A 72089-nucleotide genomic window follows, 5' to 3' on the forward strand; every position below is an offset into this window, starting at 1 on the left:
TCCTGTTGTATTCTCTGCTTTAACTTCCAGAAACTCAAATCTATTGAGCCATTTACTATGGATTTCTTTTATTTTTTGAATGGAACATTTGGTTTCCTGGATGAAGATCACATCTGGAGCTACTTGTTTCATTCTATTACTCAGTAATCTTTGTTTTCTTTTACTACCTAGACCCTTGATATTCCAAGAAGTGAACTTCATAATTAAAGATTTGTAAAGGAGTAGCTGGTTAGGTCTTTCATCTTACCTGAATCTATCATTAGCTTCCCACATTCCATTAATAGCTCATTCTACCTTTTTCTGCCTCTTTTCTTTCCTAGGTTTCTGGGTGCTAATCATAGTGTGGTTTTCATCATTTTCACACCTTTGCTGCCCTGATTTTCATTGTTTCTTTGCCTCTCCAGCCCTTTGGTCTAGGTTTTCCATATAAACAGCTGCTGAACTCTATTGAACTCCTCTGGAGGTAACGAGTCTATCCCTTCCCTGGTTCCTTGATTCAAGAAACCTTCCAGATCTAGGTTCTCTTTCTCAAGAATCTCCTGTAGTTCATGGTCCTCCATTTCCATCTCACTTTGGGTCATTTCATGGTCCATCTCCAGTTCTACATCACTCATCATAGTTTCTTTTTGTTTATTATTATCTTGTGTTTGTTCACTATCTTCTTCTTTCTCCTCCTCCCCTGGACTTCCTCCCTTTGCCTGATCTGCTTTTATTATACCTTCTTCCTCTTCGAGAACTTGGAACCTATTCTGACTGGCTTGTTGCCCTTCTAATTTTTGTATCTTTGGCCCCCTTTTGCTTCCTTTTCCTTTATGTGCCACTTTTTGAAATCTTTCAGTATCTTTCATTGTGTTAGCTTTACTCTTATTCTCTATTTTACTGAGAGGGTAGTCTCTGAATAGGTGCCCACGCTCATGGCATTTGCGACATCTGAATGGAATATGTTCATAATCTATTGTTTGCACCCATTCTTCATCAAATACTTCCAAGATTACCTCATTCAGTAGAGCTCCAGAGAGATCCATCTCCACACATATTCTAGCAAAGGAAGTATACTTCCCCTTCTAGTGGCCTCAGAAGCTTTGACAAAACATCCTAACTTATTTCTTATGGCAAATAAAGATTATGTTTGCTAGTAATCAAGAGGTAGAGAGTAGAGTCTTACCCAAACTGGGACCGAAGTAAAATTCTCACACTCCGGAACAAAATTCATAATCCATGGTCGCATATAGAGGCTTGCTGCAGCATAAAAGTAGGGCCCTCCTTCAAACACTCTATCCTTATATTCAATATTAGCAAATACCACAGTGAAGAAACCCTTAGACCCAAGATGTAGGTCAATGCTTCCTTTTGATTTCCAGTGGTATTTAATCCACGTTTGTAAAGCTTTTTTAGTGGGCCATAAACCCATGAATTTACAAATGATTGCATATGTCTGCATGTGGTCCCTGTGTGCCTGCAGAGCAGGATCATTTAAAACAACTCTGGGTGTAACCACAGCTTTGGGTTTACATGGTCCCATTTGTGCTTTGTCTTTTGTTCCATGTTCCTTGTCTTCTTCCTCATTTTCCTTAGTGCTATTATTCTCCCTTGATTTAGTACCATATTGTTCCTCTTCACTAATTCTTTTCCTTCCTACTAAAGGGCCTCTATCATTTTCCATTGGTTTTTTACCCCTGCTGACCACAACCTGTTTGTAGGAGGGAGTGGAGCTCCCTCCTTTGCGACCTTCCATGGAGAACAGCCTCTGCAAAAGCCTGTAACCCTGGTTATTCGCCCTGCGCCTTCTTCCTCCCCAGAATCAATATGTTTCTATCATTTTTTACCCATGAGGTATAAACTAATTTGTTTGTGTGGGGTTTAGTCCCCACCAGATCAGTGGTTCAAATGTCATGGGGAGGGGTTGAGGATGGGAGCCACCTTTGGGGGAATTAAACTATACCAAGGGGCATATAAGCTCAACCGAGCTTAGCACATATTGTTCCTCCATCCAACATTAGGGTTGGCCTTGGCCTAGGCTCAACTTAGTTCTAAAAAATTGGTCATAGTCTATTTGTTCTACGTTTTTCAAGTCTAATTTGACAAGGATTTCTTGGAATCATAGGTCTGAGTTGTAGAGTCTCCACAATCCAAGTGCCCCATGAGTTTTTTAGGGTGTTATGCAGTCAAAACTCATTTTAAGCAACAAAAAAGAAGAAAACAATTCCACTGTTTTCCAACCAAAAACTTTAAAACATTTAGACAATGCCAAAAAATATGTTTCTATCATTCTTCTTTTTTCTCTTTCTAATCATAATCTAATTAATACCATATTATAATTTAATTTTTTGTTGTACTAAATTTGACTCATTTTAAGCAACAAAAAAAGAAGATTTTGGCCAAAAAAAGAAAAAAGGAGAAAACAATTTCACCGTATTCCAACCAAAAAGTCCAAAACATTTAGACAACGCCAAAAAATATGTTTCTATCATTCTTCTTTTTCCTCTTTCTAATCATAATACAATCTAATACCATATTATAATTTAATTATTTTTTGTACTAAATTAATTCTATTCTAGCATGGATATTTCCACAGTGGATAAATTGTTGTAGATGAAGACTTCTTGATAACTGTGCGTCGCGATCATATGTTTGCCCAATGTTTTAGGGGAACCCTTGACCCATCTTCAGGGAAAGTCTTCATCAACAATAATTCTATTTAGTCTATTGTTTTTATCACTTTATTCTATATTAATATTATTTAATAACTCAAATCTAATTACTAACTAATATTATTTAATAATTCAAATCTAATTACTAACAAATTATCGAGTCCAATTCTATTCTAATTGGACACAAAAATGGCTATCATGGTTCATATTCTGAATAATCAACATTCTCAAGATAATCTCTATTCTAATTGGACACAAAAATGCCTACCATGGTTCATATTCCGAATACTGAACATTCTCAAGATAATTTTTAATATCAATGTCAATTTGACCAAATCTTAATTTGCCTAATTTAAACTCAACATTGGAATTTAGGCTTTTGTGATCCATATCATGAAAAGTAAGAAAAATTTCGATAAAAATCACATCAGAGTTTTGTTGACAAACCATCTAATGTGGTTCGTCGTTAGAACAAGATGAAGAACTAGATCTTGGCATCAAGTTAAATAGATGAAGAAATTTATTTATTTTTAGCCGTTATAATGGTTAGATTTGACTAAATAAATAATATTTATTAATAAATAATATTTTAGTATAAGGAAATAATTGTTAGAATATAGTTGTTAATATGGAACTAAGGAAAATAATTAACCAAAAGGAAAAATTTAATGAAATGAATATCTAAAAATAAAAATAGTAAATTATATTTAGGTGAAACCTAAATAATCAAAACAATTAATTCTAAAAACTTAAAAATAAATAAAAATAATAAATGGTCAAACTTAAATAAAAATATTTGGTAATTAAAACACTAAACATATTTTTATATTATTCTCCCCATATTTTATTCCAATTCCATAATTTGCTCCAATCTACTTTCATGTTATTATTAATATTAATTATATTATTTAATACTAAATTATAAATCTGTAACGACACCTCCCCTCATATCTACCCACATTCATTGGCTTACCCGGTAAACATGAGATGAGGGGCTACTATGACAAGAATCAACCTCCTAAGTCACCTTAAGGAAGTGGAGTCAACAAAAACCCATAACACAAACCTTCTATACCTACTACAAGACTCCCAGAAGCCTTCCCAGTCATCCCCATGACCAATCCCTGGGTCCCACTGAGTTTTAGACCATTAAACCTTTTGACGCTCCCTTGATATGGAAAAGGGTGTGTCTGGAAGGCTCCAGATGCTCCCTTGATATGGATAAGGGTGTGTCTGGAAGGCTCCAGATGCTCCCTTGATATGGATAAGGGTGTGTCTGGAAGGCTCCAGACGTTCCCACAACAAGGCATGGGTGCGTCTAGGGACTTTTCTCCTCATACATGTGCTTTGCGACTCTAGGATTTGTGCCACTTTTCAAGCCCAAAATCCAAGTCACTGCCCAGAAATCCCTGTAGCTTTCAAAATCCATAATTTGCATGACAATAAGACTTGCAAGCCAAAAATTAGCTCAAGGACTAGACCTCACCATCCCCAACTAGGACTAACATTATGTTAAACACTTGGCATAAATGTAATCTATATGACATGAATACAAGATATAACATAAAATATTGATAACTCATATGAGACTTGACAAGAAGGATCACCACTCTCTTCCCTTAACTGTTTTGACATCAATTAGGTTTTGCATCCATTATCCTTTCAGTTACAAGTAAATACATGAAATAACCATGATTATAACCAGTCATATAACCATGCTTATAATGAGCATTAAACCATGTAAATAAAAATGAGATAGCAACCATTAAGGCCAGATAATAACAAGTACAAAAGCAAGAGAGCTTAATTTTTATTAAACATAAGCAAGAGCCAACAAGGTTCAAAACTTCCACGTACCACCCAACCATAAACATGGTTGAACCAACTCTTTCTTTCAACCAGTCACCCTCGTGCCATATTCCAAGCATGAATGTGGAATCTCATGGATAAACCAATCCAAAAACAACTAATGGAATCCAGAGTTTAAACCATCTCCACCCTCGCCAACTCGTGATCTCACCAAAACCGTCACAAAGATCACAAAACCATACTGATCTTGGAATGCCTCTAGACTCCATCACTATCCTTGAGGAATTTTTCTTCTCCTTGTCTCTCGGGCTTTACCGCAATCCACACTTGGTGACTAGGCCCTAAACTGAGACACCACCCTAAGGATTTATCGTGTATCCCACCAAAACCGGTCAAGGGATTCCTAGGCCTTTAGGAATTTTCCTGAGACCACCTCTACCCCGAATTCTGAAACCATCCAATAATTCCAAAGCTCAAAACCGAAAAACAATCCCATCAGACCATAGCTATCTGGAAAAAGGAAAGGCAAGGCTGAAAAACATTGTCATAACCCAACAAGACTATGCCACGACATCTAGAGAACGAAATACCAACATGCAATGCCATGCATGTCAAAACCAGCTAGGAAATCACACATGTAATATGTTACCTGCAGGTATTCTTGTTAAAGTTGTTTGATCTTGCTCTTCCTTGCTTGCTCCTTTCTTTCCTTTTTTTCCTTATCCTTCCTTTGCTTGTTTTTCCCTTCCTTGCTCCCAAGCTAGAATACTCCAAGAAAACTATAAGTGTCCAAGAGTGAGAGAGACAGAATAATGAGAAAGCTCCACAACTGAACTGACAAAAGGTTACACTGACCAAACCTAAGCAAAAGCTTGCCAACTGATCCTCAAAAGCCTTTTTATCAATGAGGCCCCTATTTTCTTTATTTTCCATTATTTTCCTTCAAGTTTCTCCTCTCATACAACCTGTTACCTTTCACCTTACTTGTCTCCTAATTTCCATTATTTTCGTAAATAAAAGTGCCAAAAATGTCATTTGCCTTTCCAAAGCCTTAGTCATTGCCTTTGCCAATTTCCTTAGCCATAAACACATCCAGTGATGCCCACTAAGATATCCTTTCCCAACATTCAACTTGGAATAAGTGTCCCTTAGCTGTGGTCTTATTTTTCCTTTATTAACTTTTATTACATGAACTTTTAACCAGGGGCCATTATAGACCCCTCCCCTTGGGGAACATTGTCCTCGGTGTTAAACCACACCAAGACCTCAGCAAAACCGTTGAAAGAAAACATACATTGTCCTCGGTGTTAAACCACACCAAGACCTCAGCAAAACCGTTGAAAGAAAACATACTGCCCATGGAGCTTTAAAACTTAGCTCGTTGCAATATTTACAATGACCAATGCTGAAACATGACAAACATACTGTTCACTGGAGCTTTATAACATATCTCATTACAATATTTACAATAACCACATATACACATATGCACATTTGCTAAACCAACAAATAAAAGGATACGATGCTTGCATCCACAACAAGAGAATCCAGAGGCTTATACCTCCACCCTCAAAAGTAGTACTAGGATTCACCTCCTTCCTAGGAAGTCCAGAATCCACTGTTAGAGTCAAAGCTACATCCAATGTACAATGCTAGAATCCTGCGCCACTTGTCCTCTCAGTGAACAATTACCAACTCATTATTCTAGGGTGCACTCCCAATGTGCATCTGATTCCATCTGGAAATTCTAATGACCAAAACAAATGCATCCCCAACCTTCCCTTCTCTTCTACACAGTCCCTCGGGTAATCCGGTCACCCCCTTCTGTGTCGTCGCTCACCTTCCAAGTTTCTCGACATCCCCTATCCTGGGTGATCCATCCCTTGGCAAGGCTTCCTCGCATCAGAAGGTCAAACAATTAAGGCATATACCTTCCTCAAAACCATCATACCAGTCATAGCATGCTCATGGCAATCAATGGAGATTATTGGGTACTAGTGTCCCACAATGGCCCTGCTCCTAAATGCTTTATCAACATACTACTGCATGTTCTAATTTATTTTGTTGTTGTTGCTAATGCTTGGCATTAATTTCGACCACCCAACTGGGCATTTCATGATTTCCTGTACCAAGCACATAATTTCCATTAGATTCAAAATAAATTGAAATAAATTCACATCATACCTCATTGGGAGCTTGTTAATAAGGTACACTTGCAATTCTGTTTGCTTCCTTTCACAACAAGTCAAACTATCATTTTTGGTCAAATCATTATGTATAAACATATCACATCAAGTTAGCTCAAAATCACAACCATCATAAATCAAAATCATGAATTGCATGCAATCATCATAAACCAAAATCATAAATCACATATAACCATCATAAATCAGAATCATAGGTCATATGTATAATAAAACTAAAATAGAATACTGATACTTATCCTTTAATCAATCCTTAGCTTCTACCTTTGTTCTTTCTGTACACACACCGGATTGGTTTCCACACTCGGCAAGCACCTAATGCCTTTACTTCTCTTCAATCACATACACATACACAATGTGCGTCATAACACATATATCCACACACATCGTATGACATCACATAATGCATACACCTACATCTAATATACATCACAACACATACACTTACACCTGGTGTACAACACAACACAATACATACTCCTACATCCTGTGTACAACACAATACACAGAGTACAACACAACGAATACACATGTCACAATACCATGACTACACAATGCACATACATAGTACCACATGCCTGCAACACAACATGTATGTCATGCACACAATACCACATGTACACCAGTACCATATGTACAACATGTACACCGCACCATCTGCGCAATACGTGCACATCATCACATGTACAGGACACCACCTGCACAATGTGTACATAATGCCACATGTACACCACACCACCTGTACAACGTGTACACAATACCACATGTACACAACACCACATGCACGACATGTACACGACACCACATGTACACAACGCCACACACATGACATGTACACAACACCACCTACACACAACACCATATGTACAACATGCACACAACACCATATGCACATAGCACTACATATACAACATGTAAATATCATCATATGTACACAACACTGCATATCCAACATGCACACAACACCGCATATCCAGCATGCGCACAACACCATATGCACACAACACCATAGATCCAACATGCGCACAATATGATATGTACGCAACACCACATATCCAACATGTACATAACACCATCTATAGCCAACACTGCATATGTAATATATACACAACACCATATATACAACATGCATACAACATCATATGTACATAATACTACATATACAACATTACACATTACCATAGGTACGATCACTGAATATACAACATGCACAACATAGACACAACAATAGCACTGCACATCCAAAACCATACTACCTCTACCAAGCAACCTTACTTCCAGTGTCTCTCCGCCATCCATGCTTATCTTAGCATGCCACATATCATACTTCTTTCATTCCGCTAATGTATCCCTCAGTATAGCCTGTCCATAACATAGACATAATATAATCACATAATATCAACTCATAACCACATGATATTGACCTTGTAGATCTTTCAGGGCTACTCTTCCCACTTGACTCCTCATAAACCATGAACCTCTTCATGCCATTCACTTGCATAAACAATCATTCCTCCACAAGAATGATCCCTGGTGACTCTGTGAGACAACAACATACATACATCCATGTATACATATAAACATCAACACAAACAATCATGATCCCTGATGACCATGTGAGATAACATCGTTGATCCAAAATGGATTTTGGATAGAATCCTAAGTCTAAGTGGTCCTCACAGAGGAAAAATGAAAGTCCAAGGAAGTTCCTAGAAATAGCCCCATTGCAGAGATATTTTCCTTCTGAATCTACTGCAACTTGAATGGGCTAAAATGGACTTAGGATGCAGAAGTTATCACATGCAGAAGATGCCCAGTTTCTTTGAAAAAAGAGGCAAAAACCCCTAAAAATGGTAAAAAAACCCTTATAAAGGGAAATCACATAAGAAAAAGGCAAAGGCCGGATTTAATGCGAAGGCAGAGGAAACTCCGATCCGCCGATCCGATCGATCGGATCGGAGGCAGACAGATATGCGATATCGAGACCTGGATCTACCGATCGCCGATCATGCGATCGCTGATTGTTGATGATCGGATCGACGAATCGACATCGGCAATACACAAAACCCCCGGTCGAGCGACGTTGCGATCGCCGATATCGACGAACGACGACCCCCAATGCCGATAAAAGGGCCGAACCCGATAAAATTATAAACGATATTTGATAATATTTCAAGTCCGGAAAAAAGGCTTTTTCAATGTAAATCGCGATTTTCGTTAAATAAACAAAATACAAGGGATAAAGGGTTGATGCGATATTACGGACCTGAAAGGGTTTATTAACACTGTTGAATACTGTTTCAAGTCCAATATGAGCGGGATTTCACGTTTTAATGTATTTTTCAATATAAAAGGGAAATCACAAAACATGTAGGATTTCGGGAGAGCCAAAGGCGGTAAATGGTTTGGGCTGGGCTCCACCCGATCCCATACAATGGCTACCACGTGTCCAGGCTGAGGAGAGAGAAAACCACCCTCATCGGGCGGTTAACCCCCATACGAAAGAGCCGCCCGAAATGAACCACCAGCGTTGGATCCAGATCTCCCAGATTAATGGTGGAGATGCGATAAGCGATTTAAAAGGCGGACTCGATGGAATATAAGGCAGAGTTCATAATTTTTGAAGTCCGATAGACGTGTTTGGGCGGATTTTTACAGGTTTTCTGTGTATTTTCCTGTGTAAGCCGAGAATGACCATTTGTGGGTTTTTGCCTATGAAACGACCTCGATTCCTTCTGTAACGCCCCTAATCATCATTTCAAGCTACAAGTAGCCGTTTTGGCAGACGATGAGGGGTTTGAAAGCCACAGAGCTGCAGGGGAATGATTGAATGCAAGGAAACAGTTGGGGAAGCCGAAAAGCCGGAAAAATGCCTCAAAGGAGCTCAGAGAGCTTAATTGAGGGGGAGGGCAGTTGCAAGCTGAAGGCAGAGAGCAGAGAGAGCCGAAGAGCTACTGTGCAGAGCAGCTGAGGGAGCCTTTGGGGTCGCTTGAAGTTCAAGTGAAAAGCCAGAGAGCTGAAGGTTGCAGAGGGCCAAGAAGCCAGAGCAGAAGAGCCAGAGCCAAAGCCAAGAGCCAGAGCCAAGAGCTAGAGCTAGAGCCGAAGAGCCCGAGCGAGAGCTAAGAGCCAGAAAGCCGAGAGCTTCAAGAGCCAGGGATAAAATGGTGTCTAAACCCATCGTTTCTATGTAAAACAGTGGATTTGAGCCAAGATCTTGTAAAAAAGGACTTTGCCATAATCCCAGAGAGCCTAGTTGAGTTGACTAGATCTCACAGAGACGTAGCCCAAGATTTTTGGATGAACTCCTAATTAAATTGTTGTTCTGTGTGTTTTGTGTTCTTGCTACATTGTTTACTGTTATATATATGTTGTATCAGCATAACAACAAAATATTAAAAGCACATGAACAGTTCTACAATAAATATAAGCATACACCTATAATTTCAAGCATATTATCATTTCCGCATTGGTTAATCAATAAGACTTGGGAATATTTAAAGCTTTGGAAGTGAGAGAGGTTCTTGTAAGTTAGATAAGAAGCCTAAGTGCCCCATTTTCAGATCAATCATACATACATACATATATGCATATAAACATTAGCATAAAGCAATCATGATCACAACATAATTACTAGATATCATAAGGCCAAGGTTAAGAGAACTTCCTTTATTCATGCACAACATGCATAATATTGAGAACAATAGTTCCCAACATAGCCAAGGCATTTGAAACCTCAAATCCATTTACTTTACCCTTTCTGTTACCTTTCTCATGATTGTCCTATCACCATCCATTTACCTCAATGGACCCAACCAATCCAACTAGTTGTCATACGCTTGCCTTCAACTGCCCTTATACATGCACTAAGCTTCATCCAGGCCTTACATCACCTGTTGGGTACCACACAACTCTCCCCGAACTCCATTAAATTTCCTCTTTCCCAAACCAATTCCCAAGACTCAAAACATAAAAGGCAAGACAAGAAACAAACAAGAAGAAAACCATGAAAACCAATACACCACAATCAAAGTGGCAAGGTCTTGCACCAGACGTAAACAAAACTGCAAATCAAGCTCAACAAATCACAAAAGACCAAAAGCACAAGACTAGCAACAAAAACCATGACTCCATTCCCATGGTTCCCAATGCCTCCAAGTGAAAGCTCAACCTGAGCCTTCTTTAAGATTTCATGGCAATCTCTTTTGCCATGCAATCCCCTGCATCATACTGCCATAAACACATAATTGTCAATGCATAAGTAAACATAACAACATATTAGTTACCTTACCTTGTCATACTAATGCCAAGTATGTTACCCTACAACTTCTCACACATGTCAACCACATGTTCCAAATATCAAGATAATCATATCTATCAATTTGAAATCAACCTTTACCAAGACTAACAATCATGTCATAATCCATAGTCAACTCATAATCATTAGACACAATGCTACAACTGCCACCTATTACATGTAAGTATATAGCAGTCATCTCAACAAATATGTGTTAGTACAACCATCTTAAAGCAAGATCATTCCTTCATGCAATCCTATAGACTCATACTCATATAATGCAATAAATCAAACATTCAACAAACTATAAAAGTACCATGTTAAATAAATCAACTAGATGACATAACATACACTAAACACTCAAACATCATATAGACAACATAATAGACACTAAACACTCAAACACAAAATAGACGACATAAGCCAACTCATATCTTAATGTATCTCAGGGGAAGCTATCTTGTCAGCACAATCAATCTAGATTAGCATGATATAACTTCATGACATATCAACTCCAACATAAATAAGGTCATGATATTCATAATAGTCACTAGATAACATGTTCACATCATAAACTCATAAACAATTATCATTCATACATAATAATCACATATGCACGATCAATATAGATTAATATGACATAATATCACAACATATTAACTCATACCTGAATGTCATAACCCTAACCATTTGCATAGACTAATCTAAATTAGTATGATACATATAACATCAAGATCTTAATGTAATAACCGTAATCATCAAGTGACTAACACATAACAACAACAAGTTAACCTATAACATACTCATCAACAACATATAACCTAATCATCAAGTTATCTAACATAAAACAACAATAACAATGCATACAAACACAGGTTACTATCATTCATGACTATCCGACACATGTGCATATGACTACACTAATCAACTAGCATCTATCATGTATGTAACCATAACATCAATATAATGAAAGACATACACATAACCATAATGCATATAACAATCCTTAACCTACATACCTGCATGCCAAACATACAATACATGTTTGATGATCTTCTCTTACCCCAAAGTCTAGTGCTGCGACCTCGCTCTAATAGTCTACATTTCCTGCTTTACCTCATTCAACACATTAGAATCATAACATACCAATAGCATCACGATGACCTAATTGCATATAATGACCTCACAATGCATGCATAACAACATATAAACACTGACATGCATATATAACCGACATGCATTCATGACTAACACATCCCAACAACAACATCATCAACTTCCACACGACGACACAATGACAACAATGACCACCACCATGCATACACAATAAGCACATAGTCCACAAACATAAAGAACACATATGCAACTGAGATTAATGCATGACAAACACATTCCACCCATCTAGTTCAAGGGGTGAACCATGCTCTGATACCACTATGTGGTATAATATATGACCCAAAGAGAGTGCAACCCGCTCTGATACCACTATGTGGTATAATATATGACCCAAAGAGAGTGCAACCCGCTCTGATACCACCTTGTCATGACACCTCCCCTCATATATACCCACTTTCACCGGCTTACCCGAGGTAAACATGAGACGAGGGGCTACTACGACAAGACTCGACCTCCTAAGTCACCTTAAGGAAGTGGAATCGACAAGAACCCACAATACAGACATTTTATACCTGCTACAGGACTCCCAAAAGCCTTCCCAGTCATCCCCATGACCAGTGCTTGGGTCCCACTGAGTTTTAGACCATTAAACCCCTAAATGCTCCCTTGATATGGACAAGGGTGCGTCTGGGAGGCTCCAGACGCTCCCATAGCAAGGCATAGTTGTGTCTAGGGACTTTTCTCCTCAGACCTATGTTTGCGACTCCGAGATTTGTGCCACTTTTCAAGCCCAGAATGCAGGTCACTGCCCAGAAACCCCTGTAGCGTTCATAATCCATAATTTACATGACAATAAGACTTACAAGCCAAAATTTGGCTCCAAGACTAGACCTGGCCATCCCCAACCAAGATTGACATTCTGTCAAACACTTGGCATCAATGCAATCTACAAGACATAAATACAAGACAAAGCATAAAAGAATGATAACTCATATGAGACTTGATAAGAAGGATCACCACTCTCTTCCCTTAACTATTTTGACATCAATTAGGTCTTGCATCTATTATCCTTTATGTTACAAGTAAATACATGAAATAACCATGATTATAACCAATCATATAACCAACATTAAACCATGTAAATAACAATGAGATAACGACCATTAAGGCCACGTAATAACAAGTACAAAAGTAAGAGAACTTAACTTTGATTAAATATAGGCAAGAGCCAACCAAGTTTGGGACTTCCACGTACCACCTGACCATAGACATGGCTAAACCTAATATTTCATTCAACCAGTAACCCCTGTGCCATATTCCAAGCATGAATATGGGATCTCATGGATAAACCAATCCAAAAAAAACCAAGGGAATCTAGAGGTTAAACCACCTCCACCCTCACCAAATCGTGATCTCACCAAAATTGACATCGAGATCACAAAACCAAACCGAGCTAGGAATGCCTCCGGACTCCATCACTATCCTTGAGGAATTTTTTGTCTCCTTGTCTCTCAGGCTTTACCGCAATCCACACTGGATCACTAGGCCCTAAACTGAGAAACCACCCTCAAGCTTCGCTGTGTATCCCGCCAAAACCGATCAAGGGATTCTTAGGCCTTTGAGAATTTTCATGAGACCACCTCTGCCTCAGATTTCGAAACCATCATGCAATTCCAAAGCTCAAATCTGAGAAACATTCCCATCACACCATGGCTATTTGGAAAAAGGCAAGGCAAGGCTGAAAACCATTGGCACAACTCGACCAGACCATGCCACCGATAACGAGAGAACCAAATACTAACATGCAAAGCCATGCATGTCAAAACCAGCTAGGAAATCACACATGCAATATGTTACCTGCAAGTATTCCTGCTGAAGTTGCTTGATCCTGCTCTTCCTTACTTTCTCTTTGCTTTGCTTTCTTTTCCTTGTCCTTCCTTTACTTGCTTTTCCCTTCATTGCTCCAAAGCTAGAATGCTCCAAGAAAACTCTAAGTGTCAAAGAGTGAGAGAGAGAGAGAGAATAATGAGAGAGCTCCAAAACTGAACTCACAAAAGGTTACACTGACTAAGCCTCAGCAAAAGCTTGCCAACTGATCCTTAGAAGCTTTTTTTATCAATGAGGCCTCTATATTCTTCATTTTCTATTATTTTTCTTTAATTTACTCCTCACGTGCAATCTGTGACCTTTCACCTTTCTTTTCTCTTATTTTCCATTATTTTCATAAATAAAGTGCCAAAAATGCCATTTGAATTTCCAAAGCCTTAATCATTGCTTTTGCAAATTTCCTTAGCCATAAACACATCCAATGATGCTCACTAGGATATCTTTACCCAACATTCAAGTTGGAATAAATGTCCCTTAAGCGGTGGTCTTATTTTGCCTTTATTAACTTTTATTACATGAACTTTTAACCAAGGACTTTTACAAATTTTCATTTTTCTTTTTAAATAAAATCATATTCTTTGTACCAACCATATCAAAAATAAATTTATTATTTATTACTTGTATTAATTTAATTGTATTATATTTCTTCTATTCCTAAAAATAAATTAATATATATATATATATATATATATATATTAAAGATATAAAATTAAAAAATATGTAATAAGATTTTTAATCATCAAGATTCACTTCATATTATCATTGAAAATTTTAATATGTAAATAAGCTTTGTTAGAATACTATGAGCAAATACCATGGCTCATCAAATACCACATGTTTAAAAATCCATAACCTCTTTCATATAATTCTTGTTTAAATGACATTTTTTTTTCAATTAATAAATTTAATTAAAAAACCATAATTACTTTTGAAAAAAATCTTAGTCTTTAATTAGTGTATACGATTAAGATTTTTTTATAATATTATATAGAAATTAAATCTCTGTCATTCATTTAATAATTATTCATAATTAAATTTAAATAATAAAAACACTATTTCAAAATAAACATATCCATTCACATAATTAATAATAAAATCATTTAATAATTCTTCATAATTAAATTTAAATTATTAAAACACTATTTTAAAATAAACATATCTATCCACATAATTTATAATAAAAAATATCCAATAATTAATAATAATTTTTTTTTAATTATTTCAATTTTTATAATCACTGTTTTTAAATAAAAAATGAAAATTTCTTTTACCTTACTTTATCTTCTTAATACTTTTTACCCTCAAACTACTCAATAAAAATGTTTTTCCTTAATACATTTTTACCCTCAAACTACTCCATAGAAATGTTTCTAAGAAAATATGCCCCCTACTTGACATGGTCATCATAACCTTGATCACTTTAATTTTTTTTTTACCTTCAATCTACTCAATAAAAATATGCCCTCTACTTTTACAACTATAAATTCTCACCTACTTTGAGTTCCTCTCACCAAATTGACCCTCTACTTTTACAACTATAAATTCTCACCTACTTTGAGTTCCTCTCACCATATTGACTTGATCACTTCACTTTTTTTTTTTTTTCAAAAGGTGGAAAAGCCTATCAAACTCAACTATAAATTCTCACCTACTTTGAGTTCCTCTCACCATATTGACTTCATCACTTCACTTTTTTTTTTTACCTTCAAACTTCTCAATAAAAAAATATGCCCTCTCTACTTTTACAATTATAAATTCTGACCTACTTTGAGCTCCTCTCACCATATGCATGTTATCCTTCTCCAGGTCATGTGCTTGCCCTTCTATACATGAAGGCCTTACGGACAGAAAACCAGTGGGAATCACTGTGCTTGATAGGGGCTTGAAGTAGTAAAGCATGATGTGTTATGCTTGCAGACCTATAAAGGAATGTCTCCATGACAAGCTATATGCTGCACCAACATGACATGTGAGAAAATCTTGCACAAAAACAACTTCTGCATAAAGGAATGTCTCCATGACAAGCTATATGCTGCACCAACATGACATGTGAGAAAATCTTGCACAGAAACAACTTTTGCATATTGTGCTGTCAACCGTTCAAGATTTCAGACAACTAAGCTGCATGATCAGGGAACCATAAGCAATTGGTACATCAATGCAAATCATTTGCTGCTGCGAGATATTTGCAATAGTCTGTGTTCTTACGAGGCATTCAAGCCCTCACATGTCTCTGCTACTTTCAAGTTACACTGAGCAAATGTTTTGAATCTCCAATCATGTTCATAATGTGCTTTTGCAGAGTCTCATACTCTGCAATATATAGTAAGTCCTACAATCAAGCATTCTAGATTAGGTTTTTTATTTTTATTTTTTAAATTTTTATACCAAACAAAAATGTTTAGCATCTTATGTTGTTTGTACTCTTTACAGATGCATTTGGCTCTGCTGTGGCTTCGAAGAAGAGCTCGAAACAAATAGAGAAGGCACCGAAAATGCAGGAAAGAAAACTGAAAAAAGAAATGATGAGCATCTTATCTTGTTTAGACTCTTTACAGATTCATTTGGCTCTGCTGTGGCTTCGAAGAAAAACTCGAAATCAAAAGAACAGGCACCGAAAATCCAGGAAAAAAAAATGAGAATAAGAATAGAGAGCAGGACTTGCCTACAAATTTACCCATTCTATTAAACCCGAGGTTCGAAGCCTGGCTCCTCTGGGCGCGAAATGACTGGATTAGGATTTGAGGTCAGGGCTTCGATGCCATTTAAGAGGCGTTTCGGGATTTGATTTAGCTTTAGTGGGGCAAGAAGTTGAAGAATTGTCGTCGATATTTCTTGTAGTAAGGATTTCGTGGGGCATTTGGCCCCTCCGCAATGCTGCTTCTTACCAAGAATTACTAACGAATCCTCATTATCCTTGCAAGAATTGAGACCGGATTTTCCGAGAAACTAAGACAACGATAATCCAAGACAAGACAAACAATAGATGGTGGTATTATGACCCCGTTTACAGTTTACCAGGGGCTCAAAAGATAGCCAGGCAGGCAGTCATACACACATAGACCCCCTTAATAACTAATGTGATCTTAAGGGGGGATTCTTTCCATATGCCCGTCTTCTAAAGGGTATACATGGCAATCCCCTTTACGTTTTATTCTCTGTGCCTCGCTCTCTCTCTTCGTCTCTCTACATGTTTATCATGCTATTAATTATACTGGCTTCGGGGTTTGCTATTTAATAGTGTCTAAGGTTTCAAGGGTTTAGGAGTCTTCGAGGGTTTCGCCATTTGGTTTATTTTGTTATTTTATTTGTCAGGCTCTTCCGGCAATTTTGTGATTGACATCGGTATGTTTTGTATTCTGGTTCCTGAGGGTTTGCAGAGTTTACTTAATATATATGGGCTTTATTGTTGAGTTTTTAAGGTTTGCTGGTGATTTTGTTGCAGGGGACGCGGGCATGGAGACGGCCGAGCGGCTGTATTTCAATGCCGTGAAAGGCGTAAGGAAGCCGCGAACATCTTTGTCGAGAAGGCCGAACTCGGGAGAATCACATACCTCGTTTCTTAATGAACAAGGTCATTCTTCACCGTCGGCTTACCTTCCCTTGGATCTTCAAAGCGTTGTGAACAGTGACAAGGACTTGATCGATGCAAGCGGCAAGTATTTAAATTCTCATTTTCACGTTGATGATAATAAAAGAAGATTTGGTAAAAGTAATTGCATAGGAAGATTTGAGATGGATAATGTCGATTTGGGTCGGATTCTTAAATCTGGTTACAGTATGTCCAGTCGGTATGATGATTCGATGTCCGAAAGGGATGAAATCAAAGAGGTTCGAAGGGAGATTGCAGACCTCAATGGAAAGCATTTAGGTGGGAGCCTGAACGGTGATAGGAATTATGACCGAGGAGGGTCGAAACCCCAGGATTATGCGAGTTCTGAGAAGTTTTCCCGGGAGAAAAGCATCAAGGAGTCTCAGGAGTATTCAACCGCGGAGAAGGTCGCGAGGGAAAAAGGCAGATTCAGTAAAACATTCAAACGGAAGTGCAATGGTGATTATTTGGATCCATCGACTGGGTTCCATGAAGGTCGCAAGGAGAGAAAGCATTCTTATCAAAGTCATGGCAGTCATGAGAGACTGGAACATGATCGCCATAGCGACGATCATAGCGACCAGGATCAGCGTCGAGATAGGAGCCTTGATGTGCTGGGCAGTATGAAAAGCAGCAAAGCTGTTGTAGGATTGGGTGCAGGTGGAACTTCTTGCGGTTGGAGTAATTGTGATGGGGGCAAGATGTTGGAGAGGAGCTCTTTGGATCCGCACAATCCTAGTCATGTAACAGAAGGAATGCATTCTGAGAATGGGGGATTGCCAGATGGAAGTTGGAGGGCAGAGGTACAAACTATTGATAGTGTTAATGTGGAACATTCAAAACTAGCTAGCGAAGTCCCAAATGGAGCACAAGTCAACACAGCGACTGATGGAAGAACCTCTGACAGTAGGAACTCTGATATGAAATCTCGTGTTAAATCAGTGGTACAACAATATGATCTAACTTCTCAAGATATCCGATTGACAAAGGTGAACCTTAAGGTAGGTGGAGTTACAAATACTGCCCATGCAAATTCCACAGGTAATGCAGCAGGGATCCAAAAGAGGTGCGTAGAAGGCTCATCTGTATCTGCAAAGCCTCCACTTCCAATTGAAGGCCGGGGACGGCGCAAAAGACTTATTCTTGAGGTATATTTTAGACATTTTGTTTATAAAATTTTTATATGGAGTTTAATTATGATTTCATGGTTATTATATTGAATTTGTCACTACTTGAAAACTATGGTGGATTAAATTCTTTAGTTAATATGCATTAAAAAATTGTTTTTACACTGGGCTATGGTTTTATCGTTTATTACTGTCTTTCTGACTACCGTATCATCTCCTTGTTGTATCAACCTGCTCTTCCCATTTAAGAAAACTTTGGTCAAATGAGGTGATTTTATCTTTTATGTCATATATCTACACTCGTTCATTTCTTGAATAAAGATTCCTACTAACATCGAAAAATGCATGTGAAATTTCCTTTATTATCTTTTATAGATATGTCAAGCATTTAAATTTTCGTATGTGGTATTTCTGTGGGTTACATGCTGTTACATTTTGGTCACTTGAGGTCAATGGATTTACAAATTCAGTTTATTCAGTACTTCCCCCATTTCCACATATGCTTTCGTAAAATGTCTTCTCTCTTCTCTATTTGACTTGTTCCTGTAGAACTTTGCTATTCTTGTTAGGCATTTTTTTGTAAACCTTATGGCAACAAGTCCATAGCGGAGATATCATTTTTACCTTCTCAACCTGTGCTGGAAGAGTGTTGATGGACATATGGCAGAGTTGAATTTCATGCTATGTATTATATGGCACTGCATGGCTTGATTTGACTCCTTGAAACTTGATGTGCAGGAAAATTCGGATGATGAAGATGACTTTTATGAAAGTGTGGAAATACAAGAAGCACCTAAGAAAAAATATGAAGTTAATAAATGGGCATCTATGGCAAAGATGGATATTCATCCTGCCGAAGAGGACAAAAAGGGCCAACTTGTAGATGAAGTTAGGCTTGCAAAGCAGGTCAAACTGACTGCCAATGTTGTAACGAACCAACCTATTTGCAAGAGCTTAAGGATACCTAAAAAATGTAGACTGGATGGTGAACATTATGTGGATGATGATGCAGAGAAAGCATTGCAGAATAAAAGCTCAAGGAGCATGAAGAAATGTAATCGAAATAGCGAGTATGATGAAGATGAGGAATGTAAAGCACTTCAGTGCCGAAGTTCAAGGATACCTAAGAAGCGCATGCTGAATACAGAATATGAAGTGGATGATGAAGTGCAGCAGCATAAAAGAAAAAGGAAGAAGTCAAATTATCAAACTGATTCAGAACAAATTTATTGTGATGATGCTGAAGAAGCTGCCCCATTGGGTGATGAAGATGTGGAAAAGACTCATATTGATCTTGGAGTAGTAATGAAGAGGAGCAAAAGAAAAGGAGTTGGAAATTCAACCGCTGATGATAACAAGGATGTTACTCTTACTGCACGGCAAAGGACTATGCAGTCATGCAAGGATGCTGGATCAGAAGTAGGAGCAAATCTGATTGAATTTCCAGAAGGATTACCTCAGACCAGTCAGAGAAGTAGGCCCTCATGCTATGCACTTGACCTTGCCATGTTTATAATCATATATGCATTTTTCATTGCAAGGAATTACCTGAATGGAAGCAAAACAATTTTTAGCCAGCTGTGTATTGTTTCAGCATCATTAGGACAACACAAGTCAATGATGATAAACCATGAAAGAGACACTATTTTTGTTATTTATCTTTCAATTTCTGTAGTGTTTACTTGAATTCCCTAAGTTCACTCCCAAAATTGTTGAAATTTTTAGATAGTTTTAGATACCATGTTTCTTGCATGTACGTGATTGCATGTCTCTTGCATTTACATGATTTACATGATTACATTCAGTCTTAACATCTTTTTATGCTTCACAAATTTCAGACTTCTTGTTAGCCTTTAGGTTTATTCACATCTTTTGTTAACCCTATATGCAGAATTGATGGATATATTTTACATGTCTAGAATAGTTGGTATATATATTCTCGTAATTTCTTTCTCTAGTTACAACTGCATATTGTTTTTACTGATTAGAATTTGTTATTAACAGTAGATTCTGTAAACTGTTATTATCATTGTTAAAGTGTTGAGCTATCAGTTATCAAGAGTTCCGATATAATTTTTTCTTGTGAAGGTGAAATGTTGTTTTGTTTTGATGTAGTTATCATAAGTTATAACACATATAAGCATAGACATGAGTTCATGAAGGCATTGTAAAGGCATCTCTTGCAGTTTGACTAACTTATAGTCTTTTACTTGACAGGAAGGAAGGAAAAATTATTGGAGGTGGAACAGCAGATGAAGAAAACAGAAGCAGCACAAAGACGCAAGATGCAATTAGAGAAGGCTGAAAAAGAAGCTCAGGTATGCATAGCTGTGTAGGTTTCCTGGGATTTTATATTGGATGTGTTTCTCAGAGGAAATTTATTTAAAGAATTGAATGTAATTAATTTCATTTGTGGTTTTGTATCATAGGCTGAAGCTATCAAGAAGATTCTGGATAAGGACCCTTCAAAGAAGAAACGAGGAGATAATATACAGAGACAAAGAGATGCAATGGAACAGGTGATTTACAGTCCTTAAGTGTTGGGAGGTGGTTGTTTTTCTTGTTCTTTTATCTTTTATTTCTAGTATTAAGTCACATTCTATGACTACAGAAGAAGGCTGCTAGTGCTATGTTGTTTGCATTGAATGGTGTGAGATGGGTTATGGGACCATCTGGCACAGTTGTTACATTTTCTGAAAATATGGGGCTTCCAAGCATATTCAATAACCCATGCAGGTTAGATTTTTATTCATTTTATGAAAAATTTTATGGTGTTGGCAATTATGTTCTGTTACTAATCTTGAGTTATTATTAGTAATTGTCAGCAATTATTTTGTTTTTGAACTTCTCTTAAGTTGCTTCACATGGATTTCACTTTGTTTTGAAGTGCTTCCAATGTAGCTGATTTGTTCTTCTTTTTTTTTCTATCATTTATTGTCATTGTAGGTACCCTCCACCTCGTGAGAAATGTGTTGGGACATCATGTAACAATACATATAAATATAGAGACTCCAGAACTAATCTCCCTCTATGCAGTCTTCAATGCTACCGTGCTATACATGATGTGTAACATTCATTTATCCTGTTTACACTCATCAGTAATGCAGAATTCCGTTGCTGTGTTTTGTCTGTACTCTCAAGCATACAGATGCACAGCACTTGTTCAGATGTCACTTTTCTAAAGTTGGCATATGTTTTGGTGTATTTGGCATTAATGATTTTGATATATATGTCCCTGAATCATTAAAGATGTAGGAGGGTGAGAGGGTAAGGTGTTCTGTGTTATCATCATTTCCAAGGTTGCATAATATGTATAATCTTAAACATACAAGGGGAGCTGAATGATGTAGGAGGGTGAGAGGGTAAGGTGTTCTGTGTTATCATCATTTCCAAGGTTGCATAATATGTATAATCTTAAACATACAAGGGGAGCTGAGTTGGGCACAATTGTGTATCTAAAGAATTATTTTTATGTATGAGATTAAAAAATCAATATACGAGAAAGATTGGAGATTAAGGCATCAAGATGTTAGTGGCTGGATTTGATCAACGGGAGGAAAAATATGGAAGCAGTGTATTATCTTGCAAATGAGATTTCCTGTTATTGAATATTTTTTGCATTAATGTTTGTTATGTAGTTCAATTCCATCCAAAATGTTTTTCATTATGTTAGTACTAACATTGAACGGAAAGAGGGCAGGGAACAAATATAAGATAAGATAAGATAAGATAATTATATTTATGTCCAACTAATGACCACAAAGTAGGTCAAAGGGACTGTTGAATACACAGATGTATATACAAAGCGGGAGAACCAAATGGTCTCCTATAAAAGATACAATGCATGAAGTAAATCAACATCTGGCTCCAGCGGAGAAGACCCAAGACCTAATAGGTCTGAGGATCAGACACATCTCTCCTAACATCTGAGGCTGAATGAATAATGCTGAAGAAACTCAACAATGTCTGTTGGCCCGGTGAAGAGCCGATGGCAAGTGTAAACTGTCCACTAAATCGTGTCCTGGGGGGGTTCACACGCTGCTGAACGCTGGAGGACCTAGTTTGTCTCCTAGGAATGGATCTGAGACGGAACTGCTGTTGAGATCTCGTGTAGCAGGGTGAGGTCCCACAGATCCTCACTGATTTGGAGTCTGGATACGTATTGGTATCAACATATATAGGGCTAAACATCTCTGATCGAGGTACCTGAAAAAGTCGACGACGGTCCGAGAATCTTTGAACAAGCAATGAAACCTTCCTCTGATCACGTAGTAGACAGGGCATCCAAGGATCAGGTGCACCTTGGTCTCCACTTCCTGTAAATGACATACCTGGCAGAGTCTGTCTAGTCTATCCACCTGGTGGTTTGTCTCTACCCGAAGTCTATGAGAACCTACCCTATACTGGCCTAGAGGAATGTGAAGAGCATGCATCCAGTGGTGAAATGTATAGTGGGGTCGAACAATGAGCCCATGTCGAACAATGAGCCCATCTCTCAACTCCAAGAAGTGCTCAACATATACGGCCATCTTTGGGTGCAACCATTTTGGAGGATTGACCCAGGTGACCTCGACGAACTGCCTGTAGATGTCCTACCTGATGACCTTGTTTAGCTCTTGTTTAGTAGGTAAAAGGTGACCAGGAGCATCTAAGGAATATCAGAAAGGAGGGAAACGATCCAACTGAATTCCCACTGACTCTAAGAGGTTTGACACCCCTGTAAACCAACATTTGGCTCGGCCTGAGGGGGTAGAACGGGCAATAGTCTCAAAAGAGAAATATGCCAAGTAAGGATAACGATCCCTACTCTTTATCGAGTTTGCCAAGCCCTGGACACGATGCAAGAATGAAACCAATCTGAAGACCGTCTCAAGCCGAAAGGGTTGAGCTCCAAACTATGCAAGGATGATGTGCTGCGACACTGTCAGTTTGCACCTAATGATGCGTTGGAGAAGAAGAATCTGGACTCTCTCAGCTAAAGCACAGTCTGACTCAAGTAAAGACGGTCCCCAAATCTCTGAGCCATATAGAACAGTGGGACGAATCAAGGTGTCCATGAGGCTCATATTAGACGAGATGTCTTGGAAGTGATGTCGAAAGCACTGTCTCTCAAGAAGGGCTAAGAATCCATATCCTTTGTGGATCCGAGGCTAAAGTGCTGGTCGCAAACTGAAGCAGGGATCTGAAAATTGCACCCCCAAGTAAGTATACCTGCTGGTGATCTCAATCTCCTCCCCTTTGAATAGAAAGTGAAGGTCTGAGGTTTTCCTCACCCCATTGAAGATCATAACCTTGGTTTTACCCAAGTTGACCGTCACCTGTCGATGGTCACAGAACATAGCTAAGACATCCAGCGACCTCTGTAATCCTTCTGGGGATGAGGAGAGGAGGACCACGTCGTCAGCAAAGAGCAGAATAGATATCAGAACCTGGTGAAAAAGGCAACCATCAGTGTCCTGGATATGCTCGTGTAGAAATGCTTCCAACTCATCAATATAAATCCCAAACAAGGTAGGGGACCGTGGACAACACTGTTTAACCCCAATAGTGCTTCGAATGAAATCAATATAAATCCCAAACAGGGTAGGGGACATTGGACAACCCTGTTTAACCCCAATAGTGCTTCGAATGAAATCAGATATCCCATGGGCTGCGTGAAGATGACCAAGAACGGACTCATATAGGTGCATAATAGCGGTCAATAGGGTTGCAGAAATGCCAATATCTTTGAGTCTCTGGAGCAAGGCCTCCCTCGGAACAAAGTCAAAAGCTTTCCGAAAATCTACGAAACAACAGTAGACTTTCGAAGAGCAGTGTCGTGCCTCCTCAATCACGACGCGAAGGGTGAAAATGTGGTCAATGGTCTGATGATCCAGTCAAAAACTTGCCTGTCCCCTAGCTCTGAGTTGTCTCTGCTCAAGGTCACTGGAGAGCTTCCTATGTAGAACAGTAGCATACAACTTCGAGAATGTGTGACCCACCATGATCATTTTGTAGTTATTGGGATTTGAGTTGGAACCTGATTTGTGGATCAGATGGATGATGTGGTGTGCCCATGTCGGTGGAAAACCTTCACGAACTACATGGTTGAAGAGATCAGCCAAGTAGCTAACCAAAGCACGGAAACCATGCTTAAAGAACTCTGCTTGGTAGCCTTCCTCATCGGCTGCTTTGTTGCTATTCATCACCCAAATGGCCTCTCTAATATCTTTGTCTGAGAATAGATAACAAGAAGAGGGTGGGGAGGTAACATGAATTTGGGCCTGCCCGGGAATATCATAAAGGTTGGAAGTGTGAGAGAACATGGATGTAGGGTCGAGGTCAAGTGGAATAGGGGATCGTCAGGGAAGGATGGTACGCCAGAATTGTTTAGGGGAATGGACAAGGAGAGTAGAAAGTTCCTATCTTCTATGGGAGACAAAGAGTCGTTTCTTGTGACGAAGGAGATGACGATAAGAAGCTTTGAGTTCGGAGTAGGAGGGTTGAGAGTGGGTGAAAGCATATCGAAGTTCTCGATGTAGAGTCTTGCATTCATCATCGTACCATTTGTTCATGGGGCAAGATCCAACTTTAGGGGAGATGGAAGTGGAACGAGCGAAGTGGGGGAAGGATTTGAGTGTTGCTTCCCAAATGGCAACTGAAAGACAGGTGTATTTAGTGGAAGCAGAGTCAAGCAAGGAGAACTGGGTTTTCGATGGGAGTATCTTGCGTTTAGGGTCTCCTTTGTCAAATCGAAAGGTAGTTCGGGGTGGGCCCCGAGGGGAGGGATGGAGTGGAAGGGGAAGGTCAAACTGGAGAGAGAAGGAAATAAGTGCATGATCAGCAAGGGGGATGGGGGAGACTGAGAGATGGCGAATAAAAGAGAGCAATTTATGGCTAGCGAATACATAATCAACTACACTCGCACCCCCGCCATATGGTCGACAAGTGAAAAAGCGAGAGTCTGGGAAACAAGGGAGACCATTTAGAATCAACAACTCTTGAGATTCCCCCAACTGCAATAGATGTTTACCATAAACTGTAATGGGCCCTAAAGCATCATCTGACATCCAGTGAAGCCCTATTGAATCTGGATCTATCCCTTGAGTACAAAATACATCCTCTGATCAGTCGTGGAGAGGGATCTGGAGATCTCTAGTGCGAGCATTGAAGTCACCTAGGAGGATGACTTCCCCAACAACACAATACCGGGTGATGTCGGTGTACAAGTCTATAAAGGGATCCCCATTTGAGCCATTATGGACAACAAATGGTGAAGAGGCTGGGGGGAAGTAACAAACTGCAATGTAGATGTCCCTCGGAGGAGAGACTTTGATGCTAATCCGAATCCACATAAACCTGGCAAACTCATCTTTGGCTACCAAAGATACCCTGTTCCGGAGTGAGTCACTAGCCAAACAAGCAACTCCACCTGATCCTCTGACCCCTCCTGAGCTCCTTGTCTCCTGCCTGCAAATTGAGATCCAATGGTAACTTGCAATATCTGGGAGGGGTCGAACAGGGCTCGCATGAGTCTCGGTCACGAAGAGGATGTCTGTTGATTCGAGAGCATCATACAAGAGTCCTGACGATGACCAGAAAGATCCATTGCCATTCCAACAATGGATAGAAATTCTTGTACCCTGTCGCCTCCCCAAGCGGGCCCATCATTTGGAACCTCCAGTTCGGGGTTTCCACCCAGGTGGGAAGGAGTCCCGAATGACTACCCAGAGATTCCTGATAACTGCCCATTTCCTTGCTTGTCGTGCTGCCATAACTTGTTCTCTGGATTGTTTAAGTTCCACAACTTGTGCTCGAGTGAGGTCCTCGTCCAAGAAAATCCTGTTGGGAAGAGAAAACAACTTCCGCTTAGCCCTAAGGGCGCAGAGTCGGTCGAATGTAGTCCAAAACCTGAGGAAGATAGTGGAGTCATAGCCCAGTGAAGCTTTGTCCAAAGCTATATCGGGGAGGCTAAGGGTGTCCCCAAGGAACCTGGCCCCCACTTCCATAGGATCTGGTGAGGGGTGGGGTAAAGGGAGACCTCTCACCTTGAGATTCAATTCTCTTGTCTGTCTGTTGCATTCTTCCCCAAGTTTTGCTTGCATCACCTTCTCAACTGTTGCAAGAGGGGTAGGAGTTTTATCCTTCCCTCGAACCACTTGTACCCAAGAATTGATGTGTGTCTCCATTTCTTGTTTGAAAGTGGCTTTTGTTGGGATCAGATTTCTTCTTGCTTTTAAGGTCAAGGATTTCTGCATGCAGTGCACCATTTGGAGGATGGAGAATTTCCTGTTCTTTAGTTTCATATAACATATTCTTAAGGGAGAAATTATTGCCCTCCACTTCTGAAACTCTGCCAAAGAGGGTGTGTATTTTTGAACGGAGCTACTTGTTTTCAGTTTCGAGAAATTCCATTTTCCGCAACATTTGTTTTACCAAGGCTGTCCAGAATGGAAAATTGGACTCCGGGCTGACTACCACTTGCTCTTGCTAGTTTTCAACAGCTGATAATTCAGCAAGGCTAAGAATAAGTCTTTGGTGTTGTCCCCTTCCTTTAGAGTTGCAAGTGGAGGCTTTGCAGGTATAGACGAGCCTTCTGGACAACCACTCCTTGAATTCCCTGTGGAATTTACATGGCCATTGTGTGTTACTCCATCTACCTTAACCTTCATCTTTGTCAACTAGACTGCTTGAGAAGGTAGATCATCTTGTTGCAGCACCGATTAATAGAGCTTTCATATCAGGATCCATACTGTTAGAGGGTCTTCTTCTGTCAGTCACTGTTTTAACTTGTCCCCTAGTTGGTCCTTCGCTAGCTAGTTTTAATGCCCCTCACAAAGACTATTTATGGTTTGTTCCTCTGCTCTCCTTCCAGATTGAAATTTACTATGCTTAGAATGGATGCTTTCTGTTAATGACTCGGATCGTGGGAAACCAAATATTTCCTCTCCAACACCCTGTGCCCATCAAAATTACTCAAAACTGCAGAATTCTCACCTACACCCAATACCACAACAACCACTGGTTTGTGACTGTGCCCTATACCTTTGCCACCTTTGCTGCTTTTCATACTTCCCTGCTGATCAAGGCTCCTATCTTGACCATGAGCCTAGTCCCTATGAGGATCATGTTCCAATCTCTCATGACTACCAGGCTGTTGATAAGAATCCTTCCTCTCCTTCTGACCTTCATGGAACTTCTTTGATATAGGCAAATCACTGCCATTGCACTTTTGTATGAATGTTTTGCTGAATTTGCTTCATTCCCTATCGACCTTCCCCCTGGTTAACAAGGGCTTGAATGATGGAAAGTATTTAAACTCTCATTGTCATGACAATGATTAGGGAATAGTAATAACATGGGAAGATTTGAGATGGGGAAGGATGATTTGGTCAGTGTCTTAATTCAGGTTACTTTATGGCTAGTGGGGATGATGATTTGGTGCCTGATAGGGTCGAAATCAATGGCGTATGGAGGGAGTTTACAGTCATCAATGGCAAGCATTTAGGTGGGAGCCCAGATGGTGATAGGAATTATGACAGGGTGGGTTCCAAGCCTTGGGCTGTATGAGCACAACATGATTTCTGAGAAGTCTTCAATGGCTAGTGGGGATGGTGATTTCGTGCCTGAAAGGGTTGAAATCAATGGCGTTTGAAGGGAGCTTGCAGTCATCAATGGCAAGCATTTAGGTAGGAGCCTGGATGGTGATAGGAATTAGGACAGAGCAGGTTCCAAGCCCTGGGCTCTATGAGAACAACGGGATTTCTGAGAAGCTCTCAATGGAGAAAAGCCAAAAAGATTTGAAGTAATTCAAGAGTATTCAATGGGGGAGAAGGTCGACGGGGAAAGCAGCTTCAACAAACTGTTCAAACAGAATGCAATGGGGATGGTTTAGAGCTATCAAGGGGGTTCCATGAAAGTGGGAAGTAGAGAAAAGGATTCTTTTCAAAGGCATGGTAGTTGTTAGAGACTAGAACATGATTGTTATAGGGACCAGGATCGGGGTCAAGATAGGAGCGTTGATGTTCAGGGTAGTATGAAAAGCAGCAACGCTGGCCAAAGGCCTTGGGCACAGTCACAAACGAGTGTTGTTGTGGGATTAGTTGCAGGTGGGACTTCTGGGGTTTGGAGTAATTGTGATGGGGGCAAAGGTGTTGGAAAGGAGAACAATAGATTCCCACAGTCGTAGTCATGTAACAAGGGGAATGCATTCTGAGTGTGGTAGATTGTCAGTTGGAAATTGGAGATTGAAGGGACGATATGTTGATAGGTTTCATGTCGGCAATCAAAATTAGTTAGCAAAAGCCCAAATGTAAAACAAGTCAAAACAACAACCAATGGAAGAACCTGTGACAGTAGGGCTCTTGATATTAAACCTCAGGTTCAATCAGTGCTACAAGAAGATGACACATCTTCTCAGGAGGTCTGGTTGACAAAGGTCAAAGGTAGGTGGAGTTAACATACTTTACATGCAAATTCCACAGTTGATGCAGGAGGGATCAAACAGAGGTGTGCAGAAGGGTCATCTGTTTTTGCAAAGCCTCTACCTGCAACTGAAGGCAAGGGTCACGCCAAAGTCTCATAATGAAAATCCTCTATTTTCCTTGAATGATAGTATATTTTTCATTTTTATGATTAAGATAAATTCCAATCATGTTTATATTGTGATTATATGGTTAGATGAATTTTTTTGCCCCAAGTAAAAAGATCTAGCAAATTTCAAATTTCGAAGTTTATTTTATTATATAAAAGAAATTTCCTGATAAGCATTTCAACGCTTATTTTTGGTTAGCTTATACAAGACTAGCCTCCTGTAGTTGATTTATTATTCTTATTATGCATTTATGAGTTGACCATGGATTAATGGACTGTTTGACTAAAAATTAAAAACAAATTGATAAAGTTAACATTATAAATCAAATTAATTTATTTTCAAGATATTTTAATTATATATATATATATTTTTAGCTATTTGATTGGTTCAAAGAGTTTGCATCTTATTATGCAATGATCTCCATATACCACCTGTAGTTAGTTCTTAAATAAGTGGTCGGAACGTGGCGAAGTGCGACAATTTTGGACTTCACTAAACCGTGCGCAAAGTACTTTACATCGCGTTCACTGTTTATGCCTTTATGCCTAGATCGCACCAAAAGAATTGACAATATGATAACCGGGCTGATCATTTATGCTCTGACCGCACCAAAAGAATTGACAATATGATAACCTTGGTAGGGGAGAGACTTCTATTGCTGTGAAGGACTAGTAGTTGTTATAGTACTTGATTCACATAGTCAGCGAAACATGACAAAAAAACATTCATAATTAAAACATAAATAGATAATATTAAGTTATATAAGTTATTCAAATATGTTTAAAATTGGTCTATATATTCATTGGGCTTACAACTGTCCATCACTCGCTTTTACTATGACAATTTGACTAGACATACTGGCTGAAGTACCTCCAGATCTGTTTTATAAGACAAGACAAAATTAACAAGCAACTATTGGCCTCCCATACTATCCAACATGACACATATCACATTAGACCAACCCCAATAACTATAAACTGGAGTAGCTATGCCCAAAGTTCATTGCTACCTGCACAAGAATAAAGAATGTATGTGTCGGCCATAACTGCATATATGTTCATCAATGCAACTTGCTCAAGGCAATAAATGGCACTAACACACCAGATTCAAGAATTAAACACAAGAAAATGCAAAGGAAATCACATGGATCAACTAGAAGTGTTTATCAACTATTGGATGACATACAAATCAACGCACAACACACATTTGAATTTGGAAAAAAATCAATCCATGTTAATCCTCCTTTCTAATCAAATTCAACACCAGAAATCTATAAAACCACCTCACAATTGCTTCACAAAGTTTTATTCTACTCATTTGCAACTGGATTCACTCAATCAGATATTGTGTAGATTGTAATCAGGGTGGAATAATTCAAGTATTTTCTTTTTGTTTTTTAAATCTTCCATCACTTCACAGTGTATGTAGTTTTGAGAGGTTAATTTAAACAAGAAAGAAATGAAACCGAATACAATCACACAAGTAAACACACAAGATTTTACATGGTAAAACCTTGACAGGGTGTCAAGGAAACCTCCACGGGGCAAGGGATTGGATTCTTTATTAAATCAACAATGATTCTCCTTCATACAATAGTTCGGGCATTCATCAGTTTATAAGAGCCTCCTCCATTACATAACCGTTGTTTCAGGTATAAAACTAACTGAATAGTAACTAATACAGTTTTACACAATTTTACGAAATTCGTTGTCAAATTTCAACAAACTCCACTTTGACAACAATTTTTTTAATCCTTTGCCCATGCCCATTCATCATCTCTTCTGCAAGCCAAGAGAAGCTAAACACTATTGCAACTTTTCTACTGTAACTGGCTTCGTGAATATGTCTGCACAATTCTCCCGTGTATGGACCTTCTTGAGAGCTAATTTTCCACCATCGATCACATGTCCCAGAAAATGATACCTTACATCAATGTGCTTGGTCTTGCTGTGATAAGTTAGATTTGTAGCCAAGTGAATAGCACTCTGATTGTCATATAGTACATTCACTTTTTCCCGCGTCCTTCCAATCTCATCAGGTAGACCCTTTAACCAGATTGCTTCTTTACTGGCATCTGAAGCAGCGATATATTCTTCTTCGGTAGTGGACAACGCAACTGTTTCTTGAAGCTTTGACATCCAACTAATTGCTCCAGCTGCAAGAGTAAAGACATAACTTGTAGTAGATCTCAATTTGTCCAAATCACCTGCATAATCAACATCCACATCTTTGCACACTATTCCTTTACTGCCATTAAAGATGATGCAATGATCACTTGTGACTTTTAAATACCGAAGCACCCGTTTCATTGCTCGCCAATGTTCCTCACCTGGATTTGCCATGAATCTGCTAACAACTCCAACTACATATGAAATGTCAGGTCTTGTAGATACCATCGCATACATTAAGTTGCCTACAACATTTGCATATGGTACATGAGACATATACTGCTTTTCTTCTTTAGTTCTAGGAATCAAAACCGAATAAAACTTAAAATGGGAAGCTAATGGAACATTAACAAGTTTCACATTGTTCATACCGAACTTTTCAAGTACTCTTTCCACACACTTCTGCTGTGATAACCAAAGCTTACCATTTTTCCTGTCTCTTGTATCTCCATGCCCAAGATATGTTTTGCTGCTCCAAGATCCTTCATATCAAATGTCTTAGAGAGCTGAGCCTTTAACATGTTGATCTCATCAACGAACATATCGTTAACATACAAAACTAAGATAATGAATATGCCACTGAAACTCTTGAAGTATACACAATGATCACACTCACTTCTAATAAAGTTCTAGCTCACCATAAAGGAGTCAAACTTCTTGTACCATTGCCTGGGACACTGCCTCAGACCATACAATGATTCCCTGAGCTTTGCAAACTAATCTTCTGTTGCGACCTTGTACAAAACCTTTTGGCTGTTCCATATATATCTCTTCATCCAATTCACCATGTAAAAAAGCTGTTTTAACATCTAACTGTTCTAACTCAAGGTTAAGTAATGCAGTGAGTGCCAACACAGTACGAATAGAAACAAGTTTTACAACTAGTGAAAAAATCTCATGAAAATCAATACCTTCAACCTGAGAATACCCTTTTTGCTACCAGTCTCGCCTTATACCTTTCGATACTTCCATCAACTTTATGTTTCAATTTGAAGACCCATTTGCATCCAACAACACTTCTCCCTTCAAGAAGTTTTACAAGATCCCAGGTATTGTTTTTGGCTAAGGAATCCATTTCTTTTTCCATGGTCGTTTTCCATTTTTCACTATCCGTATCATCTACGACTTCTTGATAACAAGAAGGTTCCCCATCTTCAGTGATCAAAGCAAAAGTTGAAGTAAAATCTTCATACCTTTTGGGGGTTTTTCTTTTCCTTGTAGACCTTCTTAGAGTGATTGGTTGCTGAACTGGTTCAGAAACTTCACCAACTTCCTTTGTTTCTTCATCACCTTTTCCTCCACAAGTCTCTCCTTCTTTTTGACTTTCAAAAAAAGGTATTCTCCAATTGAATTTGTTGATTTGGCGATACCTGTTCATGTTCAATTATTTCAACATTTGATTTTAAAAGAGAAGATTCATCAAATGTTACATCTCTACTAATGACTATCTTCCGCGACGTAGGATCCCACAACTTGTATCCTTTCACTGCATGGTCATACCCAACAAAGACATAACATTTTGATTTTGGATCTAATTTTGAACGCTGATTTTTAGGAATAAGAGCATAGGCATCACAACCAAATATCCTTAAATGTGAATAATCACAACACTGACCTGACCAAACTTTTTCAAGAATTTTACAATTAATTGCTACAAAAGGTGATCTATTAACTAAATAACAAGCAGTGGATACTGCTTCTGCCCACAACTCCTTTTGTAGGTCAGTGTCGCTGATCATGCTTCTGGCTCTTTCCATAAGATTCTGATTCATACGTTCAGCAGCACCATTTCGCTGAGTATAAACAACAGTTTTGTGTCTAACAATTCCTTCATCCTTACAGTGTTGCTCAAATTCTAGAGAAGTAAATTCACCACCATTGTTAGTTTTTAAACATTTAATTGATTTGCCTATTATTTTTTTCTATCATTGCTTTAAATTGTTCAAAGACATTGAATACATCAAATTTCTTTTTCAGCATAAAGACCCAAACTTTACGGGAAAAATCATCAATAAACATTAAAAAATATAAAGCACTTCCATATGATACAACAAGAGATGGTCCCCACAAATCAGAATAAATATAGTCCAAAATTCTTTACTATTATGACTTTTAGTTTTAAACCTCTGTTTACACTGTTTTCCATACACACAATGTTTATAGAAATCCAACTTCAAGGATTTCAAATCAGGAAGTAATTTACGGTTCATCAGTACCGAAAGACCTTTCTTGCTCATGTGACCCAATCGTTGATGCCATAGGCGAGTACCTTCTTCTTATTTTTCTGACACAATCGCTGCTTCACTGACCTGAGTACTTCCTTCGACTCTGTAAAGATTTCAGACCTTTTCTGCTTTCATAACAACTAGGGCGGGTTTTGAGACTTTCAACACTCCATTTTGACATGTAAACTTATAACCATACGAATCCAACACTCCCAAAGAAATCAATTTTTTCTGCAATTCAAGTACATGTCTAACACTAGTTAATGTTCTAACTGTGTTATCATACATTTTAATATTGATGTTTCCCATCTCAACAATCTGACATGATACATTATTACCCATAAACATAAAACTACCATTTACAGCTTCATATGAAGTAAACCAATTTCTATGTGGACACGTGATGATAAGCCCCAGAGTCTCAACCAACTTTCAAAACCTTGAAAGACATTACATATAGGTAAAGTTTCATCTATCATACATAATTCTTCTGTAGATAAAACTTCATCTATCATACATGAATCAACCTGATTTACTTCTTTCTTTGGGTTATCAGAGTCTTTTCATTTCCAACACTGTTTCTTGAGGTGTCCAATTTTATTGCAGTGCCAACATTTTGCCTTACACTTCTTTCCCTTTGATTTTGATCTGGAAGACCCCCTTGTTTTTTCTCCTCTCTCCTTTGACCGTCCTCTGGCTATCATGGCTTCTGGTGCAGTTGTTTCAGTACTGGATTTCCTCCGTACTTCTTCAGATAAGAGAGCTCCCACAACTGATTCAAATTTCAAAGAATTAGCAGTGCTCAAACTGATTGAAGTTACGAAGTGGTCCCACGACTCGGGCAGAGAACACAACAAGGTTATAGCTTTGTCTTCTTCCTGAATTTTAACTTCCATGTCTGATAATTGACATATAAGTGTATTAAAAGCATTTAAATGTTCTGCAACTTTTGTACCCCCCTTCATCCGAAGACTGTACAATTGTCTTTTTAAATAAATTCTATTGGTTAACAATTTTGTCATATATAGTTTTTCTAGTTTTTCCCATAAACCTGCTGTTGTATTTTCTTCAACAATGTTGAAGAGAACTTCATCCGCCAGGCATAACTTGATGGTACTGAGAGCTCGGGCATCCAAGTCTTCCCAGTTCGAATCTGTCATGCTAGTAGGTTTTTTATTTGCCCCGTCTAATGTTTTGTGCAACCTTTGTTGCACCAACAAATCCATAACTTTCAGTTTCCATAAAGCAACATTGTTATTGCCGGTGAATTTCTCCACCTCAAACTTTGCATTCGTCATTTTAGCGATTTCTTTCTTACAAACCCTTCTTTCAACTAGGGTTTCTTTAAAAAATTATGATTTATGATTTCCCTTGCTAATTTCCCTTCTTCCAACTAAGGTTTCTAAAAAAAATAAGGGTTTAGGGTTTCCTTAATTTCTAGTTTCCTCTTCAGAAGTCTGAGCTTTTTAATAAAGAAATTCTTTTCTACAATTCTGAGCCTTTAAAAAATAAATTGAGCTTGTTTATAAACAAAAAATCTAAATCCGTTCTTCTCAAAAAAAAATAAATCCTTATTCAGATTTTCTGTTACTCTTCCAGAAAGAAAATTTGCCTCTTTTTATTTTTTATTTTTTATAAACCAGAAACCCTTCAATAGATTTGTTGAAAAAAATACCCGTTGTTCTAGTTTGTTCAACTAGCAGTTTGCTTTCAGCTTCAACGAACTTCCCCAACTCGGCACAGGCTCGGATCTCTGTAGTTCATCAAGGGTGTGCAACTATCTTGGCGGCTCTCTTTTCTCAACGACAGAGATGTTTTTCGATTTTCACAATGCGTCCCTTCTCAACAGCGTTCCTGTGGCTGCAGCGGCAGGGTCTCTGTTGAGCACTTCTTAAAAAAAAATGACGGCTCCTTTTCTTCCGCAGCAGAACAACAAAAAATAAAGACGGGCAACAACAGACGATTCCTTTTTTTTTCGCAGCAGAACAACAAAAAGACAGGGAGCAACAATCTCTCTTCTTGTGCTCCTTCTCTTCCGCAGCAGAACGGGCAGCAACACACAATGCAACTCTCCAACACGTAGGCTTCTCTCTCACGTGGACAACTTATCCAGTGACGTGCAGGGTTTTCAAAATAAAACAACGGTTTTCAGCGGCGACTCCTTGTTGGCCTGGCAGCTTTAAACAAAACGAGGACTTCCGTGTGGGCACATTCAAATGAACCCTGTCTCCTTCAATCAGACTTCCTCAACAATCCAAATGCTCTAATATCAATTGTAGTTTTGAGAGGTTAATTTAAACAAGAAAGAAATGAAACCAAATACAATTGTACAAGTAAAAACACAAGATTTTACGTGGTAAAACCTTGACAGGGTGTCAAGGAAACATCCACGGGGCAAGGGATTGGATTCTTTATTAAATCAACAATGGTTCTCCTTCATACAATAATTCGGACATTCATCAGTTTATAAGAGCCTCCTTTGTTACATAATCGTTGTTTCAGGTATCAAACTAACTGAATAGTAACTAATACATTTTTACACAATTTTACGAAATTCGTTGTCAAATTTCAACAATATAAACTTCATTTTTTTCCCTTTATTTCTTTATGTTATTTTTAATCTTCCAAATCTTCAATTAATTTACCATATGAAAAAACTGTGTGTCATTTAGTGTCCGTGTGTGAAATTGCAAACAAAAAACCATAGCCTTTGAGTTACAAGATAACAAATTAATCATGCCCAACATGCAATTTAGCTTGTGTATGAAATTCGGCTTCTGTGTCATTCAAATGTTATACAAAAAATAATCCATCACATTTCATCTTTGGTTACCTAAGAGAAAAATGAGGCTCTTTGAAGAGAGATATCTATCAAAGAAGTGGAAGAGGTAGTAAAATCTATGCCCTGGAACAAGGCTCCTAGACTTTCCAGTAATCTAACACTTATTTGGTACTGAATCCATAGAGCGCAGCATAGGATATGTGCATTGATCATAAGGTAATCCCATTTTATCTTTGAGAGAATGACCTTGTCACTCAACACAACTCAATAAGTAGTCGATAATATGTTGAAGTTAACAATTTGGTCAGCGTTTTCATTAGTCTAGAATTTATGTTCCCGGCGAACGTACATAACCTCCATCTTTCACTCATGTATACAATATAACTAGATGTTGATGAATTTTAAAAAAATCAGGAACGTAGCCTTAGGAGACCGTTTTACTTCATAATAGTCACATAGACATGGATTTAACGTTAGGTATAGGCAATAGAAGAGATTTGAATCCTTAATGATTGTCACAGTGTGCATAATGAGCAATCTTTTATCATAGCTTTGGAGACTTACTATTCAACAATCAAATATGATATCTAGTAAGGAATGTATGAATCAAGGATATTGAAAACCATCATGAAAGCTCTTGATGTTACCTTTTGCATTTTAGTTCCCAAAAAACACAAATTCAAGGACCTCACAACTTTTTCTCATTGCTCCATGAAATTTAATCTTCAAAGTAATTCTAGACAAAGTCTTATTTGTTGGTTGTGTGGGAAATCAGTCCACCTAAGAAATAGATGCCCATAAGGAGAAGCCTCCAAAATAGTTAAAGGAAAAGCATCACAAGAAAGACTTGAAATGATCAATGAAAAGGTAGAAAGTTCAAAACAAATCTTCTCTGCGCATTGCAATAGGTGTGGCTCAGACAGACACAATACAAATAAATGTCTACATCATCCTTTTCATATTAAAACAAAAGAAGTCCATGTTCTAGATGAAGGATGTTGTTCTTCAAGCACGAAAACTTCAAATTTTGAAATAGATTCCGAAGATATATCTAAATGATTCAACAAGAAGCCATGTTGATTACTAATCATTGTTCTTGTAAATATCCCAGTGTTTGTATTGCAATATTGAAAGCATTAATTTCAGCAGTGAAGAAGAAATCTCATAAAGGTTTGTATGGGTGAAGGAAGAGGAGATGGAGATGCAAAAATGATGTCTCAAATAAAACTTTTGCTTGAAGGATATATGAAGGCAACTCTTTTGTATTCCTTCCTTAAAACAATGGCGAAATCTTGTAAGTTCTCATAAATTCCTGGCCCCACAGGGACAAAGCCTAATTTTGTTGATGCAAGCTTTGAAAGAAATACCAAATCATTCATAAGACATAACAGAAATGAGAGAACAAAACCCCTTACAATGAATGATTTAGGCAAAGAAATAAATATTCTAAAGAAAGAAGTCGTAGTACTCAGAGTGAAAATCAATAGGATAGAACAAAAGAATCAAACAAATCTCGGGACAATACAAGAGATAAATGAATTAAAAGAACAAATTAGGCAACTTGGACAAATGCAACCTCCATTGGAAGATTTTGATGAAAAGGGAAATCCAAACATTAATATATTTGATACTCAACATATGTAAGGACTTAATGCAATGAGGATACTTTCCATACAACGTCAAAAGTATCACATCCTCATAAAAAATAAAGATCAAGGGCCAAAGTTTTAAATTGAAAGATTTGATAGATTCATGCTCTAATCTGAACATTGTAAACAAAGAGATCATCCTCAATATCTAGTGGGTTCATACAAATCATTTTTTTGTTAGGATATTCCGACACATAGGAAATAGTTAAGTATAACTTGATCTAGTGTAGAGTTAGGTAAAGTGTGTTTCTTTACTATGTACATTTGTAACTTACAATCCAACAGTCACGATATGTTCTGGACATGAAGTGATCCAACGGTTCATTCTCTCCTCGGTATTACCGACACTTGATCGGTGGCTTAACACCCGATTGGTCTATGATCTCTATTTAAAGAGCATGGAGGGTCATTTGTAGGATGATCGTTCATGAGAGAAGCTTATGTAAATTTTATTTCTTTTATTAATAAATTGTCTGAAGTGGCCGCGTTGGCTCAGGCCATGGACTGTTTCCCTCTTTGAGGGTTTTAACCACGTCAAGAATAATGGTGTATTGATCTATGATCTGTTTGTGAGCTCCTTTGGTGTTCTATCTGAGGAACTTACCCTGTAAATTCCTACACGGTATCAAAGTCATTTGAGGGCCGCATCCATTGGTGATCCAAATCGGAAGCCAGTACAACTGCGTCCGACTATCGTTTCTTAGATCTACTATTTCTGACTGCTTTCAGGCTGAGAGGACTGCTCTATTGTGTTAGGAGCATCTGTTTCAGTGAGGAACACCTTTAGTTTCACGCAGAAAGGTTTCCGGTAGCCCTAGCTACATCATTTTTAAGATCTGGAGGTATACAGTCTTTATTTGCAGTTTTAATTATTTATCTCTCATTTTATTTTGGTTATTTATCTCTTTGTTTTTTATTAAAGGATCTATACCTTTCATTTCTGCGTATGCTCTTTGCCCGTGACTCTGTGTGATTTGGGCAAATCAGCAATAAAAAGGAAGGATTTTTCTCATGCGTATGCTCTTTTCCGCCACGCTCCATAAGGTTTGTTTTGTTTTGTATGTCCGTGTTGGGTTGTGTGGTTTTTGTTTTGTAGGGAAAAATGGCTTTTTCAAGTAAGCACACACCCCAAAGCTTCAATGATTAAAAAAAAAAAAAACCCTTCCTCTTTTCCAAAAATTACTAACCTTTTAAACTAGCTCACTTGGTCCAAAGTTATTTTATGAGAATAGAGGTTTTGAGTTCAAGTCTTTCTTTTTGTTGAGTTATTTTTTCAAAAAAGCAAATGTAATCTATGTTTTAAAATTAATTTATGTAAAAGTGTTCTCACCCATTATAAAAAGTGAATCACTTATGATTCTAAATTCTCTTTATCTTTTATTTAAGTTACAATTTAGTGGGTAGTTCATAAAGTACCATTGTAAAAGTGACTTTTACTTATTTATAAAAGTGAGTCACATTTTTTTTTAGTGAGCTAATTAGATTAAGTTTGGAGGGGGGCGGCCGGGGGCGGCGCAGGTAGGGATTTTTTTTTAAATATAACATTATCATTCACTTCCGTACATTCACGCACTTCATCGGCATCTTCAACAACTTTTCTTCAAAAAGCCATAACTTTTTCATCCGGATGCTGTTTTCAAAGCCTTTTTTTTTTTGAATTTGCCTATTTTTTCAAGATCTTTCCATTGGAATATCTAGCTCCAACATCTACAAATTCAATTTCTGTTAAAATGGAAAGTCCATTCCAAGATATGTTTGACAACACCAACTACTTCCAATGGTGGTCCTACATTGTGGATTTACTTAGAAGTAAAGGTATTTACAGAATAGTCTCAGGCCAAGAAACTAAACCTAAAGATGAAGATAAGGCAGCGAAATGGGAAAATAGGCAAGATCAAGCACGTGGATTGATAGAGATGTTTATTTCTCCAGACCTTAGATTCCATATCACAAAACTTGATACCCATAATGAAGCAATGAACAACTCACTAAAGTTTTTGGAATTAAAAATGAAATTAGGGCCTATCAATTCGAAAATGAGTTGTTTACGTTGAACCCCAATAATTTTTCTTCCATTGAAGATTTTTTGTCCAAGTTCAAGACCCTTAGACTTCTCTTGGAAGGTGTTAAGGTTAAAAAAGAAGATGGTAGCCTTATCTATTCCATTCTTACTAAGTTGGGACCAACCTACTCTGTGTTTGTTTTTGTTATCACCCTAAAATTTTTGTTTCTAAGCTTTGGAAAGTTTTCCTTATTTCTAGTCATAGTCTTATAGGTTTTGAGTCATCTCATCTCAATACGTGTCATTCTCTTTTCCAAAAAAAAGTTTCACAGCCTCATTCCATGTCCTAAAAGCCTCACCATGTGTTTTGACATCACTAAGATTGCAACGGATTGGTGTTAGTCTTGGTCTAGTCTTTCCATGGTCGCTTTAGTGTCTAAGATTTAGAAAAGAGTCTTGTTGGTATGGTCAAATAGGGTCAACACTTCGTTCTTGCCCATCACTAGTCCCACATCACCTAAAATTCCATGTGCCAAACTTGTGTCAAGGTTTTCGTAGTGCAAAATTCACTCTAGGTGTTTTCGTAGCGCAAAACCCAGAATTTGCACTGGCTGCGCTACGAAATTGGGGATTCTGAACTAGGAGTTTTCGTAGCGCGCTACGAAACCCCTGAAGCAGCCTGTTTCAGCATAAAAATCTATGTTTTCTTCTTTTACTAGTCAACTTCCAGTAGGTCTCCTGAGCAACTGAGAACTCAATTTCAAAAATTGAAAGAGGCTTTTCTTCCTAATATACTAAAATACAAAAACCTCTTTCGGTTTCTTCAAATTAGTTCTGAGGTGGGAGGAATTTATGGAAAATCTTGCACTATGAAACTGCTGTAGGTGCAATTTTTCACAAACTAGAATTTACCAGTTTGCACCTGATATTCAAAGACAGTTTGTGGTCACAGGAAAAGGTATTTTGGAATTTTTAAAGAGGTTTTTCTTCATCAACTCTCCAGCTACAATAACCTATCTCACTTTCTTTATAAGCATTTTTAGTTGGGAGATACTAAGCTTTCTTTGAAACCCTAATTTCAGAGAATATATTTTTCCTGTTTTACACGTGTTTTTCAAAGGCAGATTCTGAACAACTGGAGAATTTTTTTAAAAAACCAGGAGAGATTTTTGTTCTAGACAACATGGACTACAAAAACCTCCTTCAGTTTCGTAAAATGTGTCATTGATGAGGAGATAAAGGCTCTGTCCCACGTGCCAACTTTCAAGGATCCTAAACCTAAAAACAGGGAAACATGTTCCCTAATTTCTAGGGTTTGTCATCAGCAGTCAGGTGATAACGTGGGAGACTTCATCAAATTCAACTTCATGAGGTTACAGTTTTCAAAGAATGCTTTAAATGTTTAGATAAGGTTGTTGTAATCATAATAAGGAGTTACACTCCTAGTTGTATTAGGTCTCTAGGACTGCTAGTTAGCTGTCATTTGCATTTAATAGTTAGTTTTAAGTATCAATAGGTGTCATAGTAGGATGAATTCGAATTCCCCTCATGTTGGAGGAGGAATCTAAGTCATGTAATGAACTCTATATATTGGAGAAGATGTAATACACCAAGGGTTGGCAATTTTCAAAGAAACAAGCACATTGTGCTATTGTATGTGACTGTATGTTTTCAGGTTAATACAAAGAGTTGCTTTCACTACTCAGGATTCAGAAAGGGTTTCAATGTTTGATTTTCCTCATGGCTTCCTTCATATACTTACTTGCAGTGGTATAGACACATGTTACTTAGAATTCATTTGATGATGCTCTAACTTCCTTCATGTGTTTGTAGGCTGTGTTCTTTATATTATATCTCTGTTTTTCTTTTATGTTAAAACCCTCTATGCCCTGACTTCCATGTGAAATTGATCTTACTGTTGTATTAAAATACACTTTGAATCCATAGCCCAATGGAAGTTTTTTAATTGATATTTCAACCATTTATACATTGTTGTTCGAATTTTCCATAGAGTTAGCTATCTAATCTTCAAAGTAAAATCTTTAACCCAGTGAGAGAGCCCTCTCAGGTTGAGGAGGCTAAGCCTTAGCCAAAAGTTTGGTTTGAAATAGTTACTCAAAGTCTTCCTGATCAGCAGCCTATCAGGGGTTGATTTTGGTGATAACATTTTGGTGCGTCTGCCGGGAGCTTGAAGTCTATTCATTCCCAAAATTAAGAAGCTGAACTTCTAAAGGTAGCAGGAGCTCAGATATCTTTTTGAGGTTGCAAAACTACCTTGGCGACTCCACACATCAAATAACAAATTGGAAGGTGACTCCACTGCTAGAAGATTAGTAGCTTGATGAAGTTTCAAAATGAGTTCCATTGCAAGAATGAATGCCTGGTATGCCCGTATGAATCGGTCTCATATCCATGGTTTTCCAAATCCTATGCCAAAGGTTGATTGGTTAGATGATCTTCCAATATTCAAAGATGAAAAGAAAGACAATGCTGCTCTTCATTTGGTTAGGTTCCATATGCATGTACGTAGTCTTAAGGTTCAGTTCCCTGAAGATTGTCTCATGAGGATGTTTATGACCACTTTAGAAGGAAAAGCATGGTCTTGGTATAAAATCTTGGAAAATGGTTCATTATATTCTCTTGCTGATTTCCATGATGTATTCTATGATATGTATAAAGAGTGTCATCCCTACTTTTTGCTGGTCAAAGATTGTTGTAAACATTCTACGAGTTTTATTCAATATTTGGAGGATTGTTATGATGATGATGAGTTTATGGATGAAGAAATTTTAGAGGCTCTTCATAACAATACATTTCAACACCAAGAAGAAAGTATAACATCCCATGAAATGCAGCATGAAAATCAGCAGGGGTTTACTTATGAAAATCATATTACATCCTTCGAGATTGATGTAGAGATGCAGCAAACTTGCCAGTCTTTTGATCATAAAGAGTATGAAAATGATTACAAACACCAAGAAGAAATGCTGGAAGAAATTTTTTATAACCCTCAGGCAGAGGAAAAGGTTGTTCATTTTTGTAATTCCTTGCAACAACTTACATCAAAGAATGATCATAATAATGAGGAAAATTACATTGTTTGTGGGAATCATTCAGAAAAGCAGTTGGATAGCATATCAAATAAATGTTGTGTAGCTGAGGATCAATTGTTTGAAGATATAGAATGTTATGAGAATCATCAAACTAACCATGTGTTTTTTGACCCTATAGCTGACTACATGGAAAAGATTTACTGTTCAGGCTTCCAGTTATATTTTCATCTTGAAGAACAATTACACCTCATGCTGCCTTGGTTATTTCAGTATCTGGTTTATTTTTTCTTTAAGCATAGTCAAGAGATTCAAGTGTTAGATCAGATCGACGACTGGCTTCATTGGAAGTTTCATGTTCCTTGAGCTACAAGTGGAGATTGCAGTTGATAGGGTAGGTAGGAATGTGGAAATAAGCTCAGGGTAAGTTGATTGAGCATCTATTTCAGTAGGTGCAGTATTGAATTCTCCTTTCAGAAATCATTAAAGGTTTGAGGAGCAAATTGGGCATAAATTCAGAGTTTTATTCTAAAAGATGGATAGCGGCACTGGAGCTACAAGTTCTTAGTGTACCACAAGGGCACACTATCCCTAATGGAGCCACTGTTATCACCCTAAAATTTTTGTTTCTAAGCTTTGGAAAGTTTGCCTTGTTTCTAGTCATAGTCTTATAGGTTTTGAGTCATCTCATCTCAATAAGTGTCATTCTCTTTTCAAAAAAAAGTTTCATAGCCTCATTCCATGTCCTAAAAGCCTCACCATGTGTTTTGACATCACTAAGATTCCAACGGATTGGTGTTAGTCTTGGTATAGTCTTTCCATGGTCGCTTTAGTGTCTAATATTTAGAAAAGAGTTTTGTTGGTATGGTCAAATAGGGTCAACACTTCGTTCTTGCCCATCACTGGTCCCACATCACCTAAAATTCCATGTGTCAAACTTGTGTCAAGGTTTTCGTAGTACAAAATTCACTCTAGGTGTTTTCGTAGCGCAAAACCCAGAATTTGCACTGGCTGTGCTACGAAATCGGGGATTTTGAACTAGGAGTTTTTGTAGCGCGCTACGAAACCCCTGAAGCAGCCTGTTTCAACATAAAAATCTATGTTTTCTGCTTTTACTAGTCAACTTCCAGAAGGTATCCTGAGCAACTGAGAACTCAATTTCAAAAATTGAAAGAGGCTTTTCTTCCTAACATACTAAACTACAAAAAAATCTTTCAATTTCTTCAAATTCATTCTGAGGTGGGAGGAATTTATGGTTAAACTTGCGCTATGAAACTGCTATAGGTGCAGTTTTTCACAAACCAGAATTTACTAGTTTGCACCTGATATTAAAAGATAGTTTGTGCTCACAGGAAAAGGTATTTTGGAATTTTGAAGGTGGTTTTTCTTCATCAACTCTCCAGATACAATAACCTATCTCACTTTATTCATAATCATTTTTAGTTGGGAGATACTAAGCTTTCTTTGAAACCCTAATTTCAGAGAACGGATTTTTCCTGTTTTACACGTGTTTTTCAAGGACAGATTTTGAACAGCTGGAGAAGTGTTTTAAAAAACCAGGAGAGGTTTTTGTTCTAGAAAACATGGAATACAAAAACCTCCTTCAGTTTCGTAAAATGTTTCATGGATGAGGAGATAAAGGCTCTGTCCCACGTGCCAACTTTCAAGGATCCTAAACCTAAAAACAGGGAAACATGTTCCCTAATTTCTAGGGTTTGTCATCAGCAGTTAGGTGATAACGTGGGAGGCTTCATCAAATTCAACTTCATGAGGTTATAGTTGTCAAAGAATGCTTTAAATTTTTAGATAAGGTTGTTGTAATCATAATAAGGAGTTACACTCCTAGTTGTATTAGGTCTATAGGACTGCTAGTTAGCTGTCATTTGCATTTAATAGTTAGTTTTAAGTATCAATAGGTGTCATAGTAGGATGAATTCGAATTCCCCTCATGCTGGAGGAGGAATATAAGTCATGTAATGAACTCTATATATTAGAGAAGATGTAATACACCAAGGGTTGGCAATTTTCAAAGACACAAGCACATTGTGCTATTGTATGTGACTGTATGTTTTTAGGTTAATACAAAGAGTTGCTTTCACTACTCAAGATTCAGAAAGGGTTTCAATGTTTGATTTTCCTCATGGCTTCCTTCATATACTTACTTGCAGTGGTATAGACACATGTTACTTAGAATTCATTTGATGATGCTCTAACTTCCTTCATGTGTTTGTAGGCTGTGTTCCTTACATTATATCTCTGTTTTTCTTTTATGTTAAAACCCTCTATGCCCTGACTTCCATGTGAAATTGATCTTACTGTTGTACTAAAATACACTTTGACTCCATAGCCCAATGGAAGTTTGTTAATTGGTATTTCAACCATTTATACATTGTTGTTCGAATTTTCCATAGAGTTAGCCATCTAATCTTCAAAGTAAAATCTTTAACCCAGTGAGAGAGCCCTCTCAGGTTGAGGAGGCTAAGCCTCAGCCAAAAGTTTGGTTTGAAATAGTTACTCAAAGTCTTCCTGATCAGCAGCCTATCAGGGGTTGATTTTGGTGATTACAGTTTCCACCTTCCATTCTATTAGAGAAACCTTTATTTCTTAAGGACAAGACTACAAGTCCCCCTCTTCTGATGTCTTTTGTAATTCTTTAATAAGATAACAAGAAAAAAGCTTACATCTTGGTCTTCTTAATACTGGAAACTCTTCTAAGAAAGCCTTAGCAGCCCGACAACAACCAAATTCAAAGAATCCTATGAAGCAAATAAAAGCAAAGGGAAGAAGACTGATAGGCATTGCAACTTTTGTAATCGAGATGGCCACTTATCGATTATGCAAAGTGACAAAATGTATTAGAGCACTCTTTATACCATCAACTTGTAGGTAAACTTTTGTATCTGACACATACCCGTCCTGACCTTTCCTTTGCTATTGGCCTTATTGCTCGGTTTATGCAAAACCCACATGAAAGTAATTAGCAAGCAACTAAAAGAATACTTCGTTATGTTTGAGGTACAATTCAGTTTGGAATTCATTACAATGTAGAAGCATCTCCTCTATTGGTTGGTTTCACTGATTTCGATTGGGCTGGTGACCCTGATGATCGGAAGTCTACTGCAGGTTATGTCTTCAGTCTTGGTTCTAGACCTATTACATGGGCTTGCAAAAAACAAAGTGCCATTTCTCTTTCTTTAGCAGAAGCAGAGTATCGTGGCGCCATAGAAGCTAGTAAGGAATCCCTATGGCTTCGTCGGATCCTGTTAGAGTTTGGCTTTCAGCGGAAACATCTGACTACACTTTGGTGTGATAATCAAAGTGCCATTCAACTATGCAAAGATCCAGTCCAACATCAGCGCAACAAACACATTGAACTGCACATGCACTTCATCAGAAAGCTCATTCATGACCATGTTCTTGAAGTGCAATATTGTTCAACCGATGATCAAGTTGCAAACATCTTTACAAAGGCTCTCACAGAGGCGAAGTTTACTAAACTTCGATTTATGGTTGGATTTCAGGAAGTTGTCACTAAGGGGGGATAGGCTCTAATGCCTCATTCCTTCTCCTATTGTGTCATATTTGTAAATCCTTCAATCCTATCCCAAGTTGTTCTTAAGGGGGGATGTTAGGATATTCCGACACATAGGAAATAGTTAAGTATAACTTGGTCTAGTGTAGAGTTATGTAAAGTGTGTTTCTTTACTATGTACATTTGTAACTTACAATCCGATGGTCACAATATGTTCTGGACATGAAGTGATCCGATGATTCATTCTCTCCTCGGTATTATCGTCACTTGATCCATGGTTTAACACCCTATTGGTCCATGATCTCTATTTAAAGAGAATGGAGGGTCATTTGTAGAGTGACCGTTCATGAGAGAAGCTTATGTAAATTTTATTTCTTTTACTAATAAATTTTCTGAAGTGACCGTGTTGGATCAGGCCATGGACTGTTTCCCTCTTTGAGGGTTTTAACCACGTCAAGAACACTGGTGTATTGATCTGTGATCTGTTTGTGAGCGGTGTCTTTTGGTGTTCTATCTGAGGAACTTACCTTGTAAATTCCTACATTTTCTATTGGGATAGGGAACAAGTTAATGCAGATGGATTATGAGGCACCTAAAGCGACTCTATGCTTTGATCACTATTGTCTAGATATGAAATTTCTACTTGCAAATATCCCAGTGGGTTGCATTTAGGAATGCTATTCCTTGTAGTAGTAGAACCCCATGGATCTATGAGAATAGAATATGGGAAAGTAGGGTATTTTATCACAATCCCATTCATCCATGGAATCTGCAAGACCAAAACCAAACCTAAGATCATCCTTCCATTTTTATCCACTCCACAATTTTCCACAATAGTCTAAGTAGAAAAAACTATAAAAAGAAAGCAACAAAAAATCCAGGAGCTCAAGCATATCAAGGCTAATCTGAAGATTGAAGATCAATTGTAGAGAAAAGAAATCAAGGAAAAGGTACAAGCACAACAAAAACAATTTGAGGATCATGTTTCTTCTCAAAACACAAAAACATTTTGGAAGAGAAAAAAGCATTTTGTTGTAATTCTCATATAAGTCCTCCTATGAAGGAAGACCTTGTAAAAATAGGGCTATTTTGATGAATGCCAAATCCTTGAAGGGCCTATAGGAGCTAAGTCTATAAGCTTATGCATGTTAGCATAATGAAACAATGTTAAGGAAGGGGAACAAGAGATTTCAATGCAAAGCTAGCTCATCCAAGTGATAGTTTAAGAAATGATTTGAGTAGGATGATGAGATCATGTGCCATTATGGGAAATCCAGGATTCATTCTCTTTAAAACCTACACCATCACTAAATATGTATGTTCATTCTCTTTATGCAACAAATGTGGGCCCAACATAGGCAGTTCATCCTCTATCGAATTTCCGAAACATCAACTTAACATGAAAATATTGAAAAAACTGTAAATATTCAAAGTGGCTTAACAAAAGACCTAAAATCCAATCTTTTCTACGATGTTGAGATTGCCTAAGGTACCCAAATCAATTTAAAGATCTCTTTTATCGATCAAATTCTAATCTCCATGATCCCAAGGGAAACATGGCAAATAAACATTCAAGTATAAGACAACGATCATCTATGAAGCATAACCATTCATAAAAATCGAAAACATGCAAAAGCTAAAAACTTTGTTCAAGATAAATAGATCACCATATGTTGCAACTTTCGGTATAGTTATGAATGTCTTACAAGTCGACAAAAGTGAACGAACTCATTCCTCTAGTCTTAGTCTCCAAAATAACTTCCATATAAAACTAAGATTAATCGAAGGCTAATCAAAGACAACACATAACGCCCAAAATGTTGTGATCCTTATGTCAATGTATCATATCATAGATAAAATGTGATGTAAATCGAACCTCTGAAATATCCAACTTAACATGAATATATTGAATAAAATGTAAAAATTCAATGCGATTTAACAAAGGACTTCATATCCAATCCTTTCTCGGAACTTGAGATGGCTTTAGGTACTCCGAATCAATTCCAAGATCTCTTTTGTCACTTGAATTCTAATCTCAATGATTGTAGGGGAAATATCTAACTGAACATGAATATATTGATTAAACTGTAAAAATGGAATGTGGTTTAACAAAGGACTTCATATCCAATATTTTCTGAGAACTTGAGATGGCTTCAAGTATGCCAAGTCAATTATGAGAACTCATTTGTCACTAGAATTATTATCTCAATGATCCCAGGGGCCAATGTAATGATCCTAGGGGCAATATCTAGCTCAACATGAATATATGAAATAAACTGAAAAATTCAATGTGGTTTAACAAAGGACTTTCTGTCCAATCCTTTATGAGAACTTGAGATACTCCAAGGCAATTTTTTTTCAAACTAAGCCACAAAAATTCCCAATTAAGCCACATAAGCCACAAATACTCCATAGAAGGATTTTTTTTTCAAACTAAACCACAAAAATTCCCAATTAAGCCACAGAAGCAACATATACTCCACAAAAGGATTTTTTTCAAACGAAGCCACAAAAATTCCCAATTAAGCCACAAAAGCCACAGATACTCCACAAAAGGATTTTTTTTTTCAAACTAAGCCACATAAATTCCCAATTAAGTCACAGAAGCCACAAATACTCCACAGAAGGAATTTTTTTTCGAACTAAGCCACATAAATTCCCAATTAAGCCACAAAAGCTACTGATTATCCACATAAGGTAATTTTTTTTCAAATTAAGCCACAAAGATTCCCAATTAAGCCACGAAAGCCACAAATACTCAACAAAAGGCAACTTATTTTCAAACTAAGCCATAGAAACTCCCAATTAAGCCACATAGGCCAAAGATACTCCACAAAAGACAATTTTTTTTGAAACTAAGCCACCAAAATTCTCAATTAAGCCACAAAAGACACAAATACTCCACAAAAGACATTTTTTTTTCAAACTAAGCCACAAAAATTCCCAAATAAGCCACATAAGCCACAACTACTCCACAGAAGGAAATTGTTTTTCAAACTAAGCCACAAAAATTCCCAAATAAGCCACATAAGCCACAACTACTCCACAGAGGCAATTATTTTTCAAACTAAGCCACAAAAATTCCCAATTAAGCCACAAAAACCACAAATACTCCACAAAAGGAATTTTTTTTCAAACTAAGCCACATAAATTGCCAACTAAGACACATAAGCCACAACTACTCCATAGAAGGGAATTTTTTTCCAAACTAAGCCACAAAAATTCCCAAATAAGCCACAAAAGCCACAACTACTCCACGAAAGGCAAATTTCTTTAAAACTAAGCCACATAAATTCCCAACTAAGCCATAGAATCCACAAATAGATTGCTGGAAGGCAATGTTTTTTCAAAATAAGCCACATAAGTTCCGAATTAAGCGACAAAAGCCACAGATACTCCATAGGCAATTTTTTTTTCAAATTAAGCCACAAAAATTCCCAAGTAAGCCACAGAAGCCCCATCTACTCCACAAAAGGCAAATTTCTTTCAAACTAAGCCACAAAAATTCCCAAATAAGCCATAGAAGCCCCAACTACTCCATAGAAGGAAAATTTCTTTCAAACTAAGCCACATAAATTCCCAATTAAGCCACAGAAGCCACAAATACAGATTGGAAGGCATTTTTTTTCAAACTAAGCCATATAAATTCCCAATTAAGCCACATAAGCCACAACTACTCCACAGAAGGCACAAAATGCTAGAGATTAACACAAAGAAGATGAATGGTGTGAATACTGAGCAAATAGATGTGTTGACAAACACAGTTGCAGGTATGGCTGACAGGATGAGGGATCCTACTAGGGAACGATGACACTGACGACAAGCTTGTAGTGAGTCAACCATGGTGTCCAATGCTGGGTCCAGGTCAAACAAGGTCTAGCAAGCGAGAAAATTTGAAGAAACGTCCATCTGAAACCACGCAACATTTGGTGACATACAACCCTGCAAAAAATCGAAAGCACCCAAGGGCCAAAACCCTTTACTGCACCCACACCCCACCTCTGCGGCTGAATAAAACACTGCAACAACTGAACAACACAACGTATCAGTTGAAGAACCAACCATGACAATTGATAAACCCTCCCTTACCTCACAACTACAACGACTCGTGTAAACAACTACCGACAGAGCAGAACGAGGAGCTACGATGCACGCAGACAACTACCGATGGAGAATAATGAGCAACAATCATCCCCGATCAGAAATGGGCTAACCCTAAACACACTAACCCTAATCACCGATAACAATGAAACTTTGGCGCCAAAGCACAAGTGTGGTCCATGTCCGGGTGGGGAACACATCGTTGCAGTTGATGGACGTGTGTCGTATCGCCACCTTGGACTGCCAACTGTCCAAATTCGGCCACGTAGGGAGGCCACACAACTACTGGACTCCCTCCCCTATGTTACATTAATATTGAAGTTTGTGGCGCTCTGACATATTGCTAATCACGTGACTTGTCATGTGGTATGTTAATTATCGCTCCACCTTGGCATAGCATGGAAAATAACATCGAGACTGTGAATTGGTATCTCTTTTAAAATGCAACTAAACATTTTCTACGAACATCAACTCAAATGCCTTTTGGTTAAAAAATATAAAATATATGTCAGACATTGATTATTTAATGAAAATTCTAAATGGTATTTCATATATTTTAAAATCCTTTAAATAAATAAATAATAAAATAAATGAGTATTGAACTAATGGTTTATCAAATATAATATTTGTTAAATTTTGTAAATATGGGAGTAAGCTAAGTAAATTTAATAAATGAGCTTTTATAATTAAAAAACATTTAAATTAAAACACACACATATTTATATATTTAAAATAAAAATAAGATAAAAAAATATTTATGAAAAATTAAAAATAATAAATAAATTATAATTAAATCATATAATTAAAATAAATTTGAAATTTATTATATATAATAAATTTAATGTATAACTCTTCAATATTTATTTCTAAATTAAATTAAATTAATTAAATACAATATTTTGTTTCATTCATTTCAATCGGGATTAATAACCTTAATAAGTTGATAGAATCTGGTACGAAGAACTTACAAATTTGTTGTTACAATAATTAAGAATTTAAATATCTATAAAATACATGGAAATAAAAAATTTGAATAAGTGAGTACTTTTTTTAAAATGAGATTAGAAAAGAAGGGAAATTGGAAAAATAATTTTTTTAATAAAATAAAAATAAAATATTAATTAAATTTATTAGCATTCACCATAATCTTTATTTTAAAAGGATTTTAGTTTTATGGTTTAGTAAACAAACCATTTGTATTGCATCTTCAAATTAATTATGATTAGATATTTCTTTTGTAAGAGATGCTTCCATAATTATCACCAAGAACAAGCCATCCTCACTAACCTCATGGAATAAGTAACCCTAGTTTAAATCTTCTACAAAACCATTTTTGAAATTTTGAACCATAAATAAGACTTCAATTTTGACTAATAAATACTTAAATCTATATAATATTTTGAAATTAGCTAGTTCCTACCCTAAATTGCTAACTCATCTACATAAAAAGCTTATACTTTGGGGATATTCTAAGAAGATACTCATTGAAAAATAATGTAACCTCCACAACCATAAAATCATCTACTAAAACATCAAAACTGTGATTTCTAACCATTGGAATACAAAAAACTAAAGTGCTCCTCCATTTTTAATATTCCTTTCTTAATATTAAATGCTCAAAATATATTGATTGATGAAATATGAGAAGGTTGATCAAATATGACTTATATCTAAAAACACTTAAGATGCTCAAAATTATTGAATTGCTCATATAGAAAACATGCATAATTGAACTTAGTTGAATGTATTATTTTATAAACAATCCCTTCTATCCTCGTACCCTAAAATGGTAGATATCATAGCTTTTACTGACTCTTTAAATAAGGAACAGTGAAGAGGGAGCTTACTTTCAAAGATATTTATACCCTTAAGTAAAATTCTTCTACAAAATTAAGAATTCGACATATTATTAATAAATTGAAATGATCTTCCAACTCCTCATATTTGAATCTCTTTGGACCATTGGGTAATGATACAAATGATGTCATTTTGAATATACTAAAAAAAATCACATGCAAACCTATCTTATTTTTTATTACTCTGCCTATTAGATCATACAATTTAGAACAAGTAGTAATGAATTCAGTAAAAGAAAATGGTGTAGGAAAAATGGCTTTGGTCAGCCCACATGCACACACAAAAATTCAATCTTCTCAATTAAATCCTTCAAAATAGATTTTTTCCATAAGGTTATTTTGGTTTTTTTTTTTAACGAGTGTCATTGTTTTACTAACTAAATTGAACAACAAATCCATTCACACAATTATTATGAAAAAGATACCTAAGAAAAGGATCTGCAAATTTACACTCTTGTTTTGACAAAATTGCTTTATTCAACATTGATATCTTCGGATAGGAAATAACGACACATAAATATTAATTTTATTAAACATAAAAGAAATATTTACAAAGCAGTACCAATGCTCGCTTCTTGAGCTCTTTTTCTCCTTTTGGGTTCTTTTCTTCCATCCTATTTATTTTCATTATTTAACAAATTCAATAATAAAAAAATGAATTATAAACTTAATAAAAAATGAATTATGAACAATTCTTCATGTAAACTTCAATTTAACATTATGATTTGTTATAAAAACCAAAGAAATTTTCAAAGTATATTTTAGAATTTTTAAATTGATACATTAACAATTTTAATAAAAAATTAAATTTTAAATAAATAAATATAAAAATTTTGCTTGTTATCATTTTCTTGAATGTTAATTCTTACTATATATATAACCATTATCTACCATAAAATTCTTAATTATATTAAAAAATCAATAAAAAAAATGGTTATACAAATATTCATATAATTTATTTTACATTTTTATCATTGTTGATAAGAGTTCTTACAACACATCATAATATCAAAATATTTTATATCACATTTAAAAAAATAGATAATGTCATATAAAATGTTGATTAGAAAATATCATGTGAGGACAAGGCTATTTAAAAAATATCATAACAATGTACAAGACCTTCAATTGACAATGCCTTGATGACAAGTCTACATTTTTGATAAGCCGTAGTAATATCATAATATGATTATGTATTTTCAAAGCAGATTTTGTAGTTTTATATGGTTATTAAACTATATTTTTAGTGCAAAGCAATAATGACTTAAATTCGCATGTGCATTTTTATGTGGACTTTGTATTTTTTCTAGTGATTTATAAAATTTTTTGTGGTTGTTTATATATAAATTAAATTATCTTGTTCTTTATTGTTTCCCTTAAAATTTAGTGAAAATAATTATGGCCACTTCAAATGATTCCGAAATAATCAAAGCATGTTTAAATAGCAATTTTGAAGGGATGAATTTTTAATTTTTGAAATTATTATTTTAAAATTGTATGGTTTTGGTAAAAAAAACCCACGTCAATTAGCCATGAAAATGACAGAGAGACTAATCTTGTGTCAATATTGATATCAAATATCAATGTCATCATTTAAAATAATTTAATAATCAATAATCAATTTATCTCATTGACTTATACTCAATTCAATGGTACAATGGACTATATAATGGATTTTTCCGGGTGAAATGCTCCAATTTTGTACACAATAGCAACTGCTTTGTCCCATTATGTCTTTATTGTCTTTCACCTTGATTTAGCTATATTTAAATTGTTGCAATGTGTCATTTTGAAAATGATGCATTCATGCACTTGTAAGCAATTATATTGATGCCATGTAGATTGTAAGCAATCATATTAATGCCATACTCACAATAGGGAGTGAGTATTGAGCATCATCATTAACCCATAAGGAATCCATAATTCAAGGAGTGTACTAGCTACTATGAAGCAAATGTTGTGTTTGTGCCTCAACCCTTTTTGGACCATTTTTTTCATCAAATAATTATGACGCAAAATGTTGCATTTATGCCCATGCAATGCATGGCCAGAGAGGAATCAATTAAAGAAATAAATTTCCATAGTCAAATATTTGGTTTAGTATGCATCACCACATCTAAAATATTTTTTCCTTTTATGAATTAATTAATTTCTTAGGATTTTTTTTTAGTGTATGCAAAAAAGAAGAGTTAGTGGTAGAATACTTAAATGTTTCATATGTATAAGTTTTCATTTTACATGTTAATGATGGAATACATAAATGCATTTGGTAGAGTGGAAGTTTATCTTTTTACATGCTATTAACAAATCATTTTAGACTACACATTTTTTCTTTAAATAATGGTGAATCATATAGTAAAAATAAAAGTTATATATATATATATATATATATATATATATATATATATATATATATATTCACATAATGAATTATTAAAATTAAATTGTTTTATATAATATATTAATAAAATTAATTTGATTGTAACTTAATCATGCTTGTGCATTGGCAAAGCTTACAAGTAACATAAGTCCATCTTAACTTAGAACTTGATCAATTTGGAATAAAGATGAATTTGTGCCAATTTATTGTATCTCATTTTTTATTTTTTCTTTTTAATAGTGATTCATTGATTTTTAATTTTTTAATTTTTAATTTTAGAATTAATTTATTTATATTACGTTTTAGTATACATATCGAATATTTTCCATGGTCGTTGTGCTAAGTAATAGGGAAGGATGATATTAAACTCAGGCATCGTGTTACTTAAAAATACATGAATGAGATTAAGATCTAAACTTAATTTTAATTTTTATTTTTTTCTTTTATATTTTTAAATATTTCTAATCATAGCCAAGTGTCTAGGTAGTTTTCATTTCTTCCAAATATGACTCTTTTTCTTCATTCTCTACCTATGCAACATGGCAACTTCACCTCTAATTTTAATTGTTTTTTCCTTTAGTGTTTCATTTTTTCCTTTATATTTTTATATATTTCTAATTATGGCCAAGTGTTTAGGTAGTTTCCAAATTCATCCTGATGCATTTGAGAAAATAATGTACCAATCAATTATTGGAACATATCAATATGCATCATGTATCATGTGATAATACCTGCAATAAATGTTCAATAGGTTCCAAACATTGTAGTGTAAATTATTGTTGAATTTAAAACTAAAGTAATAAATGTCTTATAGAATGGATATACACTATTGGATTTAAAAATATTTGTAAATGTTATATGTATTTATTTTATTTATTTTATTGGTGTTGGTTCATACTTTTCAAAGTTCAATAATTAAACTAAGTGGCAGGGAACACTAGCTATGCGGCCTTGTTATTATTGCGACAGGCGTATAAGGCATTCGATAATGTGTTGAACTCCAATTTTTTCTTAGTTGACCAAAAAATTAATCGCCCATTTGTAATTTTAAAATTATAAAGAATATATATATATATATATATTTTAAATTATTTAAATTTTTTTTTTTTTTTTAGCTTTTGATTGGTTAACTGGGTTGAGGTCTTATTTTGCAATTATGGTTTTGTACCAACCTCTGCTCTGTCTTGACACATCTGCGTTTCAATGTACTTTGCTTTGGATTTCTATTAATTACACTAGCATGCCTCCATCCACGAATGACATAGCATAGCCATCATCATTAGTTGCAAATAATGTACAGTGATGCCAACGGTATTTATCTCGGTAATGCATGATGCACTTGCTTAAAATAAAACTATGGTGTTTATATTTCATTATCATTATTATTATTGGATCTAAGAACTTGATGTGCGTGACCTCTGTACTTTCCTATCACGGTTTGGAAGAAGCATTAATAACTCCAAATAACATATGTACATTACAATTAATTAAGATGAAAATATCAATTATGGAAATCAATATTTGTGGATCTATAGATCCATTAATGCACTGGGGCAGTATATGCCATCCATTGGATTTTGTACTTGGTTAAATCCAATGGGTGACATATACTGCCCCAGTGCATTAATCGATTCAACTACCGACTTAATTGACCAACAATTTATCCTTGGATTAATTCTTATTCCTACTATAGGATGATGGTTACAATGAGGTACCATGTTATACAAAGAAGGTCCAACCCAAGTTGCAAGAAAATTTGGAAAAGAAGTGAAGAGGTGATAAGAATAACACTATTCTTTTAAGAGTTGTTTATGTTACACAATCCTATAGGTTAATTGATTAAGTGGCAAGTTAAGCTTTTGTTTTGAATAGGAAATGAGGTTTATAACAAGGAATATGAAGCAAGAGAAAGTGAAATATTATTTGTTTCCCTTCTATTCTATGTGAGCGAATTAACTACTTTTCATATAAAAAGAGGAGAAAAAAAATAGGGGAATGTACTTTATCTATCCCTCGACCCAATGCCAAATAATATACATTATATCAATTATAACCTAGATTTACTATTGTGTGGCAAACAAATTGGGAGAAGACAAATGCTTTATTTTTGTCCGAAATTAACTACAACTCTTAGCTAGTATTTGAAACCAAGGTCACAAAGCCCAAGAACATTTTGGTCACTTAAAAGATCTACTGAATGAAAAACTCGAAAGGTCTAATAACTCTAAATGCACAACCAAGAGTGAAATATGGAGGTAGAAGATGAAGTGAGATCTTATCTTAACATTGAACAACAAGTGGATAGACCAAATTCACACATCTAGATCATGCTAAAGTAACTTAGAGGAGTCTTTGGCACTCATAAGCCATTGCGAGGATGGATGGAATTTTATGACATTCATGGGCATATTATGTATGATGAATACATGATTGATATCATGAATAAATATGTATAGTTAGTATGCACTATCATATGAGACGTTATTGGAGCACACCATTTGAGACTCCATTGGGGTATGCTAAAGTAATATTCAGGAATATATTTGAAAAAATTGCAAATGTGAAAGAGGGAAAGAGTTGAGAATATGATGCCTATATTTACCAATGTGATAATGATGACATGGAAGAGCATGCTAGAAATTGTGTACGTGAACCTTGTAGTATTTATTATACACAAGTTCTAAGTATATGTGTTAACTCCATAACATATCTATATGTGCTTAGGGGAAACCATTTCTTCTTCTTCATCTTTCTTTTTCTAAAAATAATGTAAGGGCATAATAATAACAATAGTGGGCTTTTATGGGGCACAATAATAACAATATGGGAACTACATGGGCACAACAATATAATAAGGGGGTTGTACTAATAACAATAAGGGGTTACACTAGTATTATATGGACCTAACACGCCCCTCTCCTTCAAAAAGTGTTTTCCTCAACGCTTGAGTAGTTATTGATGCTTTTGTATGAAATTCTTGTCCTCCCATGTGGAATATTCAGTGGATAAGTTCTTCCACTTGATGAGATACTCTGAAATTGATCGATTTCGTAGCTGCTGGGTTCTTGTTTCTATGACTACTCTACGTTCCAATATGATTTTTCCTTCCTCGTCAAGTTCTCGCAATATTGTTTGAACTGAGAAATTCTGCAACTTTTGAATGAGTGGCCACACTTCTTCGTCCTTCTTCCATTCATCCCTTGCTTCATTTATCCAATCTGGTTGGATAATAAAAATAGCACAAAACAATGCTTCCACATCCACATCCTTTCTTGAGAGTGCATCTGCAACAACATTTTTCTTCCCCTTTTTGTAGATGATTTCAAAGTCATAACCCAACATATTTGTGACCCATTTTTTCTGTTCTTCTAAAGTTTGTTCTAAAAAGTATTTAAGATTGTCATGATACATTTTTACCTTGAAGTGTCTTCCCATTAGGTAAGGTCGCCATTTCTTAAGTGCATGTAGTATTGCCAACATTTCCTTCTCATAAATATCTTGCTTGAGATGTAGTCGTAAAAATACCCAATTGCCTACATCAAAACTTCTTTCACTGCGATGTTGATCTGCCTGTTGTTTCATTTGATTCTACACCAAAGTGGAGTTATCCTTTAAAAGTTGGAGAACTTGTTGTTGATGCTCAATGTGATCTTTCACTGCTTGAATCTTTTTCTTCTTGATATGTCCTTTTATCTTGAGAGTTTGAGGAGTGGTAATTTCTTCCAATGCATTGCAAGATATGGTTGGATTCATTTCTAGATGCTCAATGTGATCTTTCACTTCTTGAACATTTTTCTTTTTGATATGTCCTTCTATCTTGATAGTTTGAGGAGTAGTAATTCCAGCCAATGCATTACAAGATATGGTTGGATTCATTTCTTCTTTATCGATGTGATCTTTCACTTCTTCAACCTTTTTCTTCTTGATATGTCCATCTATCTTGAGAGTTTGAGGAGTGGTAATTCTTGCCAATGCTTTCCAAGATATGGTTAGATTCATTTCTTCTTTCTCTGGGGTTGGTTCCTGGTGTATATTCTCTTCTTTTGATGTTTCTTGATCATTTTCTTCCTCCTCTTCATAATCTATGTAAAATAATTTCTTCTTAGCACACTTATGACCTTTAGTGTGTTTTCTATCACAACTGTAACAAAACCCTTTTTCTCCTTTTTCTTCCAATTGTTGTGGTGTAAACCTTGTAGGTTGTGGAAGGCTAGGAGAAAAAATGCTTCCATAATTATAGTCGTGAGTCGTGAGCTTCATTAAGAAATTTGGGTTGTGTGGGAAAGAGAACCCAACACAAGATCCAACTGAAATACTAATGATGGTCATAGCAAAAGCGGGCTCCGAGTACAAAAGTGGGAACCGCAGAGCCCTCTTTACAACATTCTCAAAATTGAGAGTATATAAGCCGAGAAAGGAGAAGGAAGCTTTATCGCGGCCGACCACAAAGATTTTGTTTTCCTCCACACCAGAAATCCTTTCGCGGAGGGAGAAAAACATACACAAAGGAAGAAGAATAGGGAAGGAAACTGACGACATCACTCCTAGTTGGTGGTGACCCGATCCTCATCCAGACGAATGGGAGTCTCCTGAGAGCTTCCCTCCTGCTGCGCGGTGGTGATCCGACAACTCGTGGAGGCCCTAGCGTCCTATTTCTTGATGCTTGGGGATCCTTCAACAGTTGAATGGACCTTCGTTGTCGACTTTTTCTTGATGATAGTATAATTCGAAGCATCCTGATTGATGAATATGCAGTGGTGGATAGCTTCGACATACAATACAAACTTCTCCATGAGCCGGTCAATCTTTGTTTCCAGAACCTTGGTGCGCTCCTCTTGTTCCTGCATAGCAAGCCCCATTATGGTCTTCATTTGCCACCATGTTTCAATAGAACGCATGTAGAGGTTTTCGCGCGCCCAGGTGAAAGCAAGGTCCAAAATCCAAGCAAATTCAGAGTCAACCTCCTCAATGGTGACCTCTCTACGAAGAACATTTGCTTGGACTTCTAAGTCTGAAATTCGCTGTTGAGTTTCTGGATTAACAGTCGTCGTGTAGCGTAGTTCTTCCTTGACCATATTAGGGGGATATTTGAGTCAAAATTATGTATGAACTCCTAAATGCGAATTTGAAGAACTTGAATAAGATTGAGCGTTTTCTGTTTGACTCCTGTATTTGAAATATTACCTGTAAAGAGTCTTGATATGCTGGTTTGACATGGATTGCAAAACTTTATCGAGCCATGGATCTATTAGAGAAATCAATAGATGTGAATCATCTAGATCCATGTATTCTGGGAGGTATTGAGTCTCCTCTTCTTCCATTACTGAGCTAGTTAGTTCCTTTGGTTGATTACCATATGGATTCTTTTTCTTGGACTTTATTTGGAGCTACAAATATTTGGGAATACTTCCAATAATTGGATGGAGGATTAATTGATTATATTTTTACATTGAGGTCCTGCCCGAGGAGGAGAGAGATGCAAATCTATTTCTAGATCCAGGGTTATCATTAGATTTTTGTGGCTCCTCGAGGTCTCAAATCCCTTTTCCTTTGGGGAAATTTTCAAAACCATCTTGTTCTTTATGAGTTGATTGATTTATTGTTAAATCCTTTGGAATCAGAGGATGGTTTATAAAATATGTCCATATTCATTACAACACTTGCATCTAAATGAGTCTTTTTTACAATCCAATGTATGTTTCCAAAGATCATATTGATAATAAATGTCTATTAAAATTAGAAGAGGCAAGACCTTGGAAGTGGAGTACGAGACGAGGGAAATGACTGGCCAAATGGAAATTGTTGCACTCAGTTTAAATTTCAACAGGAAATCAACCTAGCTGGACACATTACTGGAGATTATATTCAACTAGGGGATCCAAGTTTGCGAGATCTATGAAGAAATTCATAGAATGAAATTTCATTTGGCCTTAGTTTGCAGAGTTCAGTAAGGAGGAGGCCATAACAACCAAGTCCAAGTTTATTCTACCAATTCTGCACAATCTATGGCACCTGGACAACCAAATTTGAATAGAATAGCACCACACCATTTGATAACATAATTATTATTAATCATTAACTTTCATATCATAGTTATTAGTTTTGTTTATGACTATTGAAAGTTGAAAAGTCTTAAGCATCTTCGACAAACTCTATAAATTACAAGAATACCTGCATATGTGTAATATAATTATGGTATTATACAACAGATGGGGAAACACTATTTTTTTAAAGTTATGAATGGATGTAATATGCAATAGCCATTACCAATTTAATCTTTATAATTATTGTTTTAACCTTTTTATTTAATGTTATAATATTAATATCTTATATTAAAGAGAAATATAATATAACAATAACAATATTATTATTGCCTTGAGTTTCTAAATTAACAATGGTTGTGTTACAAAGGATTACGTAGAAGTACTATGTGAAGTATGAGTTCCAAATTTCCAATCCCATGGGTCCAATCAACAAAGAAATATTATTTAAATATATGTATTTTATAGTTGAAATTAAATTTTAGATTTAATATATTTTTATAAATATTATATAATGTGAATTTTTTTAATTTAGAAAGTTTAATTCAGAAAGTATGATGTAATAATGGTAATTGAAATTATTTATTTATTTTTATTTGTAAAAAATTATATTAATGTGTTTAAAGGATTACGTAGAAGTACTATGTGAAGTATGAGTTCCAAATTTCCAATCCCATGGGTCCAATCAACAAAGAAATATTATTTAAATATATGTATTTTATAGTTGAAATTAAATTTTAGATTTAATATATTTTTATAAATATTATATAATGTGAATTTTTTTAATTTAGAAAGTTTAATTCAGAAAGTATGATGTAATAATGGTAATTGAAATTATTTATTTATTTTTATTTGTAAAAAATTATATTAATGTGTTTAATTGGAAAATTATTAAGTTAATTATATGATTTAAAAAAATATATTTAATATTAAATTAATATTTTGTATATTTTAGAAAATTATAACAAAATAGTGAAAATATTAATAATTTGTTGGTTTATATATTTATTGTTAAAATTTTATATCGATATCACTAATTTGAAAATTATTAAATTATTTTTATATATTTTTAAGAAATATTCAATATAGCAATAATATTTTTATATTTTAAAGAAGTATAATATACTAACCATAATGTTAATAATTAAAAGGTATTTATTCTATATTTTAAATTTATTTTTTATTTTACAATTATTAAAATAAAATTTTCTTTAAATAGTAATAATAAAATTAATAGTTTAATTGTTTTAAATACAAATAAATACGATTAATTTTTATTTGATCAATTGAATTTTCACCAATTTTCATATAGAAAAGCATTTTTATCGAGATTTGTTTTACAATTATTGAAATAAAATTGAAGTTATTGCAAAAAAAAAATTGTCGGTCAAGGAAGTTTCATTATATTATAAGAGAGAAACAACTTACATTTCGAAGGCCTTTAGCTCTCCCTGACTCACTCAGACAAGATTTGTTAGCGAGGAGATCTGAACAAAAACATAAGAGATGTGCCCATTCATTACATATATCCCATGGAAAAAATTGCCAAATGTTCCAAAATACATACAAAACTAAAAACAACATGCAATTTTCATATCAGGAAGGGGAATTCATAGCTTGAGCACTCGGAGAAGCTGGACGGTCATGACCTTCATGGACATGATAGTCAATGTGATCTAAATGTGCTTCGAATTCATCTAGTATCTCATTGTTGCAATGCTGCTGCATCTCACCGAAGCCAACTGCTCCAGAATCTCTCTTTGAATGTACTGCACATCGTTGATGTAGGCCATGATCTTGTTCTAGTCCTTGTACCTATGTTCACGGGGTATATCTTGGTTGGCCTATATATCCCACAATTTCTTAGCTATTGTGCTAAGGGAGGGTGATTGTTCTATGCAGCCTAAAGAGCGGGCTTGGGCATGCACTACCTCACCTCCCACCTCATCCTCGTTCATCTCCTCTGCCCTATCAACCTGAGCACCGTGTTGCCCATGAAGGCCACCACCTCCTCGGGTACGCCCATGCTGGTGTATCATTTATGCCACCTGCACTTGATGGACTTGTCGCCAAGGCCACACACCAGGGGAAAAGCCCCACCTGAGGACCACCCTATGGAGTGACACCTTGAACCACACATGCCCCGACCCTGGTACAACAACATAATTCCCCCAAGAGACGAGAGGAGCCTAGGATCGTGGATACTAGCGAAATTGAAAAAGTTGACAACACAAAGAAATGACAACTAGGATCAAAAATACCTTGAAGCGAAGGAAAAACATCATCTTGGCTCATTTCTTCCACTCCCTCCTCAAACACCCATATAACCTTTGGAATGCCAAGACCTAAGCACACCCCAGAATTCTTACCATGCTAGGTCAAGAACAACTCTCCCAACTACACAGACTTCCCCCTAGAAGCTAGAGGCCTCCCATACACCCAAACCACCCCTTGGTGGACCACATGCACAAAACCCACTGCTCATATTGTTTCTCACACCACACAAGGAAAACATTAACCAACACCACATAAAAATCCCAAAATGGCGGAATTACCTCCATGATTTCCTTCAGACTCAAGAGATGAAGCCACGAGGTTGGACTTCCGTAGGGTGAACCAAGGGTAGCTACAAGATGGCCAGATAGAGCCAATCCCCATTCAAGCTCTGACCCAAGATCCCATATGATGACTTGGTTGGCTCTTACTTTCAACATTTCTTTCGCATGCCACCCTGTAACAACTTCTAAGACCTAGCTTGCTAGAGAGACTCTTCGAATGAATCGAGTAGGTGCAACATTCCAAATTGCAAGTTTTCATCTCCCAAATGATGTTTTTTCTCACTAAGGCTATCACCAACGGAATAATAAGTAACATGAACTCTAGAACATTTATCGGTAGATAACCCAACCTGTTGTACTTATCATACCCTATCTTCATTACACCCACATGGGAGGGATTGAATCAACTTGAGATGGCTCGCTTACCAAGTCAGTCACCCTTAGCGGAGAAGTTATTGCAATTAAAAAAAAAAGACTAATATAAATATCTTATGCTATTTTTTTTTAACAAAGTCGATTACTGGTATTTCTATTCCAAAAAGAAAAAGGGGAAGCTTGGTCCCATTACATCAAAGAAGACTAGAGATAGGAAACCAAGAAGTGTAAAAAATAGGGAATAAAGTCCCTAATTTCCATGCCTTACCTCCATTGATTCTAATATTTACTATAAAATTTTCCTTATATATTCGAACATACTGATTCAACAAAAATTTACATTTACAGAGCATAAGAAACTTTTAGAGAAATGAACATAGAGAAATAGAGAGGATTGAACTTAAATATTCTAATATTTATTGACTGATGGCTCCTGCAGAGAGTGAGGGTGATTCTTGCTGCTTTGGTAGTTGGAGTTTTCTCCAGTCTAATTAATGATCAGTCCCTTTAGATAGTTGATTGTTTCTTCCATGTGCTTACACTTGTGTTTGAGAGTAGCGATCTATTTTCTTTGCTCATCCAATTGTATCTTGAGAAAGAGTTCTCTAACTTGGAATCAATTTTGAAATCCTTGATAGATTCTCTGATATGATCTATCATGAATTTATTTTCTCTACATATTTCACATTTCTCATTCAGCCAAGCATTGTCTAGTGGATTCCACTCCATACTAAATAAGAATTGAGAGGTAACACTCCAAAGAGTAAACTTTCAGTGGCTATCGACTGTGAAAGGAAGGAGCAGATACATACATAAATTAATTTTTCACTCCTCAGAAGGAAAGGAAGAGACGAAGATTCGCTGAGGGGATTACTCTAAAGCGGGAAGAACAACAAGAGAGGGATGGGGGAATGGGGCGTAGTGAAGGCTGATTAGGGGTTCGAAATGATGGAGAATACCTTGACAAAGAATTTAGATATGCTTTGATTGCTTCTAGAGTGGAAGATGTGATAAGATTGGAGGGTAGGTATAGAAAACGACAAGGAGAGAGACCCAGCCTTAGAAGAGGGATGAAACAATACTCTACAGAATTTACATAAATCTTCGTTGAGAAAAATCAAAGGGAAGAGATAGTTATATAGCAGTGCGGGAGGCCCTTGCATAATGATGATCTTTAGAAGATCATGAGAAGCATATGTAGCCTCATTTTTCTCGGGATGCAAAGATTGACTATTCTATTTGTCAATGAAGATTTTCCTGAGATTCAAATTTCTAGCTTTTTGATTTGATATGACTCTTTCCCACCTTATTGCATTTGACCAACATTTCCTTCGCTACATTTGGCAGCTTGTGCTCCTATGATATTGGTCTTTGTGTAGTCCCATTGTCAATTTGAGATCCTCCTGAAGGACGAAGGACTGCCAGGTTTTTCTTTCTGATCTGTAGTTCCATTGTTTTCTATCAAGATATGATAAAATGTGAAATTTCCCAAATACTTTAGATTTTTTTTATCCTTTTGATTATTTGGCTTAGAGCCTTATTCTTGGGATTTTTCCCCTCCACCATTGCTTGAATAATAATGGTTGAATCTCCCATGATTACTAGATTCTGCATAGTTTGTTGTCTTAGAATCACTGCTCCTAATAGAAGACCATAGGGTTCTGCTATGCTATTATAGATTTCCCTTAATCCCCATTCATATGTGATTGAATTTCTTCCACCTAGGTCAAAAAGGAATCCTCCAACTCTGGCTTTGCCTGGGTTTGCCTTGGAAGCACCATAAAAAAATAGACACAATATTTTTAGGTTTTTTGTCCATAATTTAAATTCCTCTTTTTTTAATTTGATCTTCCAGTTTTGAGTGTTGTAAGTTGGTTTATTGATGTTTAATATTTTGTGCTTGCTCAGTGCAAACTCAATCCAAATTGTTTCCTCTTGTTGAATATGATTGGTTTCTATTGTTTTTTCTCCTTTGGATGTCATAAACTCTACTGTCAAACTCCATGTTCTTGCCAAAACTGTATTAATACTTGGAGGTCATTCTTTGAATATACACTGGTTTCTAGCCAACCATATTTGCCAACACATGAATATGGGTAAGCTATTCCAATATATTTTTATAGTTTCCTTATTTTTAAGAGTATATGGGTAATTTTTTATCCATGTTGAGAGAAATTCATTAAAAGGTAGAGTTAGCTAAGTTTTGACCTCCAGGGGACTAGCTAACAATTGCCAGCATTCTTTTGAAAAAGCACACTCCAAAAATAGGTGTTGTATGCTTTCTTCACTTTCTTGACACATAGCACAATGGGAAGGTCCTGCATATCCTTTCTTCTTGAGGTTGTCAGCTGTTAGAATTTTTCCTTTGAGGAAAGTCCATATGAACACTTTAACTTTTGGCAGGCTTTCAATTTTCCATGCATTCCTCCAATAGTCCTAATATTGATTTGCTTGTTGTGATTGAATAGTAACATAACCAGATTTTACTGTATAATCTTCACCATCTAGATTCCATCAGAAAGAGTCATTAATGTCATGACTCAGAGGGGCTGCTCCCTTGAGAAGAATTAGTAAGGACTTCCATTGAGAAATAAGGTGATGGGGAAGTTTGTTTATCCTCCAATCAGCTCACTCCCTGTCTATCCAATGAGAGATGTCTTCAAGTGTGTTGATTCATTTTCCTTTCATCCACCTTCTCAATTCATGAAGATTTTCTTGATAGGCTATGGGAGGGCTTCCCATTATACTATCCTCCCAAATTTTAATGCTTTTTCCATTCCCAGGGGTCTTGGAGGAATTTTCTTTGATGAGAGGGAGGGTTTTTTTGATCAGACTCTAGATTTGAGAGCAAGGCCTTATTGGGAAGCCTTTTTCAAGCAGTAGAGTTATGTTATGGTTCATGTATTTTGCTTCCAATATTTTCTTCCACCAGCTGTTCTCTCCAGTGATGAACCTCCATGTTATTTTTTCTCCAAGTGCCAAGTTCAGGATCCATTGGAGTCTTATGGTCAGTCCTCCTTTTTCGTATAGTTGTGTTACTTGATCCCATTTCTCTAGACTGAGCTTCTTTGTTTCAACTTTGCCTCCTTGCCAAAGTAAACCCCTGATAACCAATTCTATTTGTTTATGAATGCTTGCTGGTGGTAATATTGCTGCAAACTGATATATTGGTAGAGCTGTGAGCAGTGACTTGATTAAAATCACCCTTCCCACCAAGTTAAGCTAGTGCATGCCCCAATTCTGCACATTTTTTTTCATTTTCTCTATGTATTTGTTCCATATCTCTACCTTCAGGTTTTCTTTAGAAATTGGGAGACTAAGGTAATGGAAGTGACTCCATTTTTCTTGAAACAGAATTTCTAGAATTTGAGATATTTTTTGAAGAGATCGAAGAGAGGAATTCCACCCATAAATTCTGCAATTTTTGTTATTTAAAATACCTCTTGAGGCTTAGATAAAGCTATTGAGCACTTTTATGATTCTTCTTGCTATAATATATGAGGCCACTACCACCATGAAAGTGTCATATGTGAAAAGAGAATGTTTGATATCTTTTACTTCAGGGGAGATTGTGAGACCAGTAAGAGACCAATCTCGTCTACATTTCTCAAGATTTTGACTCAATGAATCAGCCATGATGATATATAGAAAAGGAGATAGGGGGAAACCTTGTCTGAGCCCCCTAGAGATTTGGAAAAACTCACTTGGTCTTCCATTGGCCAAGGGAGCTATCCAAGGACCAACAATACAAGATTTTATTATGTCTATTATCTTTTTAGAGAATCTTAATTTTTGAAGGACATCAAAGAGGAAAGCAAGGTTGACCCTATTGAAGGAATTTTCCATATCCATCTTAACAATCATTCCTTTTTCCTTCTTTAGGAGACGATGTGCAATGCTTCTTGGACTATTAGGATATTATCAAGAATTTGTCGACTTGGTACAAATCCACCTTGATTTTTTGAGATTATGTCTGGAAGAATTGCTTTTATTCTATTAGCCAATATCTTTGTAATAATTTTATAAGAGGAGTTACACAAAGATATAGGCCTGAACCTGCTGAATGTAGATGCATTTGGCTCTTTTGGAACAAGAGCAAGAAAAGAGGAGTTTGTGAATCCTCCTACCTTGTGTTTTCCAAAAACATTTCTGATCATTCTAATCAGGTCTTTTTTAATGATATTCCAATTATTTCTATAGAAAGAAATAGGAAATCCATCTGGGCCTGGGGCCTTATCTGGATGTAAATCCCACACAACTGAGAGAATTTCCTTTTCTTCTACTTCTTTGGTGAGATCATTGTTTTCTCCATCGCTGATTTTTTTTGGAATGTGCTGTAAAAATTCTTTATAGTCATGATTTGCTGCTGTGGAAGTTAGCAGATTTTTATAATAGTTGGATGCCTCCTTCTTTATTTCCTCTTGACCTATGACTTATTTACCTTCATTATCCTTGTCAATTTGGTTTTGAATTCTCCTTAACCTAGCAGCATTGTGAAAAAATGTTGTGTTCTTGTCACCTACTTTAAGCCAAAGACTTTGCGATTTTAGTCTCCACTCCTCTTCTTCCATTATGTTTTGTCTGTACATTTCCCAATATGCTTGCTTTTCCTACCATAGACTGTCCTTTGTCTCCTCTTGTTGTTCCTTTTCCTCTTGAATTCTGTCTATTTATTATTATTATTATTTCTATCTTTCTATTTTGGGTTTCTACTTGACTGTTATTTGCCCATTGTTTCAACTCTTTTCTCAAATATTTTATTTTTGATTCCCAAACATAGCTTGGTGAGCCTATTGTCTGATTTACCCACACATTTGTTGTAATTTTTTTTGCTTCTTCACCGTCATTCCATATAGAGTTGTATCTAAAAGGAGCTGGGCCTAGATTCCCCATCTTTCCTAGAGTTATCACAACCGGTCTATGATCCGAGGCTATATTGTGGATGATCCTTGATTTTATATTGCTAAAGATGGTGGCTATTTTGTCTTGGATTAAAATTCTGTCCAACCTTTCCTTTATATTTTTTTTTCCAATTCTTTTATTGCTCCAAGTTTACTTCCCATTGCTTGGAGGCATGTCCATTAGATTACATGTGTCCATAATTGTTTCTACAATTTCCCTTGAGGGATCAGCATGATATTTCCCCCCAAACTTCTCCTCTGCATTTAGTACAAGGTTGAAATCGCCTCCTATTATTATGTTGTTGTTTTGAGCCTGCGAAAGATAATTTTTTAAAGTATTCCAACATACTTCCTTGTCTCTGTAATGATTAGGGGCATAAACATTACTGATCCAGTATATCTCTTTTGTCATTTTGTCTTTCATGTCTGTTTTTATCTAGTGCATCTCTTTCAATTGCTGAACCAACTCCCAGATTTTCCTTTTCCATAATGTACATATTCCTCCCGAATCTTTGACTGTTGGTGTTGATGTGTCTTCATAACTTCTTATTTTTTGCATCATTTTCTCTATTTATTTTTCACTTATTTTTGTCTCCTCGACCATAAGAATATTAGGTTTCTCCAATGCAATTAAGTCTTTCATTGCATTAAGTTTTAGCACGCTTCCCATTCCTCTGCAATTCCAAGAGACTATATTCATTATTACTTTGGGTAATGTGGGTAGAGGGACCTTTCTCTCTTGTAGGATCAAAGATATTTTCTTTGCTCTTTTCTAAGAAAGTGTCCAGAGGTCGTTGGGTACCTAATTCCATTTCCTTGGCAACAACTTCATTTCTGATTTCTCTGTTGGATTTACTTCCAGTTCTTTTTGGGTGTTCAAGAGAGGTGAGAAGATCTTTAGACAGAGTTCGAGTGATTATTCGATCAAAGGAAGTGGGGGAGGGATATGGGAGAGAATGGGAGAGGAAGGGGAGGGAATAGAAGGGAAGGGGAGAAGAGGAGGGAGGGAAGGAGGGAAGATCAGGGTCCTCAAGAGAACCGAAAGGGTTTGAAGCCAAGAGAGCTGAGGACAGGGGAGGGGGAATAGACATGGGCCTTAAAGAAGAGGGGGGAGAGGGAAGAGAGTTAGCTGGAACTGGAATAGAAGGAGAGGAAAAGGGAGGTTAGAAGGAAGAAGGGAGGTAGTAGAAGGTTGGATGGAGGTTTTATTAGCTGACTTTTTCTTCTCAACTTGCTCCCATTTTGGGTCTTGATTTTTTGTTTCTTCCATTTCTTGTTTTTTAGAGCATCTATTAGAAAAATGACCATATTCGTGACATACCTTACATTTGAATGGGATTTGTTCATAGTCCAGCTGTTGAACATGTACCCAAATATCTACTTTGATCTTGAATGATTCTGGTAGTCCTTTCCCCAGGTCAACTTCCATACATATTCTTGCGCATACATGCATATTTTCCTTTGGCTCACTTCTGTCAATGTATTTTCCAAGTGTATTTCCTATTGCTTTAACTGATTCATCTCCCCAGCAATGAAGTTGTAGATGGGGAAGCCTCACCCATACTAGCACTGCATTCGGCACATCCAGATCTGGATCAAAATATGGAGTCCACCTGTTAAGATATAGTCCCGTTGAGTCCATGAAATACAAACCATTTTTGAAGATTAGATCTCTTTCATCTTTTGTTTCGAAATGAAATGTGTAGTAGCCTCTACCACAAAACGCTATTGATATTTTACCTTTGATGGAGGAGGCCCAGTTTCTTTCTACCTACTTAAGAGCAGAGTGGGGGGATGGCCAATCCTCTCTAAGAGAGTGAAAGAGCAACACGATGAGGAAGGGAAGGAGGCAAAATTATTTCAGGTATTTCATCTATTTTCTTCACAAACTTAGATATAGAAGGCTTGGTTCGTGAGGGGCCTAAGGAGGAGAGAAAAGAGGCAAAAGCTTCTGCATTTTCTCCCTGCTGAGCAGAAGTTTCAGAGGATGATACTGAGACTGGGATGCCATCTGGAGGAGGCTCCAGAGGAGCCATCAATAACCCATATGTAGGGCACGCATCGGGAGAAAGAGGCCCCAGATGCCAAAGGAAAGGGCACACTCATATTTTAAAAAAAATTCCAGAGCGAGAGAAATGTTTAAACTCACACTTAAGGAGAAACAAGATTGTTACACTATGAAGCATGTCAGTATCTTATATATATATATATATATATATATATATATATATATAGATAGATATATATATATATAGATATATAGTGAATTAGAAGAGTTTCATTAATCAGAGAAAACATATATGTAGCTTGCCTTTTCAAAGTTTTCTTTATCATAAAATGACTATAAATATCTGCCTATCAACCAAAAATATTAATAAATCTACTATTCAAAAACAAACTATCAAAGACTAATAACGATAGTAATTACGACAAGAACATACTTATTCTCTGAAGATTCAGGATGAATACTTCAGGGTTTTTTGGTTTGAGAAGGAGGAAATGCCTCCAATATTGGCATGACATTCCTTAAGTTTAGTTACATTTCTCCATCTTCCTAGACCAAATCCTTAGTTCCCTTGCCTCATTTTTTCTCTCTCCCTTGAACATCTTGGGGAGATCTTTGACTCAAATTTGTGTATGAACTCTTAAATGTGGATTTGACGAACTTGAATAAGATTGAGCGTTATCTATTTGACTCCTGTATTTGAGATATTACCTATAATGAGTATTGATATGATGGTTTAATATGGATTGCATAAAGTTATCAAGCCAGGGATTTGTTAGAGAAAGCAATAGACGTGGATCATCCAAATCCATGTCTTTTGGGAGTTCTTTAGTCTCATCTTCTTCCATTACTGAGCTAGTTAGTTCCTTTGGTTGATTACATTATGGATTATTTTTCTTGGGCTTTGCTTACAAATATTTGGGAATACTTCCAATAACTGGATGGAGGATTGATTGATTATATTTTTACATTCATGTCTCGTTCAAAGAGGAGAGAGATGCAAACCTCTTTCTAAATCCAGGGTTATGATTCGATTTTGTGGCTCCTCGAGGTCTCGAATTCCTTTTCGTTTTGGGGAAATTTTCAAAACCATCTTGTTCTTTATGATCTGATTGATTTGTTGTTAAATCCTTTGCAATTTGAGGATAGTCTCTAAAATATGTCCATATTCATGACAAAACCTGCATCCAAATGAGACTTTTTTCACAATC

General features: G+C 36.4%; 1 protein-coding gene across 2 annotated transcripts; it reads left to right on the top strand.

Moving 5' to 3' along the window:
- Positions 1-15730: 15730 nt before the first annotated feature.
- LOC149247061 (uncharacterized) lies at positions 15731-22213 on the top strand. Of its 2 annotated transcripts, none has more exons than XM_089458114.1 (7): positions 15731-16286; positions 16395-17306; positions 17407-18701; positions 19419-20154; positions 20898-20998; positions 21110-21416; positions 21627-22213. In XM_089458114.1, exons 3-6 carry the CDS (start codon positions 17418-17420, stop codon positions 21215-21217), a joined length of 2229 nt encoding a protein of 742 aa, XP_089314240.1. In that variant the 5' UTR covers positions 15731-16286; positions 16395-17306; positions 17407-17417; the 3' UTR covers positions 21218-21416; positions 21627-22213. The 2 variants fall into 2 exon arrangements, with proteins under 2 accessions (XP_089314240.1, XP_089314239.1); XM_089458113.1 differs by having other exon boundaries at positions 16395-17086.
- The last annotated feature ends 49876 nt before the right edge of the window (positions 22214-72089 follow it).

This window comes from Pinus tabuliformis, chromosome 7 (assembly GCF_031772625.1).
Source record: "Pinus tabuliformis cultivar Carrire ecotype Pingquan chromosome 7, CPIR1, whole genome shotgun sequence".
Lineage (NCBI taxonomy): Eukaryota > Viridiplantae > Streptophyta > Pinopsida > Pinales > Pinaceae > Pinus > Pinus tabuliformis.

What these genes read in the sequence shown, in the direction of transcription:
- LOC149247061 (XM_089458114.1), top strand. Translation starts at nt 17,418, where the DNA reads ATGGAGACGGCCGAGCGGCTGTATTTCAATGCCGTGAAAGGCGTAAGG. An exon ending in ACCTCAGACCAGTCAGAGAA is followed by an intron (nt 20,155 to 20,897) that starts GTAGGCCCTCAT and finishes TTTACTTGACAG; the next exon opens with GAAGGAAGGAAAAATTATTG. An exon ending in AGGCTGAAAAAGAAGCTCAG is followed by an intron (nt 20,999 to 21,109) that starts GTATGCATAGCT and finishes TTTGTATCATAG; the next exon opens with GCTGAAGCTATCAAGAAGAT.